Consider the following 71,863-nt stretch of genomic DNA (forward strand, 5'->3'; position numbering starts at 1 on the left):
TACACCAAGCCCTGAGTTTTCCAGTAACATGAAGGGACATGAGTGATCTTTGTACCTCAGCAAATCAGAGGTCTCTGTGTCGTGTCCTGACAAGTAGCATGAGTGCACTGTGGAGGTCACAGAAGACTATTCATGTCAACAAGGAGCAGTGTTCAATTATGGTGGTGCTGTTTCCACTCTTCATTCCTTGAAGTCCAGATGGAGGATTTGGGGTTGTGGATGTGAGAGGTTGTTTTACAAGTCAGAGAGAAAACCTTTCTAAAACCACAACAGTTACTGGTTTTCATAAGACCTGCCTTTCAGGTGACTTAAAAGTAATGGAATAGTAAAGGTGTCACCTCTTTTCTCTTCCAGCAGTTCTCTACAAATCATGCTTCCCGTGAAGTCCAGAATGACTTGTGTCTTCTATTAAGCCTGACTTTCTGTACTTTATTCAAGATTAAACTATTGCATACCTCTAGTTCATGCTTGTACATCTGTGCCAATTCCTGTGAGCTTCTGTGAGACTTGAAACTAGAACCCACCTTGTTTCAGTGTGACTGACATGCCAATTTTGCATTTCTAATTCTGCATTTTTAGTGATCAGTATCTTGCAAATCTCTGTCGTTTCATACACTTGAGCTAGTACTGATATTTTGTCGTAGGAAATCTCCATAGATAAAAGGCACTGTTTTTAGTTTTTCTTCTTCAAGGGATTTATAACTTTGAAAAGCAGTAAGGTTCACCTGGACTAAAAATTTATACTAATAGATTCTGCTGATTTGTTTATGATTTTGGATGTATATTCTCTGGATTTTTGAGGGTTTTTTGGTATGTGTGTTTCTGTTTTGTTTGATTGTTTTGCTTTAGCAAATATTCCTTTATTAGCAAAGTACCTTCCATTGCAGTTGAAGCAAATAATTTCTTAAAGTATGTATTTCTTATTGCTTGTATTGCTTGCTCTGAGGTATTTCTAATGATGCTTGTATCTTTCCAAAAATAAACAAGATTAACACTATTATAAAACTGACATCCGTTTGTGCAAATTACTGTTAATGAGCTTTTATGTACGTCTTACGCTCAAAATCTGTCACTACTTTTAATTTTTTTTTTCAAACTAGTAAATGCTTTTACTTTCACTGTCTTCACATTTCACATGTTTCTTGAAAAAACTGTTCTTGCATTTTGCAGGTGTGTCTTTGTATTTACATTACATGCTCTTCAATAGTAATGTAAATTTTTTTTTTGTTTTAAACATTTTTTTCTAGACCATTATTTCCACCAAGATTCTGTGATATAATCAAGTTCATGGTTATCGCCTGACTATTCAATCTGAAGTGGTTTAAAGCTTACAGGCCACTCTGCTTTACAAAAAATAATCAGCTTATGGTTTGGTGTTCTTGCATACTTTTCATACTTCTCTGCGTGTTAATGTATGTCTCTGCAATTCTGAGACACAAGTGTTTCACTTTTTACCCCCTTCCTTCAGCAGTGATTTCTTCTGGTCATGGCAGTTTGCTGTGGCAGTCAGGATCAGTGACATCCTCCAGACATTTCTTGTCAACCACTGTATGCTTTCAGTAATCTCATTTTGAATGGAAAATCCTATAAAATATTCTGTAGGCTTCACCACAGCAAACTACTGCTCAGGAGCTAATAGTCCAGAGTAGTGCATTTGAGTAGATAGTTGTTCTTTAGTTCGGTTTATTTTCTTTGAAGACTGTTTTGTTGCAAGGTGTCTCTGTATCTCATTGTGGAGATTTCAAAAGCATGAATCACTTTGAGCTCACTGCCTATAGCTTTTTGTACCTTTGAAAACATTTTCCTTCTTGAAGATCCTGTTTGTTTAGCAGTAGTCCTTAATTTTGAGTAGCTTGGTCCAAGGGTAAATAAGCTATGTAAGCTATGGTCATAATCAAATTCATACTTCATTCTAGCTGATTATAAAATTTTAAAACATCCTTTTTTGTTTCTTATTAAAACAGACTGACTCTTGCATAGACTTGGCATGGGAGGAGGAGATGAAAAACATACATATGTTTCTGACCCTTAGTATTCTGGGGACTATTCTAAAGAACGTTTCAGCTGAATGTGCAAGAGTGTTTGAAGGGAAGGAGCTTGATTTAATTTTACATGATGTAACATCATAACAGAATCAGAGAATGATGGGGGTTGGAAGGTCCTCTGGGGATCATGTAGTCCAACTCCCCCTGCTAAAGCAGGTTCAGCTGGATTAGGTTGGACAAGATCTTTGTCCAGTCTGGTTTTGAATATCTCCAGAGGAGCCTCCACAACCTCTCTGGGCAGCTGCTTCTAATGCTCTGTCACTATCAAAAGAAAAGTTTTTACTTGTATTCAGACAGTCCCTCCTGTGTTTCAGGTTTGTTCTAGTTAGGTTTCCTCTAACCAGACTGCCATGCTGATTGCAACCCTCTGAGCTCTGCCATTTGGCCAGTTCTCAAAGCAACAAAAATAATTCTTAGACATTTGAAAGAAAATGGAAAAAAAAAAATACATTCAAAGTCTTCTAAGGGGCATCCAGCTTTGGGGATTTCCCAGGAAGTGATTGTCTCCTCTAATCTCAGCTATCTCTGCTCATTTCTAGAAGGCAGCAACAAGGTCGAGGAAAATACATACTATGTAGCCAGAGACCTATAACAGCCATAGAGTGGACAAGATATAAATAATTTTTTCTTGTCTTACATTCAGTCATAAGTAGACTAAAATAGTGTAACTGACCACCATGTAAGTGCTTTTTAACAGTGCTAATAGCGTAATAACTCTGTGAACAGCATGCAGGCATTTTCACAGTGAAGCGTAAATATAGAAATAACATGTAGCTGCAAAGGGAGACCTAGGTTTAATTGCACAAAAGGACAAAAAACACGTGAATCAACAATTCAAGCAGTAAAAACAATCAGAAACCAAAGATACAGAATTATCAGGAAAGATTTCTGGTGGACCAAGAACAATTTATTGTCCAAAAAGAAAGAAGATAATAGGGTCAGGAGCAGATGAGATTGCTTCCCACATGTTTTGGTGGAGGAGAGTATGAATATTGAAAAGACACAGTGGCAGCAAGGAGACATACGGAAGAAAGAAGTCTGCTACCACCGCGGTTCCTGCTTCAGAGTCCAAACAGCTCCCTCACCTCTTTACCTCAGGCAGTAACTAAGACTGTCAAGGACTACATCCATCAGTATTTAACTACACGGCATCAGCTCAGTGGTATTGTGTACTCAAAGCTAATTTAGGATAAGGTGATTAGGGCCTAAGTGTTTGAATATGTAGTGATAATGGCTGATAGTGATTAAGAACTTAACCACCGACAATGTGTTGTTAATGAATGTCAATCTAGTTAAGCGTGGTTATAAAGTTTGCGACTGGTGTTATTTATCAGGTTTTCAAATCTTCCCATCGCAGCTACTTTAAGCTTCACTGTGTTAAGCAGTAACTGCTTATCAGGACAGGGACACTTGAAGCGGCTCTGCAGATTTTTCTGTTTAAAGCCTAGAATTGGTTTTGCACAGTTGAGAAATTATAGGAATCAGGATAAAGATGTGATTACCTGTTTTGAGTCAAAGAAATTGCACACAGCTTCATCAGAACCCAATGCTAGTGGATATATACGTTTATTTTGTGTGAATCTAGCTAGGAATCTGTAATGTCCTTATTGTAACTTGGCACTCCATGCATAATTTATGTTCTATAAGTTCTGCACAAGCCACTCGCTTGTGAGCCTTTCTTTTCTGTGATCTTAAGTCACAACATCTTATTATATTTTCTTGCTTTTCCTGTTTGCAGTACAAGCTCCAAATTCACAGATTAGATCAAAGTAAAGATGAAACAAAAATCCTCTTGAATTGATTGCTGTTTTAAAAAGTTGACTGTGTTACACTCTCTCTCTTGTCCCAGATCCACATACATCCATATCTTCAGTATGTGTGTGATCTCTAATTTCTGTTTCATTCAATTTTATATTGAGTCATGTAAATTTAGTCTGGCTGCCAGAATTGTTCTCTGATGTGATTTCACAAGCCAATGGAAAGTCCTGTGTCATGTAAATTTCTTGTAGAAATCTACGGTTTTTCTTCAAGTCTTTCCCTTCATTGTTCTTCATGCTCAACCCTCATATATTTGGTATCTGAAAACAGATTTTTTTTTTTCCCCGAGAATAAGAAAGGCACAAATACTAAAACTCACACAAAAAGAAAAGCAGAATTGCTCCCTACCTCTTAGCAAGTTCTGACTGCTCCATCTCCCTTTTCTTAAAATAGCTGCAGTAAGACCATTGCCCCTCCTTTTCCCTTCCCCTTCCCTTGCACTGGAAAAGAAAGGAAGTTATCACAAAGATAGGCTTTCCATACATCAGAAATCCACAGAAAGTGAGTATTTCTAATTTCTCTTGTAAACAAATCTCAGAGAAAAATTAGTTAAAATAGGTTACAAAGCCAATATGACATTGATCTTGATACAGGGGGGAAATGTCAGTGTGAAAAACAGCCTTTTTAATGTGTTTTGTGGCTGTGGCTAATTTTACTGTTGGTGAAATCACAGAATATGCTGATTTGGAAGGGACCCATGAAGATTATCAAGTCCAACACCTGGCCCTGCACAAGACACCCCAAGAATCACCCCAATTCTGCCTGTGTTTTAGTAACACATAAAAGTTTTGGAAAATTTAAAAAATAATTTAAATTTGTGTCTTGGCTTCAGCTGTGGAGATAGAGTTCCATAAAATTTAGTTTGCAAAAATTGCAATGCATAGTATAGCATCACCAGTGTGATGGCCAAAAATGTTTATCTTGAATGAAGGCATCAATAACTGCATTAATGACACAGAAGAATAAATGAGAAAGGGTTTGGCAAAATTTAAAATTCTAATATAGTTGCGGTGGGAAAAAAAGTGACTGATAAATGCAGACAGCTTCTTCATATTTGTGAGGGACTACTCGGTTCCAGTTTCTGAGGCTGCTGTTGCCCTTTTGTATGCAACTTTATATGCAACTTCAAAAACCTACTAACTATTTGTACTGGAATTGGTGGTGAATAATCTTTACTCACAACTGAAATTAGCTGTCTTGTTGTAAATGGACTTTCTAGTGTAACCTTTGGGCATGTGAGGGACTTGAGCTGGCAGTGCTGCACTAGGCACCAGCATATGCAGCTGTGCGTGTCTTTGCTTCTGAGTGATGTTGCTACACTTTTGGAAGACCTGTCTGTCTGTATAACATTTATAGAGCTCAGTTGTGCTAAATTAAGTATTTCAGTTTTTAATCAGGGAATTCTAAAAGTAGCTTGTTTCTATACCATGTTGTTTTCTGGCAGCGTTATGGCATGAACACAGATGTGTGACTATGGTCAGAAGCAGAGTGATTAGTGTGACAATGCTGCCTTACCCTTGGAAGTTACTTGTTTTCTTTTCAAAGACTGCTGTCAGTAATGGTGGGCTCACATGTACAGGACTGTGATACCACATTTGATTTTAAGTACATATTTCTATGCTAACATAATTAAATGCCTGCTTGTGTTCACATATGTTGGTAGGTATAGACACTTTACAGTCTGTGGGTTTAGACAGATATGTGTGTGTGTGTACTTCAGTATATCTGTGCATGCAGTGGTTGAATGATGATGTAGGATGAGGCATAGGTATGTGCAAGCAAATATGAAAGTGATGCTTGGACTCTTTTTGTCAAAGTTAAACCAAAGCTGCATATGTAGACACATATTTGCCTACAATAAATATATTGAGTAAATGTTGGCCTTCTTCCTTTTTTTTTTTTTTAATAGTATATTGAATTATTTTTATCTCAAAGGAGAAAAAACCCAAAACATACAGAATACCTAGTGCCTGCTTTCATTTCACTTTTACTGTAGTTCTTTAATGTGCATTAGTCAACTTTGTCTTCTGATTTTTTTTTGTAGATGGTGTAAAAGAATCTCAGTTGCCCAATCAAGATGAACAGAATGGCTTTCTTCAACAAGAAAATAGAACATCCATTTTTTAGCATTATATCTACAACATGAAGCATTTAGCAGTAGCTATCTTTGAGAACATTCATCTATGACCTGAAATGTCCTGATCCTGGGAAAAAAATGGGATTCCATTAATTAAGTCTATAATTTTTAAATGAATTTTCATGACTAATTATATTTGCTTATGCACAACACGGATACAGAATTCATAAACCAGAGATTATTTTAACACATGCACACATTTTGTTTTACATTCAGTATACAAGATACATAATTTTAGTCAAATTTTAAATAATCTTTTAAATTATCTATATTTATTAATCAATGAAGTCTTGGCAAGAATTTATCATCCATGGACATGAGTAAAGCAGATTGCCCCGGAATGGATGATACTTTTGTATTGGGTAAAATCAATAACTTGAAAGTAGAGCAAGAAGACAACAGCATTAACTGTACTCTAGAAAGAACAGATATAAAGACAGAACAAGATGATTTCAAACATGCAGACAGCAGTGATGAACAGGAAGACAAAGAAAGGAACTTCATTACAAACAACTCTGGCAAATATTTGTCTACAGAAAATGAAGATGATTATGGATCTCTTTTTTCTCAGTATAGTAATACGCTGTATGATGTAGCAATGGAAGCTGTGACACAAAGCCTCCTTTCTAGCAGAAACATAAGCTCCAGAAAAAAGTCACCTGCTTGGAACCATTTTTTTATATCTCCTAGAGATAGCACTAAAGCAATATGTATGTACTGTATGAAAGAATTTAGCAGGGGTAAAAATGAAAAGGACCTAAGTACAAGTTGTCTCATGAGACATGTGAGGAGAGCACATCCCACTGTATTAATTCAAGAAAATGGAACTATGCCAGGTATATCTTCCTTTTCATCATCTACATTATTGTTGCCACCTCAGTCTGCAGATGTTGGAGATCTGAGTTCTATGTTATCCCCCATAAAACTGGTAAAGAAAATGGCTTCTAAAATACCATCTCCAGATCGAATAATTGAGGAATCTGTTTCTATTGTTTCTTCTGAAGAAATATCAGACCTCTCAGTTTCTGAAAAGTGCAGCAAAGAAGAAGTCATGGTTGGTTCATCTCCACAGCAAGCCAACAACCAATATGATGACACTGTTGAGAATGTAGCAGAAAAAACAGTTGTAATTCCAAAGAGTGCATCAGGTTCTAGAAGGAGATCTGCTGTCTGGAAACACTTCTATTTGTCACCTCTAGATAATTCTAAAGCTGTTTGCATCCACTGCATGAATGAATTCAGTAGAGGAAAAAATGGAAAAGACCTAGGAACGAGTTGTTTAATAAGACACATGTGGAGAGCTCATCGTTCCATTGTCCTGCAAGAGAATGGGGGTGGTACCAGCATACCACCTCTCTACACTGCACCTCCTACTCTCTTGCCTTCTTTACTACCATCAGACAGTGATCTGAATTCTATGTCATCCTCTCCTGGAAAACTAATGAAAGAACCAACTTCTGTTTCCTCTTCTCCAGACAGAATCTCCGAGGAGATCCATACTAATCTCACTTCTGGAGATGCTCTAGTGGAAGACTCAATGCTATCATCTTCAGATGATATAGGTGAAGTCTCCTTTGTTTCATCTCCTGAAAAACAGTGTGAGGGATTAGGTCCATTAATATTTGAACCTACTGCTGTGTTTCAGCAAAATAAAAGGATTATGAAAAGGCTTAAGTCAGAAGTCTGGCACCACTTTTCACTCTCACCTGCAGACAGTCTAAAAGCAGTATGTAGATACTGCAGTTGTATGATAAGTCGTGGTAAGAAAGGAGATATGGGCACAAGCTGCTTAATGAGACACCTATATAGACGCCATCCTGATGTAATTGGAAACCAAAAGAGCTTTCTCGATGTGAGTTTGGCAAATTCACCTTATGCCACTTTGGCTTCTGCAGAATGTTCATCCTCAAAGTTGACTGACTTGCCTACAATGGTTACACATGATAATCAAATTATATTTCCTGTTAATAGTAAGAAGACCTCAAAACTGTGGAATCACTTTTCAATTTGTTCTGCAGATTCAACTAAAGTAATATGTACACACTGTGGACGTATAATAAGTAGAGGGAAAAAGCCAACAAACCTAGGCACAAGTTGCCTTCTAAGACATTTGCAGCGGTTTCATAACAATGTATTGAAAACTGATGTCCCAGAGACAGTATTATCCTCATCTACGGATAATCACATGCCGCTCCGCACAGAATTACTAGGATCTTCAAATTTTGATGAAACCAATGACAAGTTTTGTGACTCTCATCCAGTTGCCAAAAAAATCACAAGTCTTGTAGCCGAAATGATTGCACTTGACCTTCAGCCATATTCTTTTGTAGACAACATTGGCTTTAACAGGCTGCTTGAATATTTGCAACCTCAGTATTCTTTACCTTCTCCATCTTACTTTTCTAGGACAGCAATTCCAGATATGTATGATAATGTAAAACAAATAATTATTTCACATCTTAAAGAAGCTGAAAGTGGAGTGATCCATTTTACATCTGGAATATGGATGAGCAACCAAACACGAGAATATCTAACCCTGACCGCCCATTGGGTAACATTTGAGTCTTCATTTCGGCCACAGTGTGAGGATTATCATTGTTCAGCACTATTAAATGTATCACAGATCGATTGTGACTACAATGGAATCAGTATTCAAAAACAGCTAGAATACTGGTGGGAAACGTGGATTACTTCCATTGGACTTCAGATTGGGATTACTGTTACTGATAATCAGAGTATAGAGAAAACTTTAAATGAAGGTGATCATTCAAGTGTACAATGTTTTAGTCACACTGTTAATGTAATTGTAAATGAGGCTATTAAAAGCCAGAGAATGGTTCAGAATTTGCTTAGTATTGCAAGGAAGATCTGTGAACGCGTCCATCGGTCAGCAAAAGCAAAAGAGAAGTTAGCTGAGCTGCAAAAAGAGTATGAGTTGCCTCAGCATCAGCTAATACAAGATGTTCCATCCAAGTGGAATACATCATTTCATATGCTTGAACGCCTTATTGAACAGAAAAGAGCAATTGATGAAATGTCAATAGAGTGCAGCTTTCGGGAGCTAATAAGCTGTGATCAGTGGGAAGTCATGCAGTCAGTGTGTCACGCTCTCAAACCATTCGAAGCTGCAAGTAGGGAGATGAGTACACACATGTCTACTCTAAGCCAAGTGATTCCAATGATTCATATACTTAACAGGAAAATAGAAATGCTGTTTGAGGAAACTATGGGAATAGATACTATGCTGAAATCTTTGAAAGAAGCTATGGTGAGTAGATTGTCCTCCACGCTTCATGATCCAAGGTACATTTTTGCTACACTTCTGGATCCCCGGTATAAAACATCGTTATTTACAGAAGAGGAGGCTGAACAATATAAACAAGACTTAATCAGGGAGCTGGAAATAATGAGTTCTACCTCAGATGATGATAAACCTGTTTCCAATGGATGTGATATAGGTTCACCATCTACAAATTCTTATGGGGAAGATAATCTCTGGTCACTCATGGGTGACATGAAGAAAACAAAAGACCTGAAAGAGAGAGCAAAGTTACCAGAGGAAATGGTGCTTTCTTACTTGGAGGAAGAAGTGCTTGAGCATAACTGTGATCCTCTAACTTACTGGAACTTTAAGAAGTCATCTTGGCCAGTACTGTCAAAATTGGCTGTGAGGTTCTTGGGTTGTCCACCAAGCATTGTTCCTTCAGAGAGATTGTTCAATACATCCAATGAAAGCAACAACTTTAGTCAGTCAAGGTTAATGATTGAACACTTTGAAAAGCTTATCTTTTTGAAAGTGAATCTTCCTTTAATATACTTCCAGTATTGAAACTAATGAACAAACTGCTAGACTAAATCTATTGTTGCTCACTGGATATTAACTATCTATAACTTGGATTTTTAAATTGCTCCAGTAGGGGCCATGTATGACATCTAATCAGTGACTATAATTCCAAATTTTAGATTCATTTTTTTCAGCTTTCAATATGTCTACATGTGCCTTATTCATAGTACTTCAGGCCAGATATTGTATATATGTTTTTTAAAAGTTCACACTAGAGATAGCCTGTCTCATCAAATTATACAAAATTATGTAGGTTTTAATCCATAATTGTAAATGAACTTTAAAAAGCTCAGTCATTGTTTTAATAGAATGGCAAAAAAAAAAAAAGGAAAAAAAAAGATGTAAACAGTTCTATTCTGTAGTTTTTTATTCAATTATTATGTAAAAACCATAAACCAGGTACTGTATTTTAGTTGAACATTGCTTTAATTACAAGAAAACAGGTTTTGTAGTTGTCAAAAGAAAGCTGTACGTTAAAGATGGGGTTCAAGCTGTCTTTTTATCATATGGTGTTTTTAACTGCAAGCCCTAAAGTACTTAAAGGATGAAGAAGAGTTGTTGAGGAAGATGTGTTTACAGGAGACTGTTGACTTAATATCTGAAAATAAATCTTAAATTTAACATGAGATGGAATGTCACTTATACAGCAATCGGTTGTAAAACTTCCCATTCTGGGTTCTCCTGTTCAGGCTTTACATTTTAAATGAATTACAGAAATATTCTGGGTATTTATAAAAGGTCTTTAGAAGTTCTCTCAAAGTTTGTGAATTAATGCTTGTTATTTAATGCTGTGTACAAAAAAAGGCAAGAAACTTACCAAGAAGACTCTAATGTCATTTTGAAGCCTTTTCTAATCTTTAGTGCATCAAAACTATAAGGTCCCTAATGTAAAAATTGAGCCCTTACTCCTAATGTAATTTCAATTATGTAGAACAGCCTTTCTTAAATCTCCTAGTACAGAAATACTGATCTTCTGGTTTTCAGTAATAGCCTTATGGATATGGTGCACTGCTTAGAACTTTATGTAGTAGGATTGATTCCTAACTGTTGGTGTCCATCAGGCAAAAGGGAATATAAAGCCTTTAAAGCTTCAAAAAAGATGGAAAAAATAGCCAGCATTTTAATTTGAAAGGAACATTCTCCTTAGTTTTTCTCTAGAAAGACTTATCTTTTAATTTCAGTTTTCATTGAATACAATTTTGGGAAACAAGTCATCATTTGCCTATGACCTTTTAGAAAAGTTGTAGCTTTGTTAAAATACTCTACCTATGCCTAATCTAATTTTGCATTTACTATGTTTTAGTGTATTTATAAATGGTGAACTCAGTTTCTGAAATTAAACATTTTATTTGCAATTTTCCAGTGGTAGTCAACACTGCCTTTTATTTTGAGATGGATTTAAGACAACCATTGACAAAAAATTATTTCAAACAATTGTAGTCATAAATATACGACAGAACAAGCTATGTGAAAAGACAAGTTTTCCATTTAGCTCTTTTGACTTGAGCCTGAATTCTGCTTCTTTTCATTTTCCAAAAGCTGTTTTAACTTCAGGAAAACTGGTTGAATTATTTCCCAAGTGGCTCTGGTTTCCATGTGTCATTTCTCTAAACATTTTACAGTTTCAGGTATTTCAAGTGTTATTCCATCATGTTATGTTTATACCTATACAATTTAAGTAAACTACTACATAGTGCACTTGGGAAAGACTAATACTGCTTTTTTCCCTGCAGTATTTTAAAAGATAATGTTTACTTCTATCAATAGTCAGCATCTCTTTGTTCTTCTAGAGTTAAATGAGAACAGCACACATTTTTCCTGCAGTAATAAAAACAATTTGGTCTAGTTTATATGTAGCTGGATGTAGGTGAGTTTGAAGCAGCGTATTGGGAAACATGTTTAAATGGTTACTGGTTAATTATTATCTCGTTGTTTCTCCTACATTTTAACTGTGAATATAACCTTGACCCTTGTAGAGGAGATTTTTAATCTCTCCAAACCAGTGGAGAGAGGATGAAAAAAAGCCCATTTTTCTTTATAAACAAGTGATACAATTTTCACTCAGGGCCTGAATGTAAATACAGCCTGTGACTTAAAGCATTGTGGAGTCACATCAAACAAGGAGGAATGCTGGCAGTGAACAAGCTCACCTGAAAATCACAGTTTTCTGGACTCAAGAATCTTGGCTCCTCTGAAGGGGAGTCTTTGCTGTAGCTCCTATCAAACTCCCTGTGTGGAAAGTTGTAGTGATGGCATTTTGTAACCCATAATCTGCCTCTTAGTCATACAGGTAATTAATTGTATAGTCATGCTTTTTATCAAAACATCCGGAGAACACAAGAACTAGTCACTATTTTTAAAAGTAAAATTTCATCAAGTTAGTCTACTTTATTTGTACCTGTGATTTCCCATTTTCATTTTGGTTTCAGTTGGATTTTTAAAGGGCTTTGTTCTTAAGACTACACTGTTTCAGTGTCAGCTTGATTAAGAATGAATTAAAGGCTTATGTTAGAATTTTTTTAAGATAATATGCAAGCCCAAAGGACCTTAAAATTGAAACATTTAATTCTTAAATAAAAATAAGGGAAACTGAGAACATAAAGTTGCTGTTTTCGGTTGTAAGCCTTGATCCCTATATAGGAGTTACGGGAGCGTCTCCTTCAGATCAGGCACTGCTGCCTGTCAGAAAAGAATGATTCCAAAAGAAGGGCCGAAAGCTTTCATTGAAGCTTGAGGTAAGTTATTGAGTGACTGTGTTTTGTGTTGGGTTTGCCTTATTATTTTTAATAGATGAGATCCCCCCCCTATTTTTATAGCACTTTCCCTCAGATTAATAAAGCTGTAAATAGTGGGAGTTCTCATCAACCTCAGTTTGTACTGCACCAATCCCTGTGGCAGCAAACAGTTCCCTAAAGCATAGTAGTGACTGCAACAGTGATAATTAAACAGATACTTTCAGTACATTAGCAACTTCAGAAATAAATTTAGTAAGCAGACTGTTTTTCAGTGTTAGCATAGAAAGTAAAGTGTAGATGATACTTGGTCATCATAAAAATCTTAAAGCTTTTGCTTCTTGTAAAAGTAGGCAGGTGTGACAACTATACACAAAAAATAGTTTGTAGTAATAAAGGTAGGAAGGGGAAGAAGTTGAGATCTGCAACAGCCTTTTCAAAGAACTCCGGTCTTGTGAAAGGTATATAATGGAAAGTATCTGCTGAGATGTATATTATGCCTCAGAAACCTGAGATAATGCTTCCCCCACATTTGCTTCTTTTTGTATGTGGCTTCTTTCCCTGCCCACCAAGTCCAAGTGAAGGAAACGTGTCTGCAGAATTTAGTCAGTGAGCATTTACTACCAATACTCATACTTTCTCCTTGCTTCCCAAAAGTAGCTTCTGAATTTATAAAGAATTGAAATCTCAACTAGACCAGTGTCAAAACCAGCGTAAGGATGTAATTGATTGACAGCTCAGAGTAGATGTTTACAGTATTTGAAATTTCTCCCTTAAAGTAGCTTTTTTTTTTTCCTGCCATTATTCAGAGCTGACCATATTAAAATTTCATTTCTTTACCTCCAAACACGGGAAAACTAAATACACACACACACACACATATATAACATACACAATTAACAAATAACACTTTCTAGTTTTAGATTGTTTAGATTTTATAAATAAGCATTTTACTCTTTTAAAAAAGATTAATTTCATATTAATCTTTTGCTTTATTCTTAGCAACAAGAAAGAGATCCTTTACTTTCTTGGTTTCATTGCAAAGCTGACCCAAAAGTGATTTCATAAAATGAGTATGCCAACCAGAAACAGTAACCACAGTGATGTCCCTGACTCAGGTATCAACTTGGGTTCTAAGGACTGGATCTTTGCTTAAGCTGTCCCTGACTCCTTTATTTAATCTATGAACCAATGCCTTCTTCCAGCTTCCTAAATTGGCAGTTTTAAAGGAAAAGGTGGACTCCATTTCAGGCAGCATTTCTACCTTATACTTGGCACAAACTGACAGATGAAGCCTTGGTACAGAACCAAGGGCAGCTGTAGCTGAAATAAAGCAGAATTGGTGAAAGACTGACCATGACAGTAAGATGTAGAATTTGAGAGGAAAGATTGGCTGCCCTCTCTGTCGTAAAGATCTGAAATGAGCAACCAAAATGTAGTCATAGTTGCTCATGGTTATCTAAAGAGCTGATCTAAAATAAGTAGCTGCATACAAAATGGACCAGTTATACTTTGAAACCCTACATACATAAATAGGAAATGAAGAAAACCTTTGCAGAGTTATTTGTTATTTAGCTTAAGGAATTTTTGCAAATACCCTTTTAATCTTTGGTGTCACATGTTAAGCAGGTAGTGATACATTTAATGTCTCACTGTTTAACAGCCTCTTAACATTAGTTTTGGCATAGTTGAGACTAATTATGTAACCAGCTCACTGAGATAGTTGTGGCTAAACACTCTTGTTCACATCAATGATAAGCTCAGCTTGATGAAATTTTTCTTTTCTTGCAAACAGAAAGTGAAGTCACTCGTACAAGAAGGAGCCTTTGAATACTACAAAGGAATGCTTTTTGAGGGTGGTGCTAGAATGGGAGCATGTAAGTCTGAGTACATGTAGTAAAGGGAAGCAACGCTAGGCTGTGATTTCTGGAATTTCTATGTAAGTTATGAAAAAACGCTGTCAGATGCAAAGGAAACACTCTCACCTTCAAATTGATACAGCAAACCAATGCTAAGAACTCGTATCCATTTTCAAGTTCCATAACATTAGAAGAACTAGAAGTATTCAGGAAAATAAGAATGGTCCTGGAACAACTGTAACTGCAGGAGCAGCAGCACAATCTCAAGCTTTGTTCTGAATGTGTAACCTCTCTCACTAAGGGGATGTGTGAAATGGCCAGGGAGCAAGAAAAAGGAGCGTGCTCAGTGTTTCAGAATGCAACGCACAAAGAGATTGCATTGAGGTTGTATTGAGGTTGTGTTTTGATGGATAAACAAGGATAGAACCTGAGATGTGCTCTGTTTTTTCCGCAGTGGTAGCAGATGAATGTATTTGATGTTAGATCCAATACAACCAGTCTCCTCACCCCAATTTAGCCTGAGAGAGGAGACCCATAGCAAGTACCTAGGGCAGGTATAAGATCAATATAGTTTGAGTTTTTTGAGCTCTTGATGTTAGAGACTGTAGGAACTGGAAGTTGTTCCTTGATCTTTAGTTCTTTTGGTTCTTGATGCAAGAGTCACCTGTTTACCTCTATTTTGAAGCAGCTTTTACTTTCAGCTTCCAGAAATGTCCTCTACTGGCAAGTCCCACAACATTTTTGTATTTAGTTTTATAACAAAAATGTCCTACATCTCAGGCTGTAAGACTGATTATTCACCTTCTTCATGTGAAATGGCATGGTGATGTATTTTTGTCCAAATAATCTGTTGGACTTTTTACAGGAACAAGCATTGCTTCCAAGAAATTAAGTCAAACTTGAAAGAGCAATGTATGGTGCTACACAACATTTGACCCTTGAGGAGTTTAAACAAGACACCCTAAAATAAATCTCATTCTATATCAGCATTACAGATTAACTGTACTATCTGTCTTTTTGCTTTATTCAGGTTAATTCAACCTTCAGTTAATGCAATTTGCTTACCTTATTTCTGTTCTTGTTAAGAAAGGCTGAACTTTATTGTAATCAGTCAAGTCAAAAGGTATTTTTCTTTCAAGAACTCAAACAGGCATGAGAAACTTCTTACTTTAAAGTCCCTTCAAAAATTCTAAGTCTTCAGTCACTGTCCTCCTACATGCTCTATTAATTCTCTAACCTGACGCTTCCTCCTATGTCCCCCAAATGCAGAAGAACTTGTACTACCCCACTTCAAGTTTGCAGAAAAAGCAGGAGACTTCCTTAAACGCCTTCTTGTATTTAAGGGGACTTAAACTCACTTTTTTCTTCCATGCAAGTACACTGAATATTAATTTATATTAAAGGAGAAAATAAGCTCTATTGTTCTTGTGGAGCTAAAGAAAGGCAACACAGGACTTGGAGATGAGAAAATTCATTTAAGGAGAGATGGCTTTAGTTTCTATTCCAAGGATTGCTTGTTTTATTCAAGCAGCCCTTAGGGAAATACTGCAGTAATCTTCATCCCAGTTCACTAGCTGCCCCTGCTTATTCCAAGTGAGGGCCACCATAACATTCATGGCCTGTGTCTGAGGCAGTTACCCATAGAACCATAGCTAGAAAGGAATACATGAGTTGGAAAGGACACACAAGGATCATCAAAGTTCAACTCCTGGTCCTGCACAGGACATGTCTAAGAGTCATGCCATGTGCATGAGAGTGTTGTCCAAACACTTCATAAACTCTGTCAGGCTTGGTGCTGTGACCACTTTCCTTGGGAAGCCTGTTCCAGTGCCCAGCCACCCTTTGGGTGAAGAACCTTTTCCCATTATCTGGCCTGATACATGCTGTGACAGAGGTCTTACAGGCATAGGTACTGCCTGGGTCACAATCTAGCCCTTTTAGCTACAAAACCAAAGTTGCAGATTTTCAAGCTAAGCACTTTCAATAACCACATATGGACAAGATGTAACAGGACACAAATAAACTTCACACACTCTTCAAAACTGCAATCCAGTATCTCTTTCCTGTCTCCTTGTATGTGTTTTATCATTTTCTACCCCAAACAAATAGAGTAAAAGGCCAGTTTGAGCTGATTGTTTCTATTTCCATGGGTGATAAGGCTGTGAAAAGTAGTACACCTGAGCTCCACAGCTGAACACCATCACTGGTTTAAGTGCCACAGGTAGCACCTACACACCAGAGTAAGTCTGTGAAAGGACTCTATATGATGTGAGTAGGAAATTCAGCAAGACTAAACTCTTCAAATGCCTCGTGCACATATTTAGTGCCACTTCAGACAGTAGCTTGAGATGCCTATTCTGCAAGCACAGTAGCCCTAGGTTTTCTCTGCAGGTGATAGAAGCAAGTTCCTGCAGAGGGATTCTGACAACCAGGGATTTGGAAAGCTGGAGCAACCACACAGACATTTGTATACACCTGGGCAGGCAGGATAAATTTCAGTTTGGGTTCTTGAGTTGTGGATTTCAGTGTGGGGGAATTACATGAAGTCAATGATTAGCCTCAACATGAAGGCTTCCCTACATCCTCAAACAAAAGTTTTCCTTTGTGTGGTTCCAAATTTGCAGCTATTTGCACATGTATTTCCTTCTGTCTCTTCTGAATTGTTTGATGTTCAAACTGGCTCTGGAGGAAGCTAGGTTTTCTTCCAAAGACAAGTCAAATAGATAATACTTAAATGATTCAAATTTCAAGAGCAGCCAGAGACTGGACCAACAAGTTCTGCAGGTTGCCTTTGCCAGATCTGCTCAGACCAAGGAAGCCTGGGCAACAACAGCCACCCTTGAGGGAGCAGGCTCCACCCCACCTGATCAGTTCCCCTGATACATAATCTAGAAGATAAAAAGAAAACATGGTCCTAAAACCTGAAACATACACAGGTAAAGGTAGTTCCCGAATCAAGCAAGTTTAAGAATAAAAAGAAAACAAACAAAACAACAATAAAAAAACCCAAACCACTTTATTCCATAATTATATTTTACTCAAGTTTTCAGTCAGCAAGGAATAGTTTTCTGCCCATGACAATTTATTCTGACATTTTACACTAATGGAGCTTCTGTCATATTATAACTGGCCCTAATGAGAAATCTAACCTTTTTTCCTTGTTCCATTCAGCAATCTATGCAGACATCCTTAACAAAAACATCTAATAAAGAAACTAAGAAACTACAGAGCATGCAATCTTACTCTAGTTTACAGAATGCAGCACATGGCACATTAGAGTACTCCTTTCCAAAGGGATTATTTAATAAAAAAAACCCAAAAACAGCACCTATCTTAAAGTGGACATTTTCATAGGTAATTTTTACACTGCAAATTAAGATACCATTACAGCAGAAGAGGGGGAAAATTACTTTAAAGATTCTTTTTCCCAGGAAATCCAAGTTATTGCTTTTTCATGAATTGTTGGAATGAAGATAATCATCCTCAGTACTCAAATCTGTTATGAAACAGTGCTTGTCAAGAGGTCCAACTGCTTTTTAAGTGAATGTTTCATTAGTTTGGTAGCCTACAGGGCACAATTAGGTATTATGATGAAGCAAGGATGAATATGGCTTTCCTATGTTTATAACATCGTTAGGTTTCACGCTGGCAATGTGACAGCTGAGGGGGTTTCAATGCTGCAGCTACATAAAGTAATACATCTTTGCACACATAGATTACATATCGAATTATTGCCCTAGCACAAACCTGTTGGTTTTGCATCTTATACAGGACAATTAGGACATACCTGTGCTACATGATGAAACAGACTACCAAATCAAGTAGACAGGTTTTACTTAATACCACTAAACTTTTAGGCAACCTCTTTTAAACATATCTAACAACACAACTCAGTAAACTGAGCATATACTAACTAGGAATGCATCATATTATTTACGTAAGAAACAGGACGGAGCTAAATACCAATTGGTACAGAGATTTTCTGTGCCTCTCCACAGAAGCTGAGTTGCAGTGCTGGAATGACAATTTGCTGCTGTCTATATAGTTCAATCATCAGCAAAATCACATCAAAAGACTTACTTAAAATTCACAGTCAAGATGATAGAGGAAGTTTTTCCAACAGTACTAATTTTGGTTTCAAGTTTAAAGTAAAAGGAGGTAGTGCAGTAAGGTTCAACCCAATTTTACTGATGCCGGGTATATTTGCCAGTGGCCTGTGGGTTGTCTTGTAATGTGATATTTGAAGAGGATTTGTTTCCATCAGTATATGTGTGTAAGAAAACATCAACTGGTCTCCTGGTTTAACATCTTCTCTTTTGTCATACCTGTGAAGAATAAAGAAGGTTTATTTTCATTCCTTGCTTTACCTATTAAAGATGGCCATTATTGCAGAGGCCATGTAGCATCCAATATTAAACACAAAAAGAAACTAACATTCTCAATTATATCTCCTGATTAAATAGTACTAGAGGAGGAAATAGTACTTTTGAAGAATGTAGGAACTCAATCATTCCATGCAAGTCTTTCTGCTGCTATTGTGATGTAAATCACGACTCCTAGAAAATTTCTTACTAGTTCCCTATTTGAATTCAGTGGAGAAAGGACACTGCAAAGCCTAAGATTGTAGGAAACTGGACCAATTTTTAAGTTTTACTCTACAGGAATTGCATTTGGAGAAATGTGGGGGTTTTGTTTTGTTTGGGTTTTTCGCTGTTTTTTGTTTGTGAGGTTTTTTAGTAATTCTAAAAAATACCTTAAATGGTACTTAAGCAGAAACCCTTTTTGTCTGGTAGTCATACATTAGAGTAGGAGCCTCAGAATAGCAGGGAGAAGATCTCTTTGAACACTGGAGGAAAGAAGGAGCCTGGCAATTACAGTACTAATTTGGCACTTGTTATTTCTAAGTTCAGTTCCCTGATCTACTACATGTTTGGGCAGGTCACTTTGGGTCGGCTTTTATAAACTATTTAAGTACCAGAATACATATAAATTATATATAGAATTTAAAAAAAAAAAAAGAAAAAAAAGTAACTACTGAGTTCTAGGACTATTTATTATGTACACTTACAGTTATTTCTTAAAAGGATTTATGTTCGATCTAGCTATTGAGGGAATTTACAGGATGAGAAAACAAGTGACTTAGCCATTTGGCAGGGATGTGAAAGATCTAGTTTCAGCCAGTTTTCATCTGATCTAAGCCCAAAACTGAAGTTCATTGTCTCTTAAGAGCTGTATGAGCCCCTTTAATCTTCCTTCCTTCTTCTAGGAATTGAGACAGACCTCCCTCACTGTCTCACGAGGACATGGTTCCATGTTGCAATAGTTATTTGTACATTCACTGAGGAGAGTCAGGTGCAATTTATAACTTAAAGGTTAGGATATTCATACTGGACATGACAGCCTGATCGAGTCCTCAATCCAGCAACTTCAAAGGAGAAGAAAGAGCTAAATTCACTCCAAAACACTCCATAAACCACTGTTAGGCTCTGCAACCTGAGTGAAGAGCAGTGCCCCATTATTCACCTTTCCTGTTGCCCTGTTCTGTGAACTGTTTTCTACCAGCACTTGGAGCTCCCATTCTTAGGCACCTGAATCCTTCCACACATTTCACAGGCATCTTACTCAAGCTGTGACTTTCCTTGCAGACATGGACACAGGTAGGGAAGCGGTGCAGTCCCAGCCCTAAATACCCTTAAATGCACCTAGGATTAAATCCAGCCTGCATCTTTGCAGGCCTGGCCTCCCATCTGCCTGAATTCCCTGAAAAAAAAATCTCTACTGATATTTTTATAATACTGCCTCACAGGGAAGTCATTAACATTTAAGATATTTGAAGGAAGTATTTTACAGAAAACTAGAGGTTTTGTGTGAATTGTTAACTAAAATTTTGGTAACTCAGGAAAGACCCCAGGTTGACAGAATTCATAAGTGTCACTAAATACATCATATAATGCAGAATTAGACTACACACTGAACAGGTGTCTTCTACTTTTGAAACAATTCCATGCTAATTTCACCTGCTATTTCCAAAAATATCACAATACCCCTTAGGTGGGCAGATACATCCAAACTTTGTAACAACCTTACCAACTACTAATTTCGCATTTTCTTCATCAGCAAGTAAAAGGCCTTTCATCTGGCTGCATGCATTTCTAAATTTTATTATTTTTAAATACTTTAAGCTTACACAGCATATTTATTCAGAGTTCAAAGAGACTGCACTAATTGAAGACAAGATTGTAACACCTGTTCCATGTAAGAACCTGCATCAAGCTCCTTTCAATCACCCTTTGAAGAAAAATAATAGATCGCTTGCATTTTTCTTGAGGCAAATAGATCTAATCTGAGCACACTACTGAAAGCTGATAACTTTAAGACACTTTTATTTATGGACTACAGTTACCTGATGAATCATCATCCTTCACAGCCACCGCATCCCTAATCTGTTTTCACCTGACATATACTGTCTACGAAGAGGTTAAGTTAGTTTTCACCCATCTGAAAGGATGTCACTTTCTTGGACAATGAGAAAACGGACAGTTGGTGCCAATAAACTTTGCACTGCTGTGCTGTCAGACCAAGTGGTAGTCCTGTGTGTGATGCACAGTTGTGGATTTTGTCTGATTTTTTTTAATGTGAAACTTTATGCTGAATCAGCCCTTCCTTTAGCCTTTGTTTTGCTGAGTACAGATAAAAGCGAGAGAGAAACTGCTCTGTAGCTGTAACACCATGAAACTTTTATCAGTGACAGGGATATTATTAATTCACCTTCCAATCCCACTAGGCCTTACAAGCCTTACAAACCAAAGCAATCCAACACTTGCCAACTCAAAAAGCTCATTGGAATGAAGCACTACTAAGAGGGTATTCAGAGTAGTGTGTGTATTTAAGTGTATTTTAAACCCCAAATATTGAAACATTTTAGCTATCATGCACATTCTATCACTTGTACTCTTGCAGCTTAATGTCTCCTCCCAATTAACGGTTTAAGACTTTCTCTAGATTCAGCATACAAAAAACCAACTTGAAATAAACAGTAGATAGGTAATTGTGAAGGCTTTAAACAGTCTGTACCATCATCATGAGAGTGCTTGGAAAAAAAAAGGCATAGCAAGATCGATGATTTTTCTAATTCCCCTGGAAGCATTCTTTCTCCTTCTTCTGTTTTACTTCCAAAGTACTTTCATCTCTAAACATACCAATAATTAAATTATGTTCATCTGATCCTGAATACTGTGACTGAGGAAAAAGAACTCTATGCTCAGAATACTTCTTAAATCAAAATCTGCTTGTGTTGCTTTTGTTTTGTGCAGTATGAAGGGAGGCTTTGTGTCACCTTCTAATGAATCATTTTCATTAAGATCATTTTCATTTAAATTAAAAATTTAATTATGATCAGCTGAAGAGGTAGGCTTAAAATCAGAAAGGTGCCTACTTTTGGGTTTTCATCCTGAAAAGCAAATGATGCCACCTCACAATGTTTCCTACTATTCATTCCAATACTCCAACTCTTTTTAAGAAGTGTCTATCTATCACTGCTGGTCATAGTAACAAAGCACTCAGCAGCCTTCCCTCAGAGCTAATGAATGTGTTCACAGCAGCAGCTTCAATGCAATCTATATGAGGGATGTTCCACATAAAAACAGACTTCCAATATTAAAATGTACATGAGCCTCACATTGCCACACATCATTCAGACAAATAATTATATACACTGTTCTGCCAAGAAAGCTCTGTTTCACAAGGTCTAGTGAGGTATCAGACCTAGCTGCATTAAACATATTGGTATAAGGTTTGGTAAGCTAACAATTTTTATGCTGTTTCTGATGTCTTTAGAATCCCACAATTATTAAGGTAGGAAAATATGTCTAAGAACATCAAGCCAAATCGTCACCTTAGCACCACCACCACACTCACCATTAAACCATGGCCCCAAGAGCCACATCCAAACTTTCAACACTCCCAGGGATGGTGACTCCACCACTTCCTTGGGCATCATGTTCCAATGCTTGACAACCCTTGCCATGAAGGAATTTTTCCTAGTATCACACCTGAACCTCTCATGGCACAACTTGAGGCCATTTCCTCTTGATCTTCTACGCAATACAGGCAAATCAGAATCAACCAAAACAATGACAAGACACTGCAGTGCTTTATTTCTGAAATGGCAGCACAGCAGACATCAGAAATTCTCTGAAGATTCATATTGTTCTTAAGCTGGTTTAATAAATATGCTGTACCTGAAATTGCGTTTGCAATGCTTGCCCCTGTGCATATGAAAAAAAAGAAAAAGCAGGCTACTGTCCTCAGATCAAAATACCTCATTCAGAACATACCTCCAATCAGAATTGATTTCTAGAAACCGAGAAACTCCCGTTTGCGCTGCAGCCACATCAATATGAACAGAGACATCTACATAAATAAAAAAATAGAATACAGTTTCAAAGTTCTTCCAAGTACACTCTGATTAATAATAAATTAACAAAATAGTAACAAAGAAGATGTGCGTACCTAGTTTGAAGAAGTAGTATTCAATACATGAAAAGATATACTGAAATTACGATTAGGTAAACGTACCTCAAGCCAGCTTTACATACCTGCTGTTGAAGGTACCAACTCATGCAACTTCTGAATTGCCACTCCTCCAGGATAATTGAAATGTGAAACATATAACGATGTTCCTGAATAAACAGCATTAAGTAGAAGATGCATTATAATAAAGAACGATCCAAGTTTGTACAGCCAGGATCTCCGGTAGTTATTCAGACTGTTGAGGAAGAGAAAAACAAGGAAGAATAAACTGTTATTTTCTTTCATACTGGTCACTGACTACTGTGACGCAACTGCTAAAGAAACTCCACTTCTATGTAATAAAGATTAATACAAATTTTATTAACCCTGTATGGCATGTATTTATTACCAATTTCTAGAAGATTAACTTCTAGTGACATTTAAATTAGAATATTCTCATTAATAAAGCTAAGACAAACTTATCAATAAAGCTAAATATTTCCGTGATTAAAAACTTCAGCTATGCATATATTCTCTTTAAAGGAAGTTAAACTCTGAACTTCAGTTTGTTTACTTAATATACCCAAACAGAACTATTTAGCTCCATGTTTCACAAGCCTCATCTGTGTATTAAACTATCTCCTGAGGTAAACTGTCTTAACAGCTCAGGAGTACACTGGAATGTGTCTTCTTTTCTGGTAAATAAACTGCATTGTAACAATGTAACAGTAAAATTAGGGCACTATTCTCAATTCTCCTCCAGACTTCTCAAAGAGTCCCACCAAAGCATTTGACTTTTCTGTATTTCCACTTCTCTCTGCAGTCAAATGAGTACAAAGACCTCAAACTCCTTTCTACAGCATATGAATATTTCAATATGATCCAGAGTTCATGATGAAAAAAGTGCATAAAAATAGTACTAACAGTTTTCCTTTTGCATTTTCAGAGGAAAAAAACGCAACAAACAGGATTTTGAACTTACATTCGTGAGCACATTTTAGCAGCCACTATGTTGAAAACAGGGAAAGTATAGATGATGAAACGCAGCTCCTTGTGTGGGAGAAACGAATACAAGAAAATAAAGCCCAGTGCTGGCAGAAGCAAAATCCGAGTTCTCTTTTCTGTTACCCCTAAAGGTACAAATATTATGCTGCATCCCAAAGCACGAGGCAGGGCTGAATAGAAATACCACAAGAAGGGAGAAGTCTTCAAGGTGAAAGGAGTTAAGGATGCCTTTACTGCTAACAAGTGAAGTAACTATTCTTTACATTAGTACCCAAAAGTTTTGCACATATGCAGTATACTTTTTGTATACACATTCTTCCAGCCTTTCATTTTCTGTCTCATCTTTGGAGAACTAAAAGCAGTTGCTTAATTACATTCACATTACCCAACAGAGACACATCAAATGGCACTAATGATGGGCAACATGAAACACCAAGAGGAAGAAACCTGGCTTTATATTGGTAGAATATAAAGAGGCTAGAAAAAAGTTAGGAGACTTACAATTAGCAGGAACACCTAAGGGTCAGACATTGTAAGTTTTAAATAATGAAAAGCAGAATCTAACACCCTGAGTCTCAGAAGTAAGTCACATCAACTCTGTGTTTTGGCTGGTAGTGTTCTTTTTCTCTGGATGTTTCAAAGGATACTCCCCAGTTGGAACTTTTATTTAAAACTGTGTTATACCAGAGCACTTTCCCCTCAGGCCACACAAGCTGTCTCCAAAATAGCGAATCCACAGCAACTGTTAGCCCTAAAAGAATTAAAGAGATACAAATCTGCATGAACTAAAAACCAGGGAAAAGCAAACTAACACATCTGAAAAGCACATATACAGCATACTGAGACCAACACAGACTGAAACATGCATTGTAAGCCTCACCCAAAACCACAGAGAAGGCTGAATATGTCTGTCATGCAGGGAAGGGAGGCACTTCTGAACAGAAGCCTTTAAAGAAGCATGTTAGACATTAATCCAATTGGGATTCACCCCACTCCAACCCCAGGTTTGAAAAAAAGGGGTTTAACTGAGGTTTGTTTTAGAAGAGTTTTAAGAGCATTAAATGTAATGAATGATAAGAAGCTCATGTTAACTTCAAAGAGTACTAAATAATTTTTTATTGTAAAGCTACAATTGTTTTTTAAGTTAAAAAAACAATCACAAAGTTTGCTACTATTCATTAGGAGAAGGGAGAATGAGAATAAGGGATGAAAGGCAAAAAGAAAGCAGCAAAACTGCCAGCTCTGTCTCCTCCACTCAGCTCTGTGAAAACTCCTCTAGTATTTAAGGATTTTGCTCAAATAGGAAACGGGAGTGCCAGTGGTTCATTCCCATTGGACCTCCAAACTCGTACATGATGAGATGCCTCCAAATGCACCTGGCACAATTGTTCAGTGTTTCTGTTGTGCACTCTGTGCACGGGACAGCACGCTGACAGAGGTCATCACCACATATCTGACAACAGCATCTTTAATTAGGTAGGTTGGTGGAGCAGCTTAGAGTATTCATGTGCATATACACGAGGGTCCTCCACGGATGGGTAGAGACAAGGGAATTTTTCAACCTTTCCAGCATGGAGATCAATTAAGCTGTTAAATTTAATTTAATAATGGAATAGAGCTGAACTGCAGCTCTCCCCACAACCCTCCTGCTTGGTATCGCTGTCACACAGTTGTGTTTTATCCTGGGACTCAGCTTATCACCATGGCAATAGGTACTACAACTGATAATATGCACAAGTAGCTACAGGCAGGTATGAATTGTACTGAAGTCAACTTGTACATCTCAGCCTCTTTAAGATCAGGACATTATACTGGAAGCATCTAAAGACAAGAGGCCACAGTAGCTTTCTCTGCTCTGCACACATCTATTTCCTCACATAGAAATTTTCAAATAAATAAAAAATCTTGTCATATTATTAGCAAAATGAATCAAACTAAAACAATAACAACTCAAAACACCCCACTTACCCTCTCGCCACTGCCACCCCCCAAAAAAAACCCCTTAAGGGCCATTCAACAGATAAATCAGTCAAAACTTCAGACTTCTCTTGCACTTAATGTCATTTGCTTTCTTCCAAGCAAACACTTACCCAACCAAAACATTCCAGCAGGAACAGCTTGGGAAAGCACCTTGAAAATGGAGATTCTTTTAGTTAATAACGTCACCAGGAGCATGAGGCCTAAGAATATGCAGAGCTCTGATCTGAAGACTATAATTGCCAAAGCTGAGAACCAAATGAATGGCCTTTGCTTTTGCTGTATCCAAAATGTCAATGCCAGGAGCACTGCAAACAAACAAAAAAAACCCAAAAAACATCATCCAACATACTGAACTATTCTCTAAAGGGTAACACTTAATGCTATCTTCTTATTCCTCTAACATCCCACCAATCTTCTCTTGGTCTTCTAGCCCAGAAATTCTTCCTTTGTTAGAGAAATGTAATTTGGAATAATGCACAGCTTTATACTGTTGATGTTTAAGTAATTAGAAAAAGTATAACCACAGAAGGAACACATGGGAACTCTCTCTAGGCAGTATATTTAATAGCTATTGAGGGGGGAAAAAAGAAAAACAAACCTTAAGGGAGTACTAAAAGCTTCTCAAACTACGATTCATAATTATTATTGCTCAATATCAGCTGGGCAGTTAAGTTTATTCTCTTGGCTAAGTATATACTAAATTCATGATAACACAAACCCATTTCAAACATATAAATGAGACTACAGACTACTGCTGAGGGAAAAAGATCTATAAATTCATTTACATTATTAGGTGGGACACACCGTATCTCTACAGATGAAGTTGTCTCTAGTTTAAATCTCAACATAGTAAAGTGCTCAGGATCCTAAGGAAAACGTGAAATACTAAGGTACAAAATCATGAAACAACTTGTATTTTTTAATACACATAAATTATCGAGACATTACTAGACAGTTTATCTGACAATTCATCTGCTTTTGTTTCTCATTTCTCATCTATGCAGGTTCTTACATCAACCTCACAATGTTATTAGCTGAACAACTTGCACTGAAGCATTTAGTGACTCAGTAAGTATCTATCACATGTGATTAATTTTCCTCTTCATCAGCTCTGGGGGAAAACTCTATATGTAGAGAAGGGTTTGACGTTGATTTTTTTTACTGTATGGATAGAAACTGCTGCATTTGTGGACAGCTTCAGAAGAGGAAGGTGAAGATGGTGCAGTTGGAATTGCTTCTACAATCCCATTTGAAAGTCCTTTCCTGTGCAGACCAAATTCACAGGGTTTGTTTGAACTGCAGGTATACTTCATCCCTTTTCATAGCTCTATGCTTTATGCATTAGACATGTGTACTCAAACCTCTAGCTAATCAAAGCCATCTGACAAAACCCACATGTACTCAAATTCAATAAAACTTGATTAAACAGTCCTGTAAGCATAGATGGTAAAAAGATAATGAAATCTCAAGCTTTCTAGTCTTGTTATCACACAATTTAATCAAGTAGATATGTCAATTTGGTCTGACCATACTTTTCTTGTGCTTTAACTACTGATGTATTTGAAAAGAAGTTTTAAATTTTAAATTCATTCCCATGAAATACCTACCAAATGGAAGTGCAAACACGTTAGGGAGGGTTCTTGTACAGTAAAACATCAAATGAAACTGAGTAACAGTGATGAGACAGAAGATTGATGCTGTAGTTGCTCCAAACTGTTTTCTAACTTCTTTCTGCAGCTTCCATAAGGTGTAAATCACACTGAGCCCCAAACTTCCTCGGACTATCAGGAGAATAAAAACGGCAATCAAAGATCCCTGATGAATAGCCATGTTATATAAGATTATATATATAAGATTATATATATATTATATACATATTATATATATATATAAGATTATACATTCTGAAGATTAACACTTAAGATTCCACAATATAACTACCTTCAAAGAAACAAAAAGCCAAACAAAATTCTACTTAGTTTATCTGTTCTAATCCCTTTTAACTTGTCTGGTAGTTCTGCACAAAGGTCAATGCTTCCATGCCAAAGTTAACAATCCTTTCTGAAGTGCACATGGGAGTGAGCACTGAAGAGACTTGAGACACTTGTTTTTTCTACACTGCCTGACATTTGTTAGCGCAGACTTCCTGCGTGCTGTTAGTTACTCCCCAAAGAGGGAGCTGAATGGCCATGCTGGCCCCAAGTACAGTATGGGTTTTCCTTCATTGACAAAAAGAATATCACAATTTAACCATTGATCCAAATGTAGCAACAATGCTTTAACTGGTGCTCTAATGGGTAACATCTCTGAGGATGTGAAGTTCTCATACCTATCAGCTGGGAATAAAACTTGGACATTCTTAGCACAGAAAGTATGTAGATAGCCGGGCTGGAAAGAGCAGCAATAAAAATTGGTCCAAGGAACGTTCTTGGGACAACTCCAGGAAATTCATGATGGTCATACTGCAAAAAGGAGAATCTACTTAAAATAAGCAAATTAGAAATAAGGGAAAATAAATCATAATCACACCACATTTATCCTACAGATACTGCAGGGAATTGCCGTCTTTAACACTGTCCAAAAATGAAGACATTATTTTCAACTTACCTTATCCAAGTCCAGCTGGTGGTACACCACATCATGGATAGCTTGTAGGTTAAAGCTCTCCTCCACTTTTGTAAAAGGACAGACAGTTAAATGAACAAAGGCCACAGCAATCAGCAGCAGCAGCAATGGGAATGACCGCCCACTTGAGCTCCTCTTCTGAGCCATCTTGGATTTGAAATTCAGATATATTCTATCATTATTAAACAAAAAGTAAAAATAAATTACATAAATAACATGGCATGAAGTGTACTACCAGAAAAAAAGATTGATGATGCAAGGAAGTCAAAAATATATTCAGAAGCATTTCAGAATTTATACCACCATCTGTAAATATAATTGTTTTAATTTTCACCTAAAAAACCTCAAGACAACATGCACCCTACCTAAGAAACTATCTCCCTTTGCATTCCATACTGCCCCACTGCTGAGTGTCACCTCAGTTATGTCTGTGATTTGTGGGACAGATAGCTTTGTAATCTACCCTCACTTTAACTGCAGACTGGATTCACACATCATCTTTAGAACACACTCCCTTGTTTGTTCAGGGCTCCAAAAACAGTGGGACCGGATCCACGAGGACAAGAAATTCTTGAGAGCAGAGTACTTTGATCTCGAGTTTGCCAGGAGCTCAGGCTGGACTTGGCCAGACAAGGACGAATCCCCTCTGGCACCCACATGTGTCACTATGGCAAGAGACAATCTGTACCCCATATTTCACACTTCTACCCAAAAATTAACACACCCTCTCCCTAGTGCTTCATTTCACAACTGCCGAGCCATTCTTATGGAAGTACTTATATTGTATTTTATCACTACAATAAAATCATGTGTCCAGGTGATGCCAGAGCAAATCTATTTAATGTTCTTTTAATTTCACCTTCCCAATTTTTTTAGGTTTAGAATTTAATAAAAGACAAGAGATTTTGGTTATTCCTGCTCTGTTCTCACAGAGGAAAGTTTAAAAACCAGCACTTTTAAGGTACAACTGGGGTTTTTGGTTAGAGATGTTTTCTCCTGTGTTTTGGTCTAAATATGTCTATCAAGCAGATGTAAGATAGTTGGCAGATTTCCTGGGATCACTTAGCAACTGCCTCCTAGAGCTACCTTTTCCTGAACTGATGTTTGTGCTGCTCATTAGTAAAAAAATGAGTGAGCTCATGTTCCTCGTATTCACAATGAGCACCAATAAACCCTGAAATATGGGTACTTCCTGTAAATTGCATGTATCTGAATATTATTTTAAATACCTCCCTGACTGCATCTCTGATGATTGCTCTGATTGCTTCTGCTGCAGACTGTAACTAAAGCTCCAAGCCTGAGCTCAAAGACAGAGCCTTGTCAGGAGCCCAAACGGACCCTTCACCCCAGGAAGTGGGAATAGTCTTTTTAACCAGTGCCTATTATTACTCCTTTACAAGAATGGATAACCGTGGTTTATGCTACAACAGAATCCTTATCCCACAGGAGTAGGAAAACAGGTATGGGACTAACACCAGGATACCTCAAAAAGTGTCCGGCAGGAATTAAGTCCCTGCACAGGGCAATTTATGTTGCACAAATTCTTGCTGAATTCTTCCAATAAATGCAGAAGAATCTCATGATTCTGGTCAAAGTTAACTGAAGAGAAAAATGGACACTGAAGGGTCAATGCACTGCTGAGCACGGCACTTGAGCAGCTCCTGCATCAGGTGAAACAGCATAGTGACCTGCAAGGTAGGTATTCCCGACTCCAAATTCACAGCTTCTTAACACTGCAGGTATTTTAGGACCCAATAAATCCTTATAAAAGAACCCAAGTGCCAAGAAGCTCCATTTTTTCCTTTTTAACTACATCATCTGCACAACAATGAGCTGTTACCATCACCTATAAATACTGCACTCATTATCCTCTGACCGATCTACAACACAGCCTGCCCCTGCTATCTTTAGCTGATAATCAGTCCCCAACTTCCTAAATCAGAATGGAAGTGAAGCTACATAGCCCACACACAGTCTATCACAACCTTTTTCTTTTGCTTTTTCTTTTAACTTGTTGACTCCAATCCTTTTGTATGCCTGAAAAAAGTAAGCACGACAGCATACTTGTACATCTTGAAGATAATTATATGCATTATAGATATTGAAATTCCCTGAAGGGAAACATGCTAGAAGATAAAAAAACAAAGCATGAACACAACACCCAGGTTTCTGAGATAAAGCCTAATAAATTCAGTGGTCTTGTCAAGACTCAAGATAACTTGCTCTGTTGAAATTGATGCTGACAAGCACCAAAATTCAAGCAGAATTTATAAAGACAGGTAGACACTGAATTTGATGATTAAAATAAATTTGCTATACAAAAGCAACTACTTGCAATTACAGTTTTTTTTAATTTTTTTCAATGCCAAAACCACAGAAACAGCTTTTCACTTAATAAAAATAATTTAATAATGCAGATACTTGCAATTACAGTTTTTTTTTATTTTTTAAATGCCAAAACCACAGAAACAGCTTTTCACTTAATAAAAATAATTTAATAATGCAGCTTAGAGGGATAATCATATGCAATACACATAGATTTGTCCATTGATTACATTCCGGCAACTTCAGAAGAATCCTCCACAGGCCTTTACAACATAGCCACACTGACACCCCCCCGGAACCTACATCAAGACTGGATCATAGAAGAACACAGAAGGGTCTTTAACACAAAGGATTCATCTTTTCCGGGATTAAACTGGGTGGGAAAAAATGTTTTTTTGCTGTTTTATACCTTTTCAATGGAAGTATCATTAGTTCATATAGATTTTTTACTCTCGCCGTGAAAAACCTACCATATTTAGCTCACTTACGTTTTTCAGATATGCTTCAGAAGAGCTGTGATAGAATTTGGCTGATAAACTGCATGTTAAATCTGTCTACAGAGCCATGTCACTTCCCCACACGGAGGAATCTAAGCAGAACCACCAAGCGCACCCCAGCATAAGGTCTTCCTTCCCTCAGGCTTGATCTAGCTTTGGCAAAACCCATTTTGTACTATCTTAAATTCCCATGGCTTTTTTACTACGTTTTAATAGCTCTTACAAGTTTGATCTAGAGTTAATACCTCCATGAGGTCAGATTTAAACCTTTTAGTTGCTGGGATTGCTTTTTTTCCTTGTGTTAGGAAAAAACTGCAGCTACTATTCTTATATACACTTCCTCATGAGTTTTCAAGACTGGCTAAAAAAAAAAAAGAAACCCCCCACCCAAAAAAAAAAAAAAAACTCAAAAAAATGAAAAAAAAAAACCTCCAAACAAACAAAAAAAAAACCTAAGAAGGGGGGAAAAAAAGAAGAGAAAGTTGAGGCAGGCAATACAGTGTGGAACGCTACCAGACCAAAGATACGACGGAGCGACAGAGAAAGAAATGGCACTCTTGGGGCCGGGGAAGAAACATGCAGAATGCTCTCGACTGAAACCTACGCAAACCCAGCCCGACCACCCTCCCCGCGCCCCCCTCGTTCCCGGGCGCCCAGCAGGGACACCCGGACCCCCACCGGCCCATCCCGGCCGCGGCAGCGCCGCAGGAGCGCGCCGGGCGGGTGCGAAGCGCTGCCCGTGTCAGGTCGCTCCTGTGAGGGGCTGCATGAGGGCTTCGGGCCGACACCGAACACCGCCCGCCGCTCCCGCAGCCGCCGGCGCCGCCCCGAGGCCGCCAGGCTCCCGCGGCAGCGGCAGGCACCGCGCCCCGCGCACACCCTCGGGAGGCGCCCGCCCTGCCCCTGCCCTGCCCTGCCGCGCTGCCTCCCGCCCCGCCACAGCTCCCGCGCCCGGGAGGCGGAGAGCTGGGGCGGCCGCCTAGCAGCGCCCGGCGGGGCTCCCGGGAACGCCCTCTGGCCCGGCTGCAGCGAAGGCACGGGCAGCTGGCGGCTATCCCGCTCGGCCGCTGCCCCATCCATCCCTGCCGCCCCGCCGGCCCGGGCAGCGCCCGCACTCACCGCGCGCGCGCCCACGTGGCCGCCCCGCAGAGGGCGCCGGCAGCGCGGGAGCGGCAGCGCCAGCCCCGCGAGCACGTGACCGCCTCCCCCGCCGGCCATATTGGGTGAGGGCAGGGCACGCCCCCGGCAGCAGAAGGTCTCGGAGGCAGCTGCCAAATGCAAATGGCGGACGGCTCTGAAGCCCCTACGGAGCCGGTGCTTGCCCTTTCTCATGATGGCGGCGGCGCTCGCTCCAACAGCTCTGCCCCACCCCCCGCCCAGCTCTGGGCACGCGGGGGGCTCCCATTGGTCCGGAGCGTGGCGGGCGCTGATTGGACCACGTCCCTCCCCTCCGCCGCCTCGACCAACGAGCGCCCGCGGCCGGTGCGCGCGTGGGGCTGACGCGGAAATCTGAATGGAGCTCGCGGGCCGGCGGGGCCGGGGCGGGGCCAGCGCGGCCGCCGCTGCTGAGGGGGCTCGGCTGGGGCGGCCCCGCTGCGCGTCCCGGGGTCCCGCGCCCTCGCCATGGGGCCCGGCCCCTCTCCGCCACCGGGCCCCGCGCCACGACCGTCTCGCGTGGCCTTGGCCGTGCTGCTCTGTGCCGCCCTGTTGCTGTCGCTGCCTGTTCGCGGCGCCGGTGAGCGGCGGCGCTTGGCGTGCTCCACCTGCCGGGGCATCGTGGACAGGTTCAACCAGGTGGGCCGCGGGGTGCGGGCGGGTGGCCCCTGGTGCGTCAGGGGTTCGCGGGGGCTCCCGGCGGGGTCGAGCCGCGGCGTGGGCGGCTCCGCGCCTGCGGCGGCGAGAGGCATTGCCGGCCCCGTGGCCGGGCAGCGCGGCTCCGGCCGGCTCCGTGCCCAGAGGCCGCGCTACGGGAGCGCCTCCGCCGGAGCCGCGTTCGGGGCGGCGCCCGGCCCTGTGATGGAGCAGCGGCGGGTCCCGCTCCGGCAGCGGTCGCAGTGCTGAGTCGGGTGTGTGGCAGAGCTCCTCCATCTCTGCCGCCAAAGGTGTTTTGGTGCTTTTTGTGTGGAAAGGCTGGCTGCGTTGCAGCGTGTTCAGCTCCGTGGGAAGTGCTGGTGGAAAGCTTCGTCCGCAAACACTCGCTATCTGTTGCCACTTGCAGCAGCTTTACGTGTGGCTCAGTAAATTCTGCGCCGGCAGCGAGGGGCTGCTGCGCCTGGTGAGCAGTGCTTTGTGCTCTCCTTACGCGTATCGGCTGCTGCAGGCTCGCCAGGTCGCTTGAACTGCGGGGTTTTCTGCCAGGTGTCGTCTGGTGGCATCGGCTGTGGCTGGGCACAGCTGTGCTGATCGCCCTGCTGTACGGTTGGGTGCTTCACTTACAACTTGGTGCAGACCAGGCTGTTATCAAAACTGAATGAAGTAGAGGTCCTGTTCAAATGATAATAAATAAATAACTTTCCTGAGAACTTGAGGGAGAAGGGTGTAAAGTTTCATACACGCATGGGGCTTTTTTTTTTTAAATCAAGACTGTAACATGTCCTTGTGTATGCATTAGGAAAATTTAATCATGTTATGCTGTAACACACACTTTCTCACTTTTTGTGTTGTCATTAGCTGTTGTCATTCCACTCGGAAATTTGATCAGCAGCTTGAGAGCTCTAGTGTAGTTTATGCATGGCACTTTTCATAATTTCTATGTAAGTATTTGTTATTTCCTTCATTTTTGTTAAAAACAAACCCTATGTAATTCCTGGTGATTTTTATTTGTAGGGTTTAGCAGATACAGCTAAAAAAAACTTTGGTGGTGGAAACACTGCTTGGGAAGAGAAGACGCTGTCAAAGTATGAGTCCAGGTGAGCTGTCTCTGTACTTCTCATTCAACTGCGTTTTGTGTTCACTGTGTGTAACTTCACAATAACAGTGTTTGTTTGGAACTTCAATATTGAACTTGGCAGCTAAGGTTTCTCTTGTCCAAACCTTAAATTCTTAATGATGTTACATAACATTGTAATCTCAAGATTATAGTAAAGACTCAAACGCCTTATTATTGCCCCTGTTCGCCTTCAGTTTCTGAAAACAACAAAAGTTAATTCTGTTATTAGTCATAGCAGTTGTTTTTTTTTTATCTATTTACCTATTCAAGTCTTAAAATAATGAATCTAAATAATGGTCAATACTTTATTGCTAGTCATAAAAGGTACAGAGTACTGAAGTGCTTGATTTAGAATTAAAGCTGCGTCTTCTCCCTAGAGTTGTCACTGTTTCAGTGCCAAAGAGAAGGCAGATTACTGTACATATATCGTGGTTAACCATGGAGAAAAGTAACCCAATACCTTTCTCCTGCATTTCAAAGTCACTTTTTTATCTTAGTTGGAGCACGGAGATGCTGCTGTGAGGTTCACAGGCTTGTGTCAAATAAAAATACATTAAATTTGTTGTTGATTAAAGTACTGCACTCCAATTTTCTGGGAAGCTAAAAATCTATTAAATCTGCAATCTAGAAATATAGTAAATGCAAGCAAGTCACAACATTCTTGTGGTCATTATTCTGGGTCTGGGTTTCTTTTTTGACTGAAGTAATGTTTATTAGTTCTTTACTCTGATGTTTTGAAACTAATTCAAGGCACCCCATAAACTGATGAAATATTCTTATTGAAGTCTGGCTGCTCTGTGAGGTCTTGAGTTGTATGGAAAGTTTAAATTAAATTACCATTTTCCTTCTCTGCTTGTAGTGAAATTCGTCTTGTAGAGATCATAGAGAATCTGTGTGACAGTAGTAACTTTGAATGTAACAACATGGTAGAAGAACATGAAGAACTTATAGAGAAATGGTGGTTCAAACTGTAAGTATATTTTCTTGGTGGAGATCTTTGTGTGAATAAATTATCTAAGAGGATGAATTAATAATGTTAAATCTTGCGCCTGAACAATAGCAGTAGGGGTAATTATTCATTGTCTTTCAAGAGTTGCCATTGGGTACAGCTGGTTTCAGGCTAACTTTTAGTGCCATGAGCTGCTGTACTCTGTTCTTTTTGATTTTCAACTCCAGCAGTGTTGCACCAATGCATCTACACTTGTTTCTTATACATTGTCTGCTTAGTTACCAGTAGGATATCGAGGCAAACTAACTTTGGAAAATTTTGAAGTTTAGTCCCTTACGTTTTCCTTTGTCACAAAACTGCAAAGGGCTCTTTAGTTCTTGTGGGTTTTTTTGTTTGCTTGTTTTTTCCCTTGAAACTACATTTTGTTCTCCTAGCAATCAAAATAATAGTTGGTGCTAATCAGAGTAGAAGTTGAATCTCTTGCAGATGGTAGAGTAGCAGCTGACTTTTCTACCTGCAATTTAAACTAAACTGGGATTTGTGTTATAGCTAAGCTTTTTGTATACCAAAATATAATTAGTGCATGGATGGCAGTGTAGCATTTACATTTCTTAATGTTTGGGTTTTTTAGTTCCAAATCACATTTCTTCTAAGTATTTTTCACTAATTTAGTCTGTCAGCACTCCTAATTAGATAGAATTCAATAGGGTGAACTGCCATTATAATGTTTCGTAACTTGATAAGGCTTTTTGATACTCTACTTTCTTCTAAATGAGTGCTTTATCCTTTTACCTAACTATACAGGATTGTACATATGTTAACACATCGTGAAGGGAATAGAGTAGAATAGCAGAGCAGAAAATAGAATATTTCAATTGGAAGGAACCTAAAATGATCACTTAGTCCCACTGCCTGACTGTTTCAGGGCTGATGAAAAGTTAAAGCATGTTGTTAAGGTCATTGTCCAAACACTTCTAAAACACTTATAGGCTTGGGGCCTGTACACCTCTCTGGGAAACCTGTGCCAGTGTTTGATCGCCCTCTTGGTAAAGAAATGTTTCCTGATGTCTAGTCTAAACCTCTCCTGGTGCAGCCTTGAGCCCCTCCCTTGTGTCCCATCATTAAATACAACAGAGATTGGCACCTCCTTCTCCCCTTTCCCTCCTCAGGAAGCTGCAGAGGGCAATGAGGCCACCCCCTCCACCTCCTTCTAGACAAGCACAGAGTCCTTAGGTGCTCCTCATAGGACATGCCTTCCAGAAAGGTAAACTATGCAATTCAGAGTCTAATTTGGCTAAAATTTGCAGAACTAGTCTTAACTAGAAAATTTCGCGTAGTAAACTTCCTAAAATAATCAAAACAATTAATAAAATACATTGAATTTTGGAAAGTTTCTGTATTTAATAAACCTTTTGAGTGCATGCAAATGATTGTTTGCCTTCCTTTCTTTAACCTGGAGTATCCAAATGTCATCCAGTTTCTGTGGTAATTTCCAAAGACAGTTTCTTTGCCCATTAATACCTTAAGCATTTTTTACAAGTTTTTGCATAAAGGGTGATCGATTGCTGGAACAGGTTCCCCACAGCAGCAGGCCTGTCAGAGTTCAGGAATCATCTGGAGGACACTCTTGCTCACATACTTTAGTGTAGGAAGTCCTGTGAGCAGCAGGGAGCTGGACTCAATTAATTGAGGTTGTATGCTGGTGCTTCAGTAGCACATAACTAACTTCTTAATTTTAAAAATGTGTTCTAAAATAATACTCGATCAATGCTAAAAAAAAAGGAGAAATTTTAACCCAATCATCAGTAGCCAATAATTTGAACAAATGTTAACATCTCTTCCAGGCTATCTTCTGTATAGTTCAGATAAAGATACAGCAAGTATCTATAAGAGAAAAACATGATTAAGACAGTCTAAACTAAAGCTTCCCTAAAAGTAAGGTGTTTAAAAAAAAGGTGTGTGTGCATGTATGAGGAAGAATTGATTTTATTTGTTGCTCTTATTTCACTTTTTTCCTAAATATAAAATTTGAGTAGAGCTTGTTAATAGTGTTGTATTTTAGAAGGTACATTTTCAAATTGGAGGACTTCTTCTAGACATTGATTCCTGAAATCTTCAGAAGAATTGGGTTTCTAATCTGTCATGTGCAATAGGTTTCTCTATTGTGTTGTGCTGGGTCAGTTGTGTGAGCTGGCTTTTAAAGAATCTTTGTTCTTTTTGTTTGTAAATGTTTTTCATATACAGAAAGAAGAAGTATCCAGATTTGTTTAAGTGGTTTTGCATTGAAACAATAGAAGTTTGCTGCCCTGCTGGAACTTATGGACCCGATTGCCTTGGTAATTTTTCTTTTGAAAAATTCAGTGGCAGATACAGTTTTTTTACCTGTTTGTTTCAGTCTTTACTTCACAGACAAATACATGATGTATGATATTTTGCATGAGACAGAGGCTGCTGTGTAGTATGTACCTGCTTGCTGCCTCATAGTTGAGTGGCTGCCCTGTGAATATCCTGCCTGAATAAAAGTCTTCTGGGCATGTAGTAATGTACTGAGCTGTCAAGGGTACCAAGATGTGCAGAAACAATCAATCTGATGCTAATATCCACGCCTGATCCATCCTTAAAGGCTCTCTGTAACATGAAGTCTGTTGTTTAGGTGACCTTGCAGAATCTGTGTAGACAAGAATCCTTGACCAGTTTCAAGAGTAAAACAACCCAAATGCTGCTGGGGTTTTAAATGAAGAAACTTGCAGCTGAGGATCAGTAAAAAAGGCAATGACAAAAATTGGGTAAAAGTAGGTGGGAGGTGAAAGTAAGGTCTTTGCAAAAGTGATAAGAGAGATCTTGGCCTCTGAAGCTGGTAAAATTTATAAATCTCTAAAACTTCACACCTTATTAAGAGATCGATTTTGTCCACTTAATATATTGGTAAAAATTTAGTCCCCATTCCCTATATTGATCTAAATGATAGCTGGTTGATTTTTACAAATGTAATGTGAACCTTCTCAGAGATACAGAAAAAATAAAGATACCAATTTAGTCCAGGAAGCTAGGAAAATAAATAAAATTTTGAACCATGGTCTTTACCCAAAATCAAATTGATAACTGAACTTTCCTGTAGGTTGCTTTGAGTTTCCCTTATACTTGAATATATTATTAAGCATTGCCTTATTGCAAAACTTTTAGTTACTCTCAAGGGTGAAAAAGATTCTTGGAAATTATATCCTACTTTTTTTGTGACTTTTGTGACAATTTAAAATTAATTTTTATTTTCTGTGAAGAGGGAGGGACTTTGGGTGCTCATGTCTGAGAGCAGAAAGTTATTTCCTTAAACATCTGATTTAAAAATATTTTTGATCCTTTTTTAGCTTGTCATGGTGGATCAGAAAGACCTTGCCATGGAAATGGCCACTGTGATGGTGATGGTACCCGAGGTGGAGATGGCTCATGTAGCTGTAAGAAGGAGTACACAGGACAGTTTTGTTTGGACTGTTCTAGTGGTTACTTCAGTTCCTTGAGAAACGAGACTCATTCTGTTTGTACAGGTAACAAGGTCTTAACACATGCTTATATCTTCATGTTACTTCTTCAATTTTTGCAAGCAAAACTAGAAGCATTTGAAACTAACAAATGTAGAAACAAAACACAGTTTGCTCAGCTTTAAGCATAAAAGACATGTCAGTCACTTTACTGGAATTCTAAGATTTTGCTAAGTCATCTTTCCACACTGCCCTTGATTTTTAAATTGTTTTTTTTCTGTTTTAAGAAGAAGAATTCTTAAAAATCTTTGCTTCTCTGCTTCCAAAGTACTGTTAAAATCTTGAGCTGAAATTACTACATACTGGACTGCTTTAAAAGCTAGGTTTTCCTCATGTCTCAGAGAAGCTTAAATGGAATAAATGGAAGCAGTTGATATGTACTGCAAAGTACTTAGATTCCAGTTAGATATGCCTAAGTTTAATTTTGAAACAAAGTCAGGTCATAGGAATAAAATTTTGCATTGGTCCGATTTTCAATTCTTCTTAGACCCTTGATGAAATTCTGCAAGAGCTGCATCCTGTCCATGGGGTCTAATAAGATTATTTTAAAATAGTCTATATTGTTGTCTATATTTGTTTTTTGTTTTTTTTTTTTTTTTTTTTTTTTTTTGTTTTTTTTTTTTTTTATTTATTTTATTTAAAATTTTTTTAAAAATGTTTATTTTTTTTTTTTTTTTTTTTTTTTTTTTTTTTTTTTTTTTTTTTTTGTTGTTGGTTTTTTTTTTTTTAATATAGTCTATATTTGTTATTTTAGTAACAAATTATATATTTGGGGTTTTTTTTTAATGTGATTTTGGAGAAATTCTTCTCTGTGATTTGTTTTAGATGACAATATATAGACAATACAAATGTTACATAGGGTGTGTTCTATATGCGTGTTATATATATGTATACAATATTCATGTACAGCTGGATTTCTAGTATAGTTCCTTCTGAATTCTTCAGAGTTAAATCACTTCACACATTGCTGTCATAGCTACTTGCAAATGTAAACTGTGTGAGGATTCATTAGGTAGATTCATTAGTTTCAGAGTCTGATGTTGAAACTCATGTCCCTTGGGGGACTGAGCTAAGTTTGCCTTCCTGATCTCCTCTTTCCAAATATTTTAGAAATTGGACCTGCCACTTCTAGTCACTAGAATTTCATGGCAGTGTTTTCCGTGGTGCAAATAACTGCAATTGCTAGGTTTCGTTTCTGGTGGTATTTTGGGATATTGCAGTTGTTTTGGTCAGATAGCTGCGTGTTTCTAAATTAAATCTTGGTCTTATGGAGGTGCTGTCTTGTGAATGGGAGTTTCAAGCTACTAAAAAATGATGGCTTCCACTGAATCCTAAATAAAGTTTTCTCTGAGAGTTTGTGTGCCCGAACTTGTCTTGGGATCTCTCAACAAAACTCAGGTTGAAATTTTCTCCTCTCAGCCTGCCATGCTGCCTGTAAGACATGTACTGGTTCAAGTAACATGGACTGCCAGGATTGTAAAGAAGGCTGGATTAAAAATGAAGATGGAGCTTGTGTGGGTGAGTAATGCTTGGCAGACTTCAAATGGGTTTTGTAGTTACACTGGCTAGTAAGATTAGATGGCATCCCTTCCAAGTTTTATTGTATTTTATGGAAATGATCTGTCAGTTTAGATTTCTACAGTTTTATTAGTCTCTCTCTTCCTAACTTATTTCATGTTGCAGGAAAGCAGTATTTTCTCACCACTGATTGCCTGGTGATGAAAGTTACCTTTATCATACTGTTCTGTATGTCTGTTTAGTTTAATGGAATTCATAGAGCAGCATTCATAGAGCACCTTCTTTTTAGGCATGAGTTTTCTTGGTGTTTATTTGTATGCTAAACAATGTCCTGCTCTTGACTTAAGCTATTTGTCAATTAGTAGAAGATTCATATAAACTTAACTACATATTTTGTACTAATTGCACATTTACCTTCACATAACTTTGTCATAAATGCTCAACCCTAGTAGAGTTCAAACACTTCACTAAAAGCCACGCATGCTGACTTTTCCTGTTGTTGGACAGGAGTACTGGGAGACATCAAGATCAGTGCTTCCATTAATTTTTTACCTGTTCTGTCTTAGCATTTAAGTTGGTTTATGAGGAGATAAGTGTGAAATATTTCAGGAAAAATGCAAACATAAAAATCCTCCCAATGCAGGAATGCACTAGGGGAGAGTAACATGTTCTGTTTAAGTGGTTGAATTTGACCCTTTAAAGACCTCTAACATAATGCCCGGAAACAGTGTCTTAGACATTATGTGAACACTGCTTCCTTTTCAAAGTGCAAGTGAGAATTGGTTTTGAATTACAGCTCTTGCAATACCTGCTTAGGCAGCTACTGAGCACTCCCAGGGCATTTTTAAGATGCTTTGGTACTCTCTTCTGTACGGCTGAGTTTTTTCCAGATAATTATTGCCACTAATGAATTATAAATCAATTCAGTAATCAGTAGGAATGATAGGTGCAGCAACAGGAGGAGAGTGACAGCAATGACAGGAGAGGGACTGAAATAGCCTTCTTTGTTTGAATTTTTTAATGAAATACTGTTGCACCCTTTTCTCAAAATCATAAGACTTGAATGTTTTAACTCTGCAGTAGAATAGGTTTTCCGCTTGACTCATCCTAATCATGACTTGGTTTGTTCCCATTTGCTTTCTGCAGAATACTAAGAGGTGCATGTATGTGCAGTAGTATAGTTTTCTAGTCATACAAAAAGCTCTGTAACTTGGTAATGTAGGAGTACAGGAGAAAATAGTGTTCCAGAACAATAGTGTGTCTGCTTGTTTGTTATGATATCTGCATAAATGCATGGCTTGAAAATGGCAGGGATTGCAGGTATCCTGGAAGTTTATTTAATTTGACCACTTGAATTTCTGATAGGTGTCTTATTGTCATCACAAAGTATATGAGGATCGGTTTTGATTTTTTAATACCAGTTTAAGCTGAACAAAACAGTGTTTGTTACCATGCTAGTTCTCTGTCTACCATGTTGCATACCTGACCCCAAACTCATTGCAACAACTATTCTCAATGCAGTCAGTTTATAGCATTCAAGTATTAATCTGTCTATTTAATCATAACTACTATTTTAGGTAACTTGTCACTTTTTATCTTTCAGATTTAGATGAATGTGCTGCTTCTCCTTGCAAAGATCACCAGTATTGTTTGAACACAGATGGATCTTTCTCATGCAAAGGTTTCTTTTCTTCTTTCAATCTTCTGTTGTATTGTACTGTCTAGAATCCTTAATTAATGCCAGAGGTAATGCTTAGAAAATGCCTGATAGGTATTTGGTACAGTGTGGTCTGATCCTCACTGGGCACGGGATGAGGCTTTAGACCCATTGTGTGAGCAAAACAAGAGATTTCTGGTTATTTCCACTTGGCCTTTGTGAGACCCTCCAGCTGTGGGGCCTCCAACATAAGGCAGGCGTGGACCTGCCTGAGTGGATCCAGAGGACAGCTGTGAAAATCTTGATCAAGAGGGTCACCTCCCCTATGAGGACAGGCTGAGAGAGCTGGCATTGTCCATTCTTAACAAGAGAAGGCTCCAGAGCCTTTCAGTACCTAAAGAGACTTAAAACAAAGGTGCAGAAGGACTTCTTACAAGGGCATGTAGTGGACAAGACAAAGGGGAATGGATTCACACTGAAACAGATTAGATTATATATTAGGAAGAAAATCTTTACTATGAGGGTGTTGAGGCACTGGACCTTAGAAGTTATGAATGCCCTGTCCCTGGATGTGTTCAAAGACCAGTTGGATGGAACTCTGAGCTACCTGGTCTAGTGAAAGCCATCCAACCTATGTCAGGGGGAGTTGGAGCTAGATGGTCTTTAAGGTCAACTTCCAGCCCAAGCCATTCTATGATTCCTTGTGTGGGTAAGCTGTCTGACTTTAAGGGTAGTATTTGAAACCCCAGATACACGATTTTTTTTATGCATAAAATATTTTATCTTTAGCATGTGATGCCAGCTGTGTAGGTTGCACAGGAGAAGGTTCTGGAAAATGTAAGACCTGCACATCTGGATACGTGAAGGAAGATGAGAAGTGTACAGGTTGGTGGATTTAGCAGCACCTGGTAGAATGCTGGTTAGCTCACTCTTGGTTAGCCATGCTGAGGAGCTCATAAGTGCATTCACATTTGTGTGCTTCAGCTTTCATGCCTGTCAAAGTGAACCCAGTCGTTCTGATATTAGCTGCAAAGACATTCTCAATAAATTACTTTATATTACTGAGCTGATATGCTTGCCAAGACTTAAAGTGAATCACTGGTACGAAGGAACATGGTATTTTATAGTAGCTTCAGGAAACAGCTACATGAGTCTTTTGTCGGTTACTTACCACTTCATCAGATCTGTGTTTCTATTCATTTTGTAGCAGAAAGGCAGGCATTGTGATAATCCATCAATGTCCAAGTTCAAATGATATTCCTTCTTAGTGAATTATAACATGAAATTAGACTTCCTCTGTGGGAAAGAACAAGACATGTGCATAATCTGAAGTAGCTATTAACTGTGATGTTGTAGTATTTACAAGCTCTGTTCCCTTTAGCTATACTTTGATGGCATAAATAGAAAATGACTGTGGAGGAAATGTTCTGTAGGTTAAGATGAATTGCCTAATTGTGACAAACATAACAACTTAATGCATTTCTCTGTACAGGGACTTGCAAAACATTAAAAAACAACAGTACTCAGTGTTATACGAATAACTTTGAAATAGTCCAAATCATGAAGAATTAGATTATTCTAACAGATGTTACATCTGTTGCAGCAGCATTCTGCTCCTCATTGTTTTTCATATTTGAATAGAATTTTGTTTATATGACTGAGCACAAATAAGGTTCATAACAAAATAACAGCAGTGGACTCTTTCTTTCCCTGTGCTGTGCCTAGATATAGATGAATGTAACCTTCCTGAAAAGGTCTGCACGAAAGAGAATCAAGACTGTGTTAATACGTCAGGTAGTTACAAGTGTGTATGTTCAGAAGGGTTTGAAGAGAAGGATGGAACATGTGTTCAAACTGTAAAACCAGGTAAGTAGCTTTTCAGGGACAATTTAAAAAAACTATGCTGTATCAACAACTTGGAGTTTTATGTAAGTCTAAGGGTCTAGTTACTTGTAAATCCCTCTATAGTATTTCTCATCTTCACACAGCTGTGGTCTGTATCAATAGTTTATAGTGTAGGCCAGACTGATGAGTGTTTTTTTGCTTAAACATAGTTTATGTTTTTAAACATTCTGTTCTTGTGTTGCTGCATTTTTGCTTAACTCAAGATTGTGTTTTTAAGTCACTTAAGGATTTGCTTTTGTTACATAAAATGAGCTAGCAAATTTCTGCTGTCATAAAAATGAGTTTGTCCTCCCCAATTCTTTCCTTTATCATTAATTGTAGTGACTTAAGGGTTTATCTGATTGCATGCAATCTTCAGCTCATTGGAATCTCTGAAAATTACAAATTCAAAAAAGAATTACAAATTCTTTTTGCTGGATAAAAAAGCTGAATTTGTTTATTTTGTTATCGTGTAAGTGCCAGAGCTGGTGTTAAGATGAAAATGGGGAAGACATCCATATCTGTCAGTCATAGGGAACTGTTTAGCTTCACTTAAATTACAACTTCCGTCAAAAAATTAAGCTATCATTTTTTCTAGGATGTGGTGACCCATATGGACAGAACTACATTCATTAAATGTTCCATTACTCTGTCTAGGTCTCTTTTACAATTCCAAAGAGAAAAATTGGTTTATTTTGGAATAACAGCTGTAGGAGAATAGATGAGAGACACCTAATTTCATACCTCTTCTTTCTACTTCTTAGTTTGTGTGGGTGATTTTTTTGTCCTCCCATTTCCATCTCCAAGACTGATTTTTTCATCTTGTACTAAAAAGTTGTAATGATGGATGTTGTTTGCTGTTCAAGGCCACTCAGTTCATTCCTTTTACTCTCAGTGCTCTCTGTTATTAGTCCTATAGAACCAGTTTCATACTTCTCTGATACAGATATGCAGGGTATCAGTTACTACCTTTGTTAATGTGGTCTAACATTTTGAGACTAAAAGTAAAATAAAAGGTTGACAAATTGGCTTAGTTTTTTTTGTTTAGATAATGCTTTTCCCAATATAATGAAATTGCTCTGCTTTTTTAAAAGTGGTTTTAACATCTGAACTGAGCAGTTTGTACTACAAAAACAATTCTGAATAAGACTTGCCCTACTTTTTCAAATACCTAAACTGCTACTGACAGGTTGTGTGGAAAGGAGGAAATTCACTGTGAATAGCTGAAAACAAAAGCCTAGAATAGAAGTGCCTGTGCTTTTTTTTTTTTTTTTTTTTTCCTTCCGTAATTAGTATAATACCAATTTATTTGAAAAATTTTGTTTGCCTATAGTAAAAAAAATAAATACAAGTTTAGGTTAGGAGAATGGTGCAAGTAGGTGTTATATGTGGCTTATATTAACAATAAGTTAATTGTTTCTCTGGTCTTGATAAATATGTTGATTTGGGTTTCTCTTTAAAAAAATTCCTAATTTCAAAAATCACAGTTTTATGTATATATAATTAATTATATATGTATAGTTGATAGTAGATTTGTATTCTAACTGTGCTATTTAACTTCACAGGAGAGGAAGTAGAGAGTGTAACAACTGAGCCTCCACATACTGAACATGTTGACTTATGATCTGCATTCAGAACCAAAAGACATTCCTATCTAAAGATTTAAATTATTGGACTAAGCCTCTGCTAGCTGACATACTGTGGAAGTGGTATGAAATATGCAGGTTGCCATTAAGACTTTTTTTTTCAATGGTGAGAACCTGCTCTTTAAGCTGCATTTCTTTATTCTTGAATCCCACTTTTTATATAATTCTTCAAAAACAACGTTCTAGATGGGTTAGTATAAAATTTGAATGAGTATAACACTGTACCCAGCAACTGTAAACAACTTGCAGACTTCTCATTCTAGTGCCTACTGAAAACTGTTATCTTCTGGAAGAATTTAGTTGCACTTCATAATTCAAGGAAAATTTAGACTGAAGTTTGTTGTTTCTAATCATGAGAAATATTTCTGTAATTGAAATACAACTTTTGGAAATTGTCAAAGGGAATCTCTGTGGGGGAGAGGGAAGCACTGTTCCCTTAAACAAAATAGAATGCCTAATATTGCATTCAATAAAAGTGTATTTTGTTGGAATGTGCCTTAAAATTTTTAAGATGTTAATACCTTGATGTGTTGTCATGCCTATTTTTCTTTTAAGTCAGTGAAAACAACCCAATACCACAAAAGCAACCCAAACAACCTTCAAAAAACCAAAATCCCAGAACCTTGTAAACTGTATTTCAGTTCAGCACTGAATTCAAGCACTCAGTTGTATTGGAATATACATGAAATAAAAACCCCAACTCAACAACATCCTCTCTCTCACACACACTTTCCTCTAAAGGAAGAATTATGTCAGCTTAACTTTTCAAAGGCAGGTAAACAGGTCTTTCTGACAGATACTTGCATCAACTATGTAAATAGTTTAGAAGGTGATGAAAAGTAGGTTTGGCTAACACATGCCTGCAATGGCTCATGGTTATTATGAGTGCTCTCTATAATTGATGAATACAGGACTTTGACTACAACCTACTGCTCTGTGTAATTGCTTCCTGTCTACTGCAGGGCAAGCATACTACAATCAATTTTTCATCTTGTCTCTTGTGCCATTTCAGAGGGAAAGCTTATAAGAATCACATAGATAACAACTTCCTCTATGTTGTCTCTAAGCTTGAAGGCAAGTATAAGAGCTAAAATGGATATATCCTATAGGACTGTCACAGCTGTAAAAATAAAATAAGGACCATCCAGATGCAGTCCCTGGTGGAACTGAGTGAAGTTTAGAATACATTGTGATAGTGGATACAAGGGGTTGTAGAATACAGCTAAGAGCACAGTTTAGGCTTGACTATGAAGAAGTTACAAACTTTGAAGTAAGGGGACATAAAAAGGCTATTTATAGGAATGACCTATTCTGTTGAGCAGTAAAGATCAGACATATATATATTTCTGAAGACTTTTGTTCAAGCTAAATCTCAGTTCAGTTTGTGAACAGTTCATGGAGGATAGACGTGTGTCTGATATATGTGATAGACACCTAGGTGAATATTGTACAAAATCTGATTATGTTGGATTCTTATGTTAAAAGCTGTCTAAGCTGATTTTGTGCATGGTAGTTTAAATACCTAGTGGTATTAAGGTATCTGTAACAGTTTTCTTTAACTGTTCTGTCTAGATGTTTCTTAACTTGCCAGTCAGAGTATGAAATCTTCAGTGCTTTCTCAGCTGTAATTGTCAAAGATGGGCCTATTTGCCAAAAAATCTTGCAAGTTCAAGGGTAGGCATTGTATTTAATGAATACTAAATCAAAGGGAGGAAAAAGTAGGCAGTTTGGGAAGCACATGGAATACAACTCAAGGATCGTTAGGGATTTTTAGTACAGGTGTAGCCAGTTACAGTAGTATTAGCCCCTAAGGATCCTGCAGGAGTATAGCTTGTCTGTTACTCACATTTAACTCCCAGGTGTTGCAGGTTGTGGTATGAATGGTCGTTAATCATAACAGGAAATATTGGTTTAGAAACTGCCATCAGCTCACACTCAAGGGAATTGTCTGTCCAATACAAACTCTTCTATTAGAGTTCCAAGCCTGAAATAATGCTTCCCTATGAAGAACTTGCTACTCCTAAGTACCTTTCAACTTACTTGGGACTCTGGGGGATACCTAATGAGATTCTTAACTACATTGTGGAAGCATTTGCTTCCCACCTGCCAAAGCTTTGGACAGAAAGCCTTAACTAAATTGTCTTTGTTAAGCCCAACTCTGAGATGAACTGATAAAAACCAAAAATGTCAAAATTTTGTTTTTCTGTGGTGATAAAGAGGAGAAATTCTTCCTTGGCTGACCTGCAGAAGTAATGAGTAGTCTGATACAACGAGACTGTTTTTCAGTTCTGTAGAAAAATGCTTTCAGCTTTGCATTACCGGAGTAGAACCATTAATCAGAGTGTTGTTCCCTACAAAACATACAGATATAGTACCTGGGTATTAGGAGTCATTAATATTCTAGTTTCCTTAATTCTCCCATTCTCTCACCAAATATAGGCACATGTTGCTCTGCATTAAATTATTGTGGGGTCCAGAATGGTGAATTCAAATATTTAAGAGTTTTCACTGAAAGAATATAGGCCAAGGTATGTATGTGATAAATATTTAGTACTATGCTGCTGTCTTCTGCCCTTTTGATGCTGAGCTTTGGAAGAGTTAGTTCCCTTGTTTTGTTGTGTATTTTCCTTTTACTTCTTCTAACTGTAATTACTACTCCATTTTAGAAGTTGAAACAATTTTTTTTTTTTTTTACTAAACTTAGTCTTTTCCCCTCTCTGCCTTGAATACAGTGGGGATTGGATGCTGAGTTGTCTTGGGTTTTGCCCTTTATAATCAGAATGGAGGGGGTGGAGGAGTAGGATTTGAACTGATTAGCAGAAACTGGCCACAAAGGTAAAGTGCATTTTGTTGACCAAGCCAGTCCAGGCTACCAATGCTTTCTGCTGTGCTAGAAAGCTACAATGCTAACATTTTGGTGCTAAAAGAAAGCTGTTTCCATTAAATGTTTTATTGCATTGTAAGGACATCTGGTTATGTGGTACAAGACTTTGGACTTAGGGTTGTCTGGAAGTGGAGGGCTCATGTCCAACTGTACAAGTATGTTGGTAAATACTTCAGAAGTGATCTGAGATAATCCAACAAACAAGATTTGTGCCTCAGTGAAGTGTTGGTTAGGTACGTCGGTCATAAGTACCAAGGTGAACTTCTAGACCCAAACCTAAGATTTATTTTGTAAACTTCATACTGTGGTATCAAACTGGAAGCAGCATCCCTTTTCCTACATTGTTTTGCTACTACTTTGGAGTTTCTTGACCTAAAATTAAGTGGATTTTTGACATAGGAAATAGTACTCAACAGTGTATCTAGGCACTTGAAAGGAGAAGATTTCTTGCATGTCATAGCTGGACTCCACAGAAGGTCCAGAAACACTTTCCAGGAGCAAGCAAACTTAGAGACCTTCATGTTTCAATTAAGGCTCTAAATGAGACCAGGAAAGCAGTCTCAAGTATGCAGCATCCATGTGACAATCCTGTAGTGCCTAACTTGGAAGTCAAGGTATGTGCTGAAATGTTTTCAGCTAAACATTAGTACATAAGACTGAATATTTTCTTTCATTCAAATTCCTAACATGTCTGTAATAGACACTGAGTTTCTCTTCCAAGTGTAACACTATCCATTCCTAAATAGGGCAAATGAATTCTCTTTTGCAGAACACCTTGATGATTTAGGTAATTCAGGAAGTCAGCGATCACCTGAAAGGGTTCAAATCATAATCTTCTTTCTCAGGAAAGATACCAAAGTCTGTAAGTTATATGCAAGATCAGGATGTGACTGTAAAATATATGGGATATACTGTACAAACACAGGACTTGTTATAGAGGATGAGGACTGGTCATACATCATCCTAACATCTATGGGAGAGGTACTATTCAATCAGGCAGTTGTCAGTTGAAGAGTCAAACAATGACATTTGCAACTTGCAAAAACACCAAGAATTGTGAAAATCACCAAATCATACTCCTAGCATAAAGTTCTTGGTGTATATGGCACTGTGGATATATGGAGACAATTCTCCCGATGAACAGGGTGCACCCTGCCCTTCAGGTTACTTTCAGACCATTCTTAATACTGCACAAAGTTAGGCACACAAATAATTCAAATTTGCCTTAACAATTGACTAACTGAAAAAAAAAATGTGTTGAGAGAAAAATAAACAACAAAACCCCCAGCAACAAAATAAAAGCTTTAAAAAATCCAAGAAGTCCTGGATCATATGTAGCAATAATATAAAGGGCAGTTGTCCGTAATGGTCCTAGCTGACTTCCTGATAGCCCTCCCTGTCCTGTCTGATTGTTGCCTAAGACTGTATTTTATCTGTTTTGAAAGGAATTTTCTGAGGTTATTCAAAGCAAGTTTTTTTTTTTTTTTTTGCCTTCCTTGCATCAAAATGGAATTTTTCTCATCCCTTTCAGCAACTTCACACCTTGTCTAATTTCATGGTTTCATTTGCTGCAGATATGCCTATAGCCTATATGCCTATATCAAGTCCCTTGCCAGTTCTTCTCCAAGCAGACTTTGGCTTTCTTGATTCCATTCCTTCATGCTAAGACAGTGGCTCTGTATTCCTTCTGGGTCACTTGCCACTGTTTCCACCTTGTGTGTGTGTGTTCTTGACTTTAGTCAGGAGCTCGTTGTTCATTCTTGTCAGCTTCTCAGCTTCCTGCCACCTTTGCTTGATTTCCCACACATCAGGATTGGAGAAAGTGATCACTGAAAATCAACCAACTGCCTTGGACTCTTCTCTCTAGGGCTGTCTGCCTTAGCTTTCCTCTCATGCTGGTGCCTGAACTGCCCAGGTCTACCCTTCTGATATAAAGGGTTATGGTCTTCCTACTGCTTTCAGGGCAAAATACTACTTGGTTACATTTCTTGTTCTATTTCTGAGGTAAAAATATTGTCTCTACTTAATGGTGTTTTTTTGTTGAATCCAGCCCTTCTTATTCAGTCTTAATCGATGGGGTCACTGTAGGCTCTTTGGGACTAAGAGTCATCTTTTTTATGTTAGAGATATGCCCTAATCCTCACTTGTTCCCCAGCTGGCATCACAGTATTTGATGTGTAGGATTCACATCTAGCACTGCATCCGCCAGTGCAGAAACTGCATGAGCAGTAGCTGGAAAGTTGTGCAGCTAGACGAATGTGTTTCTATTGCTGAGTTCTGTATTCACAGTGCACAGTAAATCCATAAGAGCAGAAAAAAAGAAGACAGCTGGATCTTTAAATACTTATTGGGGCTGCTATGTCAGTGTTTTTAAGCATATTGAGAAATTATGGATACTTTGGTAGTGGTGCATCATGTTTTGCAAATTGTGATGTCCACATAGTGTATCATTTTGGTAGATTAAGTATTCAGTACCTTCATAAATCTTTCTGTATCTCTGGGGGACTTTTGATAGATGTTATACTTGGACCAGGCAAATTTATCTTCCTTGAGGAAAAAAGAAAAAGCTCCTTAAATAAAATGAGGTCTAATTCACACTGATTTTTTCAGTGGGTTCTAGGAATTTGGTCCAGTTCCTGTTATTCTTTCCCATTCTGAGTACCTGTAAGAAACTCTCTGTAATTAAAAACCAAAAGACATTGATTTTCTATTTTTGTTTTTTTAATGACATGGAGGAAGAAGGAATACATACTTTAAAACCGAGAAATAAAGTTTCTAAGTCTACTTATTTGGGGTTTTTTGTTTTGTTTTGTTGGGTTTTTTGTTCTTTGGGGTTTTTTTTGTTTTTTTTTTTGTTTGTTTTTTGTTTTGCTTTTTGTTTTTTCTTGATAGATAAAAATGGCTGCCCAAAAAAAGGGATATGTGAATAAATTAGTCAGTATTCTGACAAGTGAGACCTTGTGGGTCATCTTATTATTCTTCCCTTGCCAGTGTGGAATTATTCTCTCTGTGCCATTTGGAAATGCAGTATCTAATTTAAAAATTGCTGAGGTAATGTATTTTCATTATTCCACATTATTTTATCAATCAGAATATATTATAATTTGATAGTAATTCTTTTTAATGACTAGCACAATAAACAAGAACTCTCCCACATGCAGCTGTGATTATGCCTCATTTGTTTGAGGTAATGCACAGACACAAAAGGTAGTCCTATATAAGATTTTTGCTTTGCAAAAGGTGGAAGAAGAACCTGTTCAGGGAACTGAGACTCATCTTTGACCTTTAGCATAAAAAATATGCAGCCTTTTAGTTGGCTTTCCATTTTTGTTGTTGTTGTTGTTTTTTGGTTTTTTTGTTTGTTTGGTTGGGGTTTTTTTGGTTTTTTTTTTGTTTGTTTTTTCTGGAATAAGCAGTGTCACATTTTCAATCACTAAAGCAAAGAAGACCAGAAAGGAATGGTGTGGTATCCACCTTCAGTGGCAATCTTTTGAAGCTCTTTAATAATGTGGCCAAGAACCTGGACTGAAACAGCAGCTTCTTAGTATTTAAGTTAGGAAATAAAGAATTGTCTCTACTACATTTATTTTCATTTACTCATCTATACATCAAAATGCTTATGTTTATAACGAAACACTTTCATAGGTAGGCATATATAGACCTGTGTGCCATAGATAAACAACTGCCATTTGAAGTACTTCATAACTTTTAATTTCTTTTTTTCATTATGCATAATAAGATATGCAGCGATTAAAATAAATTCTTCCTACCTGATGTCAACTTTTCAACAAGAAATTTTATTGCAGTGTGAGCTGTAGAAGCTGGGTAAACTCTTTCCATGAGCTTGCAAGGGAGAAAAGATGAGTCATTAAGACACAAGCTGTTTTGTCTTTTAGGACATAATTCTGTTATCAATTCATTGTGCACTGTTCATGTTCAAAACAAACAGAGTGTCCCTAGAATAAGTTTTGGTTTAGGCTAAAGCTCTTCACACAGATGGTGCTTTACAGGCTATTTGACAAGACAGTCATTCTAATGGGACAGCTCTGGAATTCCAGTTTGGGAAAGAGCTCTGTGGCCTGCAGTGCAATGTTGCTTCAGGCATTCCCTTTGTGGTGATAAATGCTACAGCACAGCTGTTTGTCCCGTGCAGAGATGCACAGCTGTGCTACTCAGGAAAAGGAGTTTCTCTCTGCCACGCCATTTCAGTATATTGTGCTGCAGATTTTCACAACTTCAGTGTTTAAGCCAGCAGAGGGTACTCTTAAGCTTCCAAGAATAGGTTACATGGGATGCCTCAGGAGGTTACTGCCTCAGAGTTACTGTACTGAGGGGAGGGGCTGAAAATGTGAGCTCTTAATTACATGGGCATCTTTGTATTTAAGTAAACGTGTTGAATAGGCCACATACTTTGTTGAATAAACCTACACTTCTGTTTTTCCAAAAGCACAGCAAACCAAGATCTTGTCAGTATAATACAGTCTTAAAACCAGGGAAGTTCAGGCTTGAAGGTACTCCAGGTTGTTTCTCATCCAAACAAATGGTGAGACAGGGTTACTGTGAGAGCTGAGTAGTCGCCTTACCCACTTTTGAGAGTCCATAAAGATGTAGACATGTCCTCTTTTGGCAGCTGCTTCACAGGCAAAATGTTCATCTGTGTGTTCAGGTTGAATTTTCTGTGTTCCAACTTACACCTGCTATTTCTCACCCTCTTGCCATGCACTGCTGTGAGTCCTTCATCTAGTGCTCTGCTCCTTCTAATGCATCCAAGAAGGCTGCTGGCCATCCCTGCTGCCAGGGCACTGCTGGCTCACATTCATCTCCCTGCCCACTCAACCCCCAGGGCTTTTTTACACAGAGTTGCTCTCCAGGTCTCAGTCCCCAGATGGTGTCACTCCAAGAGGATCTTCCTTCCAAAGGGCAGTAATTCGGGCTTGTCATTTTTGAGTTTCATAAGGCACTGTCAGTCCATTCCTCCATCTCAGCTAGATCCTATTTTTCTATTAATTCTTATATTTACGCTCCATTTTCATTCAAATCAACAGTTCTGCTGCCTTTAATTGAATGAATTTACTAGAATCATGTAGGAAGCTTAAAAGTTTGTAGGCTTGTGGATTACAGATTTGTACACAATGTTACTACAAGTTAAACTACAAAATTAGATCATGGATTTCTAGTCTATTCAGAAAATAACAGAGGAACAGAGTTTTATCTTTTCTTTGAAAAATAATATGTCAAGAAGAAAAATAGTCTTTCATATATAACATATATCTCTCGTGTGATATGATAGTCAAGGTACAAGGCACAAATGCACTTTTAACATGACAGAGTGATGAAAACCTTACTTATAAGTATTACTTTTATATTTTTAAAGGCTTATAATCTTTCTCTAAAAATCAAATATATTTATGTCATTACTCATGTGTAGAAACAGATTATTAAAGCATGACTGTTGCTCCCTCGCTGTTCTTCAGTCTTCTCCTCTGCCAGTCAACTACAACTACAACTCTGCCAGCAGTTACTCCTGCTGTCTACAGCTGCATGTTTTCTGCAGATCACAAGCATAGCAATGAGGCAGCAAGAAACACCTGGGATCTTTTCAGAATTCTTGCTGGTGCATCGGGAGCTCCAGGATTGTCAGAGCACTGAAACTTATGGAACCACTTTTATGACCAATCTGCAACCTGGCACCACATGAGCCAGACGAGTTGATGAAAGCTGGTGACTCATTAGGGGCAGTATAGCAGTGTTTTGTACAAGACCCTTCACCTTACACTAGTCAATTAAATTCTACCTATTTCTTCCCAAAACCTTGTGGAAATGTACAGAGTCAGCAAAAAATGTATGGTTTTGTGAAGGTCACAGTCTAGTGTACTTCTCCTTTCATTTCATTTTTTATGACTTCGTGGTTGGAAAAAGAGATTGGCAAAGAGGAATTTAGGTGCTGGAATATGTATAGACCAGACAGTTACCATTCTTGTTACCTGAAGAAAGGTGAGCTTAGTCTTCTGTTACTATCCATTTTAAGAATATGAATAATCTCAGTCTGTAACTGATGTATTTAAATTTTAATAGGAAAGGGTACAGCATCAGCCTGGAGGATTCAAGGCACTGCAGAGACAGAGGCCTGCATATGGCTGAAATGTTTCCATCTAAGGCAAGGGTCAACAACATAAAGTGACAGAAGTGGGGGAGAGGTCATCCCTTCAGATGCAATATTTTCTAGCTGCCACTGAGCTCCTTCAAGTGCACTTAGCCTCTAGCTGGAGAAAAAAAAGTAGTCTGGCACACTGCACTTGAAAAGATGCTGACCCCTGTTCTCCATCTCACACTTCCACGGGAAACATCTATGGTTGTTGAATTTAGCTATATCAGAACATGTGTTTCAAACCCTGTAAACTTATGTGTCCATTAACAGCAATTTAAAAACCTGCCAGCTTTCATAGAATTCTATAAACAAGAATATGTAGTACTTTTGAAGAGTTCGCTGCTATTACTCTGAAAATAGTCTGATATTTACCAGGGAAAGCATCACCAGTGGAGGTACATGCTCCATATTGGCCTGCATTCTGTATTGTAATAATATTTGGACTTCCCTCAATATGAAGTAAGAACACGGTGTTTATATGAGTTAGAAGCACAGTACTGGAAAGAAGCAGCTATATGAGTTAATGTTCTTTGAATAGCAGTTGAATAAACTTTCATGGGAAATTTGTTTATTTCTGAACTTAAAAATAGTTCCAGGAAATACTCATGCTGTGACAAAAGGTTTCACTGTTCTTTGGAATAGACAGGGATTTTATCACAGGATCATGGCCTTCTGAGTTTACCAGTAAAAAAATGGGCAGGCAACACTTCTTGAGTCCTTGTATTTACAAATATAAAGAAGAAGGAGAAAAGTCATAATTCTGTAAACTAATCATGACAACTGTGTTTAAAGAAATACAGCAAAGCCTGTATTTAAGAAAATACAGGAAAGCCTTAAACCCCTTACAATTCCTGGTAGCAGGTTGAAGGAAGAGATGATGGGAATTTGTTAAAATAAGAAGTTGTGGGAAACAGTCGCTGGTGAGTTTTGTTACTGCTAATATCACTTCTTTTAATCCTGCTGTCCTCTATGAATAAGCAGCAAGCAGACGATTTTTACCAAAGCATCCAAACTAGGTGAGCTTCAACAATACATTTTTTTAAAAACTCAGTAGGACTATATGAAAAAATAGATGTGATGACACGTAGAACAAAATACAGAACCTTCTGAAAACCAGGATAGTCTGGAATATATGGTAAAGGTGGTACCAGTGAAGTGGAATGAGCAGGGCCTTGCCACCAAAGTCATTCCAGTAGCACAGTGACATTTTACTTTAGTTCTTCCACAGGAAGAGCTGTGGAACATGTCTCCAAAGCTTTTTGACTTACACCTGTCAGCAAGGACAGATGACTGATGAGTGTAATGGCAGCACATCAAGGCATCAGTCAGTTGTATCCTGCAAGATTTCAACAAAGATTGCTCTGAGTTTCTCCAAGTCCCTTTGAAGTACCTTTTTTAAAGTGTAGGGTGTTCAGATAACATATCCATAAACAAATCCATGGTGGAGTGCAGACAGGGATGAGATTCCTGAGTTCTAGATGTAGCCTTCCTGTAAATTATTAGTGTGATTTTTGGATTGTTTTCTTCATTGAGCTTTATCCTTTGGGCAGGCCTGTACTTAATAAACTGGCCTGGGGAGTGTTATCCCAGTGTGAGATAGGAGAGCACATCCTTTAATGCAGAGGGTGGAATCTCTCTGGTGCCTCTCATTGAATTTGATGGCCAGACAGGAATTAAAAGCATTGACCTTAGTTAGGAAATTTAGGTGGCTAAGTGGCCACTCATAGTCTTTGTTATTCAAGGTATCTGTAGGTTATCTTGACTTGCTCTGGAGGACCTGACAAGCCTGTGGCAGCCTGGGCTTTGGATGAACTCAATGGTATCTGGTGCAAACCAAACATCTCTAGTGAACACAGGGACCATAGTGATTTTGTGCTTTCTAATGCTTCTGTGAAATTTGTATCACCACAGAAGTGGGAGAACCACTCAAAAACTCCAGTGTGAAGTGTCCAAAATGGTGAAATAACTCCAGGCTTTGGACTGTGGAGCATAACACATATCAGTTCAAACAAGTCCGAGAATTAATGTAAACTTTGTAAGGACAGGCAGTTGCAATTTTGGCCAGAATTCAAGGAAAATAACAGGCAGGAAGAAAAAGTTGGTTTTGATTATATGAGGTTTGGTTGTATGGTCATAATTGGAATTTGGACAGCCTCTTATTCAGGGAATAAGTGCTGCTGTATGCCCACAGCAAGAGCATAATAGATCAACAGAGAAAATGATAAAATGCAACATGACAAATGCATATTGTCTCAATCTCTTCTTTTTTCCAAATGAATTTTTTCCCCTTTATTTTACCTAAAAAGTACCAATTCTAAGAAAAAAGAAAACTTTTTAGAGGATGGCAATAACAGCAGGACAAAATGTTCTTTCTTCTTCACGGAGCCAACTTTTCTTATGAGGACCTGTTAAGAAATGCTAAACTTCATCAAACTTCTTCAAACTCTCATTCTTCCATAGCTAGTGATGTATCTCGTGCTGACAAGTCATGAACGCTTTTCTAGAATACTTGTTTCTACTGCTAGCAGGAGTCACCACATACTTTCCCACATAAAAGCTCTTAGATACAGTGACTAGTGTTTAAAATAGAAATTGATTTTCAGAATTGATATTGTAGTGGAAATCAATGAAACCAGACAAATGAAATTATTATTCTTTTCCAGCTGCAAACACAGCTTAAGTTATTATATTCAGATGGCCTTCTCCAGCTTCAAAGTTAGTGGCAAACATTTAGCTAATTAGTAAAGTTGTGCATGCAGTTCAAGAATGCCTTCCAACACTGAACACATTTTGGAGATGGCAGGTCACACCGATGAAGCGATGCTGAGGATCATTTTTTTCTGGCTAACTCCTTGGCTTTCTCTGCCCCTCCCTTCCCCACCTGCTGCATTCCTCCCCACTCCCTTGGTTTTATTTGCTGCCAGTCTCCTTCCTCAGACCACAGCTGTCCAAAGGCCTTTGCTTGCTGCTTACTTTTTTCCTACACTTGGTGTTGTTTTACCTCACTCCTATTGGTGTCTAAAGAGAGAGATGGAATGCTTCCCCTTGCCAGTAAAACCTGGGGTGATCCACAGTGATTCAGCACCCCTGAAGGGATGCAACTAGTCAGCCAACCCTGTCACTTGGGGGTATCTCTGTAAGTCAGTTGTTACCATTGCTGTGAGTCAGTGGGAGACTTACCCACAGTTTTTAACTGGACCATGGCTGAGACCTTAGAGCACTGAAAATGAATGGGTGAAAACAGAGACCTTTCTGCCAATGTTTTAAAGAGGTCTCTTGCAAGGAGAATACCCTAGTCATTGGGTGGGTACCACCTCTTTGTATTTGAGTCAATGAGCTTTCAGAAAGGAGCAAAAGTTCAAAAGAAAAGAACGATAAATGCATTCTGTCTGAATACTTGAATTAGAGAATTAGACAATGGCATGACAGATAAAACTTTATTTATTCTGGCTCTCTCACAAAGAGAAATCTCAGCTCCAAAGATACACAAGAGTAGAGGCTAAACAGAGGGATAAATTGAATAGCAGATGGGTTTTCTTGCTCACATGTAAGAAAAAGCAAAATACCTTTATAAGCTAGTTCCTCACATGGGAATTTCTTGCAAATAAGGACTGAGTGTGAGCAGAGAAGCAATTTGGGTGACACTGGTAGCTGCATCTCTGGGCCTGCTGGTGCCAAATGCTTCCTAAAAATCTCCTCCCAGAGCACTGCACTGGGCTGGAGTGGCTGAAAATCTCTTGGTACGGTGCCAGTCCACAGTAGGTGCTTCACATAGATATCACAAGTTGTTTATTATGACTGCAGATTTCTCTTCAAGAGGTAAGCAGTACTGAGTGGGGCTGGCAACGCGTTTACATACCTTTACCAAAGCCTTGTTGTCTGCTGAGTAAAACTGCAAGTAGAAATATTTATTAAACAGTTGCCCAAGTAAAACACAGATAATATTTCTGAGCAAAAAAGCTAGTACCCCTTGTGAAGAAAATGCTGCTATCTTGATGATGATTCTTGTTTCGATGTGTCAGGAGACAATGCAAAGTCAGACTATTGTATACCCAGTGAAGCTGAGAAACAATATCACTCAGCAAACAAAGTCAGTCCCTCCTGGTTTAGGAATTAATAGTCTTTTGTCCTGCAGGGAGGATTAATTTGGCTTGAATTAGCAGAAATGTCATTGTAATGGGCATGCAATGATGGAAATCAAGTCTGGCTCTGAAGTACTGCACCACGTTGAATGCAGGTTATCACAGACTAAGGATACAAATGAGGCTTGGATGCAAAAGTACTGACTTCAGAATTAGCATACATTTTTCAAGGCAGATCTGCATTGCAGTTACACCAAGGAAAAAATCAGAAAAATGTGTCCTTTTTTAATTGGAAAAAGTATTTCTGACACTCTGAATGCTCCTCAGGCAACTGACAGACATATTTTATAACACCTATTTTATCATATTGATAAAAATTTATGCTTGCAGAAGTTTTATGGTTCATAGCAATGATAATTAATCCCAAATCACATCAGTTGTATAGTAGTTTCAGTGTTGTGCTATGTTATTAATAAATAACATGCTATTTCTCCAGGTTGAAGCTTCTCATGCAAGAAGTATATTTTCAATACAAGATTCTATTGTTATACTGGTTGAGTATGTCTCCCAATTCAGTAAACTGTATTATTAATTTTCCATTATTATTAATGAAATAATTTTCTATTCAATTATCAATGGTAATAATTGTCTCAGTGAGTCTCTTTTCTGGACCAGATTTGTAATTTCTCCAAAACCAACCAAAAATGTAATTACAATAGGATATTTTATTATAAGATATTAAATGCCTTAAGTATCTTTTGGGATCAGACCTATATGTTGCAATTAAATTATCTGGTATTTTTAATAACATCTGCTTAATATCTTCCAAGTCTTCTAAAAAAAAAAAAAAAAGCATTAATTTTCTTTGTTCAGCTTTGTGTATACAAAATTTGTGGTGTCCAGCAGTGATGGCTTTTAGGGCTACTTAGGAATTACCTGTTCCTCTATCAAGTCTCTCCAAAAAGGCTTGAAGTGTTGTGGTCCTATCTAGTTTACAATATCCTGGGTGCACTGTGTGATAAGCTGCCCACTGCCACAGCCCACATCCCTCCTGCCAGGGCTTTTTAAAAGGGTCAAGAGGTGCCCAGGGACTCCTCAGTGTAGATGTGTTGACTTTGGAGCAGCACTTGTGTTCAGCATTCAGCATGGGGACCTCAAGCCAGCTTTGTCTGTGCACAGCAGCTGAGTTTGAGAAATCTTCCCCTGGGTGTTTGTGGACCTCATTCAAAACCAAAACCTTTGGGCTCAGAAGCTCTAGGCGGTTCTATTTTCTGTGTTGCACTTAGCTCAGGATGTAGGTGTCGATTTACCCAGCAGGGCAGGCAGTGATTCCCTTTGCACAGAAACCACCAAAACTGGATTAATACTGCATAGCAGCAGGAGAAGTTTGTTCCTTAAGTAGAAGCATAACACTTACTTAGCAGGTCTTGCCCTGCTGAGTTGGAAGTAACCTATGTGCTGTTATAAACCATGGTAGGAGCCACTTTGACCTCTGGCTGGGCTAAAGGTGTTGGGAGAAGCACATCACTGTTCTCCACATGCTCCCCAGTGCAGAAAGTCTGCCCACTCCTTACTCATGGCAAGTCGAACGTTTCCTCACAAGGCCCTTGATGAGTCAGCCAAAGCCCATAAATGGCCCCTACCCACACAAGCATCTTCAGTCAGAAATAGACCTCTGTATTACAGAGCTGTTTTACAGGGTAGATTTAGGAACAGTTTAACCAGTAAAAGGCGCCTGTGAAGTGTTGGAGACTCATTGCTTATACCGAATCAGAGCAGGAAATTACTTTCTTCTTAGGATACGCTCCTCCCCTGCACTTACAACTAGGCAAAGCTATGGTAGGTGTGTCTGCTCAGTGAGACAAGAAATTGCTGAAATTACAGGAGAAAAGGAGATTTTTAGTTTTCTTAGAATTCAGAGTAAATAAACTACACTGGAAAAATGCAGTGTTCTTGTCATCCAGCACTTGCCGAGTGTTCATTAAAGAAAAAAAGAACAGAAAGAAAAGCATCCAAAAACCACAGAGATTTTTGCAGAATACATCAATTCATTAAATGTAATCCACAAAAGTAACTGAAGCCACATGTTTCCACCTCTTCCCTAAGAAAAGGGAGACCTGCATTGTATGAAACATGGATCAGTGAGTGCAGCAGAGCCTGTAGATGACTCTCAGCAAATGAGTTGGACAAAACATTTTTAGCAGGAAATGGCATATCCCTCTCTTTTTCACTTTGAATCCAAGCATTTGTGTCCATTACCTTTTGTATAACTTTAGCCTGCTAGATGATAAGACTCACCTACTGCAACCTGGCATCAGATTATCTGCACTGTAGAATTTTGTTAGGTTTTAGGATTCCTTCCAGGCTTTATATTAATTGGGTTGTGTTTGGTTTGGAATCTAATGATGAAAATGGTCATGGGTTATCACTGAAAGCTCAAAAAAAATTTAATTCTCACTTCAGCTAAGGAGGTAATGACCATGACAAGAACTTTACTTTCTTGTGTTCTCCTTCTTACATACAAGCTTAATACTGCCGTTAAATGGTGCTTTACCTTGTGAGTGCCCCATCAGTGCTTGTTGATCTCATCTGTACTGACTGGGTAATTAGTGCCTCTGGTCAGCAGATGATGCATTCATTCTCTGTCTTCTCCTCTCTTGCTGACTGATACTGAGGTGTTTTGAAACTTTATTCTCCTCACATCCTTTAAAACACTATAAAGAACATTTCCAGCTATTTAATAGGTAGCTGTCATTATTACTGCTGTCCTTAGCAAGATGATTCAAACACTGGTTTTCATAAATGCCAGGTTCTGATGTTGCACATCACAGTCTTTGCCTTACATACATTAGGTGTCTCTGACAGGGTGCTCTTAAAGCTGCAGCTGATTCTTGTCCTAATATTTGAAACCACTATGTCTCCAAATATCGAGACCTCATAACGTAGACTGTTTATACTTTGTTGTTTAAATTAACCTAAGGGAATGGAGTAAGTAAAAGAAAAACATCAAACTCCTTTTTATTGCAACTGGGCAGATCATTAACTGGCAAAACTGCAGCAAAGTTGCATCACTTTACAGGATGAGACCTTTAGATGCTGGAGAAATTACCTGTGAGAAAACTTTATGTATGTATGTAATTGTTTACATTATGTATGTAATTATTTGCTGTACAATAGTTGCTAATTGATCATTCAAAAATTATGATTCACAATTTAGAAATCATCAAAAATTTTACACATTTGCACTTCTTGATTCATTTGACATCCTTTGATTGACATTCATGACGCCACTCTGAAGCATGCATAGTTACATAAGCATTAATGTTACAAAATCTGCTTTTCATATCTGCTTTAAAACCACAGCTATCCCTCTTGCTTCATAACTATGGCACTGGAGCCTGTTGCACTGGATGGTGGAATGAGTTTGTGATTTGATTTCCCAGAGATGGTTTCCCTTCAGTCCTCCTGTAACATTCAGGTGACTCCACAGTGAGCATGGCCAGCACAGCTATGCAGGGTGTGTTTGTTTGGTGTCTCTGTGCAGTTCTGGTCAGGTTTCCCTGGGGGGACAAAGCAGCTCAGCAACAATAGTGAAATGACATATGCTTGAACTAGGAGCACATGGCACCAGTAAAACTTCCATCCTTAGTGGTTTGGCAGTGGATCATTTGGGAATTAGGGATGAAAGCAACAGATGTTATGCATTCAAGCACCTGGATAAAGAAATGAAACTGCATCTACTAAGCAAAATGGTGAAACTTGCATCTGTCTGTGATGTCCCATTCTACTGAGATAAGGTACTGTTTGTTTTTAAATGGAAATATGGCTTGGCATAACATGACAAAACATAAAGGCCCTTGTAGCCATGTTACATCTGGGTCAGATGTATTTGATGTTCTTACTTTGATCTCCTGTCTAATCAGTGTGTTTTCAGCTTAGATCTGGAATCCATGTCTCTTGTAAACATGAACAATTCCCAGACCTTTTGATCTGCAAAATGACTCATTCTTCCACAACTCTACTCCAGGACAGCAGAGAGGAGTGATTCCTCTTCATAGGGGTTCTTTGGCAGGCTCTCCTGAGACATATAAAACTCTCTCCTAATAAAACTTAAGAGGCTAAACAAGGTCTCTACTGGAATTCTAGGAGCTTGTTCTTTGACATTCTTCCCCTGTCTTTCCTCAGGACTTAAAAACTTGGATAAAATTTGCTATGATATCTGGATTAATTTAGTGCATTACCTGGAATTTGTTGTATAGGAATCTGGGACTGTAAAATAAGAAAGGAAATAATGGATAGTAGGGAGGCTGATGCATTCTGAAGGAAGCAAACAAACGGTAAGAAAGTGCAAGACCATGAAAGTGCAAGATAAGGCTGGACAGTGGGAGAACAGAGACAGCAGAACCAAGGCAGCAGGTGGAACTCTGAGATGGGCTAAGCAAGGGCACGAGGGGAAGGGACTTGGGTGCCCCCAGACAGGGTGCTGCAACTGGCTGAGGACTTTGGAGAAGAAATTAGAAATCTGTACTCCTGGGATCCAGACCTGTGGGTGGAGAGGAGTGATGGGAGGTTGGTGAGAGTGGAGCCAGGCTTCCTCAACGGGCCAAGGCAGGGGTAACTCAACTCCTTGCTGCCCAGCCTTCTGGGAGGGAGAGCAGGACCAGCCCAGGGGGAAACGAGGAACAAACTTCAGAGGCAGGGGTGTGGAAAAGACAAGACTAGGCCAGCTGAGATGGACTGGGAGCCCTAGCAAAAACTGGTGAGAAGTGATGACCACTAAAATCATTCTTCACCATGTGACTACTCTCCTGACCTCCACCTCACTTACCACATTTTGTGGTACAAACTGGTCCTGTTTCTTTCAGAGCTCATGAAAATCTCTCACTCTCTGCTATAAATTTAAGGGATTAGGTTTTATATTAACCCCCCCTCCCCCCCCCACCACATTAGTCTTGGTAAAAGTGTAAAGGTTAATTTCAATTGCAAGAGATATTTTTTCCTTTGGAAGCTTAAAAGCATTTTGGAAAAACATTTTTTCTCACCTGTCTCTATCTCATTCAAACTGCAAATACTAAGATATGGATCTTACTAAAAATAGGATGACACTCTGTAAGGAAGACAATGCCAATGCACTTACAGGAGTCTGAATTACAATAATCCTTTTTACTTTGCCCACAATTTCTATTTCTGTGTGCTGCTTCTATGGTGCTTCTTTTGTGTGATATTTTCAGAATATGGGTAGGAGCTGTGAGCTATTTTTGGTATGTGATACTACACATGCAAGCAATGGATCACGTTTATGAACAGAGGAGGATTCTGCAGAAGATGTCTCATTAGGTGCTATTAAAAGTATGTAATTCACAAATAATGTGAAATGCAGCAGGCTTCCAAGACAGCAAGGCACAAAACCTGTTTGTGTTGTAAGCAAACAGAAACAGAAAGCAGTGCTGCATTTTTAATTGATGGGTGCAGTCCACCTTCTAAATTGCTTATTTTGACACAAAGTCACTACACAGGCACAAATCTAATTTTTTACTTCGGTTTCCCAGTTAAATTTCTTTCTGTTCCTTCTCTTCAACTAGATGAAAAGCCAGTGTTTATGTGTTATTTCTTTTATGTGTTTTTACCTGAAAAGCACTTACTGAGCAGTGCCAGAAAGGTATGACGTGTCATCCTTGAATGTTTCTGCGTATCTGGGACCTGTGGTATCCAGGTGGTGATAAAAATCTAGGCTGATGAGTTTCCCTGGCATGCCTTTCACATCATGCACAAATCTGCACTTAAAATATGCTGTGTGGGCCACGTCAAGGCACCCCTGCTGCCATTTCCCTTACTGAAGGTGCCACTTGCTCATCAGGTCATTTTTAGCTTTTGGCTGGAAAACTCCTGGGCTTACTGAAAGGCTCGGGGAGATCCCTGGGTGTTTTCCATTGGAGAAAACTACATCCTGTTATTGGGGAGCTTTTCAACTTCCCTTTGCAAAGTGAAAGAAGTCTGGGAATGCAATGTTTATCTGCTCTGATCTCTTTCTGGCTCATGTCTGTCTATGAACAGCAAGTGCCTAAATAAAAAGGAAAAGCTATCTAGTAGGGTGCTGATTTAAAAACCAACACAGATGGAACAGCACTGAGAAGTCTGTATGTAGATGTACGTATATGCATGTGTATAAACGTATTAAACACTCTCTGTGATGGATCCTAAAATAATCATCCTTCAGGCCAAAACCATTTGCATTCCTAACTGAAGATTTCTCGCATGTGCTTATCTTTACCTGTTTCTACACAGCACACACACGAGTGTGCCTGTCCGTACAGCTGTGTCACACGCTCCTGCGGGGACCCGACCTTTGGTGTTTTTAAGCCGCAGGTGATGTCCCCAGGGAGCCGCCAGAGGGAAGTGCGGCTCCGTGCCAGGGCAGCGGGATTTAGGGGCTCACGAGCACGGGCTTTTGGTTGCTAATTCGCGTTTGTTTAATGTTTCGTTGCCAGGTCTGGCCTGTGTGTGCGATAAGCCCGCGGAGGCAGGAGCAGGCTGCGCTCGCAGCTTTGCCTTTCACCCAGTTGGACAGCGGGGGCACGGACGGGTTCCTGGTGAGGAGCTGCTGCCCTCGCTCCGGCTCCTGGCTGCACAGTGGGAGGGCAGGGGGTCCCCAAAGCCCCTCCTGTCCCCTCGACATTCGGGTCTGGAGACCTGCAAGTGCTCCAGGGGTGCTCACAGGGAAACCTGCTAAGAACATGAAATCTGGTCGGACGAAAGTTTAACCTGTGCACATCCCCATCATTTCCATAATGCCAAGACAAGTATATGCCCACTTGGCTTCACAAAGAGCCCATCCAATGATACCTTAAATGATAAAGAAACTGCTATTTTGGTTTTTATGGAAAGGAGAAAGCTTAAAATATGTATGCATTATCTAGATATATTTGGGATATAACATTCCCTCATGCAGTTATGATATTTATTCAGAAACAGTGGATAAAGTAAGCTTAGATTCTGGATAGAGCTGAGACACCTGGTTTGTGTCCACTGTTGTTTTCATGTCCTGTAAGTTCATTAGAGAGATGTGACAGCTTTCATGTGGATGAAATCCTTTGCTTCCCTTGGGGCCAAGAGAAGGACTCTGAGCACAGAGATAAGAGTAGTAAAAACAATAACACCTTTTCATTTTTTTTCGGGGTAAATGCTGCCATCTTCCCCTTTTTGTGGGATATTTTATTATGGCTGATATTTTATTATAGTGCCAAGTCCCTGGCACATGGTCCAAAATGCTGTAAGACTTGTCACCTTCTCAGTTCCTCACAGCTTACTTTACTGTATTTTTTTTGGTATATTGTTCCCTATAACTCCCCAAAGCTCTAATACTGCCTTGAAAACTTTTGGGAATAGCCCAGTTTACAAACCAGTGGAGTCAGCTAGGAATGTTTCACTGATTTAAGTTAATCTGAGTAAACCTTCCATCCTGCTTTAAAACTTGTAATCTTTGTCTTATGTTTTTCAAGCATTTGTGAGATGGAGAAGCATGCTGATGGCTTTAAAGTATTTAACTGCCTCAGCACTCTCAAAATCTCAGCTGAGCAGCAAAGCCAAGGGCCAGGCTCCAAGAGCACCCTCCCTGCCCTCAGATCATACTGGAGGTTTTTGTTTGTAAAACTCAACTGGAAGGCTTCTTCATCTGAGCTCTGGCTGAGCTTGACCTATGTGATGGGTGAGGTGTCTGACTGTGGAGCTTTCAAAGGGTCTGGCATAACTATGGGAGCTCCCAGCGTACAGTGGTACAGGGCTGGAGGTTCCCAGTCCGGAGCTGGCTGACAGGTAGGAACCTCTCAGCTGGGGTAAGGGACCAATGAACAATAGAATAAGGGACTCCAGTTCTCTCTGGTTTGTGCAGTTCTAATCTGAGTTATATTCAGAGAACCAAAGGTACTGGAGAAATCTGCAAGGTTATTTAGGAGCTTCTCAGAAACCAGATGATATAAGAAAATCAGCTGGAAATCCCTTTTCTTAACAAAAGAAGAAAAGAAAAGAAAAAAAAAAAGGCAGGGCATTGCAGGTCAAAAGTGCAGTGTTATAACAGGCAGCAGTGTGTCCAGGAAGGGGAAAGTGAGGATAGCCTAGGAACAGCTCTTATAAAAGCAATAGGAGAGGGAATCCCCTGAGTCCAATTTATATAAGGAAATTCCAGAAGGCAGGAAGCAAACACTGTGGTTCAGCCACAGTGAGAAACAGGGCTTTTGTGGCTTTCTGTGGTCACCCAGGGTGACTTGACATTTTAAGTACTGGTGGGGATTGAGGTGAATCATCCCAGGTGGAAGGGGAATGAAAACTCCACAGTCATGCCGACCATATCCTGACCTCTTGAATCCAGCTGGAAATATGCTACTTCTTGCACTTCCAGGGAGTCCCAGATATCATCACTTTCTCTTTCCTGACAGTGCTTCAGAGTCATCACCAGGTGTCATGGTGGCTTTAAGCTTACACCAACCACACTACAAAATAACTTCTGAGTAACCAGGGTATGGCAGAAAAGTTCCACCGCCTGGCTTTGAGCAGGTGCTTTGTAGCCTGTGCTGTGCACATCCTACCCCATCCTACTCATATCCACGCTAAGCAACGTGGACCATTTCCCTTTTTTCACTTATTTATCTTTGTGCCTTTTTATTGGGGTGATTTCTCTGCTGCTTGGTTACATATTTATGTTGGACTGTGCATAATTGTCATGGTTGGTTTCTTGCTTGTTTGGCATAATTTATCTCCTTCACTGAAAAAAAAAATTAAAACCAATATAAGGAAGGACTGAGGTGACTGCAGAGCAGGTTGTTTTTCATGTCCTCATTTTCACTTGCTGTTTGAATTTGGTCTGCCATGAAGGGCCAGTTGCCAGTGATTGTATCTGCACACACACACGTACACACACAGACACAATGAACTCTTTCATAGTCAGGCTTTACAAGTAAATGGAGGGTGCTTGTGTTCACACAGTTAGTTTGGACTCGTTCATACATGCTTTTGAATGCTGCCTGTAAGCTGCTTCATGACCTCAGATGTCACACAACATCCCTCTTACATCCGATAGTTAAGTACCAAGCTGCTGAAGCATCTCTGTGTGAAGTGGATTTCAGAGTCTTTGCAAGAGAGGTTTTTGCTGAAAAATTCCATAGAAGTCTGCTCCAGTAAATATTACCTCTAGTTCAGATTAAATTATGAAAGACTTCATTTAATAGTATTGCAGATGTCAGGTAGTACTGAAAAATTTAGGAGTTCTAGAACTTGTTTACAGCAGTTTTTTTAGCAGATTGAAAGTTTAAAAGTATTAAAAAATCATTGCATGTAAATACTCCTGTATACATATTTTATAGTGCAAGAGTTCAAGAAAGATCAATTTCAACACAAAGTTCATTATTTAAATATAAATGTCAATTTACAAGTGATAAAGTAGCCATGTCATACCACTGTGGAAAGACAGGGCTTCTCTTGCTTACCATGTCTCTCCAAATTGCTTGCAGTGAGTTGCAGGCAACACCCAACTTAATAAATTTCAAGGCATAGTGAAAACCACAAATTTTATAACTGATAATCACAAAGGTCCAGCATGGGGAGTGAGAAATTACCTAGATATAGGGTTAGCTGAGGACATAATTGCCAGGCACACTATCATACTAGAAAAATGCGTGTATGGAATAGAATGATTTCAATTTGCATATTTGGCGCTGTTTATTTTCTCGTTCCCTAAAGCATCGAGGATAGACATTTCATACCAGCCAAATGTCATAAAACTGGCTCCTGCCTTGCACTGGCATGCTGTAAAACATGTATTTTAAACCCTACCAGCAGCCTCCCTTCTGCTCTGTAAGTACAATGCCAGCTGCCGCCGGTCAGCCTGATCTCGCCCACTCGCGGAGCGGTTGTTGAGTGGGAGGAAGCTGGGGTAGCAGCTGGGGCAAGCATGTGCCCAGCCCAGAGCCAGGATAACATTGCTGCGAATTTATTTCAGTGTAATGGCTGATCTGACTAAAGCTGTTTGGAGATACAGTCATGCAACTCCTATCCCTGCTGGAGATACATACAGGGTGTGTGTGTTTAATGCTTGTGCATCTCAGGGCTGTGATCTCATACTCCACCTGGCCACTTGGGAACAGGAGATCACTGACAGTTAAAGTCATAGTGTAATGAGTGTGAGGTGATAAGAAAATGTGGAGGAAACCTATATTCATTACATGAACAAATATGATAGAAACAAAGTTCATCTGACACCAGTTACTCAAAAAGTTAGCTGTTTAAATCTAAGCTGCCAAAATTCAAGTTTATTTAATTCTAGAGTAGACTCATGTGCATCTGGATTCAGTTATCTAAATGTAGATGCTGTGCAATTTTAAATGCTTGTGAGACATACCACCTGCTGTTCCAAAAAACGTCAAATATTTTACAAATTCAGTGTCATATGCAAGCCCGTGCTACCGCCAAATGGCTTGAAGTACCTAAGTTCTCTAAAGTAGCACAAGTACACAAGTAACACAAGAGCCTACAAGTATTCCTTGAATATTTTACATAATTTCAACACCATGACCTCATTGTCTTAACTCAAAGCTAAATCCTACTCCTCCTAAAAATTCAGCGACACACATTCCAAATACAACAGACTTCAAAGCTTCAGCTCTGCAAGTGTCTGTCACTATGTTTGCACTAATAGCCACCTGTAGCCATGATATTTTATGAAAAATCCTTTCTTAGGATTTTTCTCTCCTGAGAGCTGAGGACCTCAGGAAAGAAATGTAAACAATTACTATCTGCTGCTGTGGAATGCAGCAGGTGCATCTTCCATTGGTCCACGTGGATTGTTTTCCATTGATGACCAATCACAGCCACCTGTGCTGAGACTGTGAGCAGTCACAAGATTTTGTTATGCATTCTACTCTATTCCTGTTCTTTGTAGCCTTCTGATGATCATATTTTCACTCTGTTCTTTTAGTATAATTTTTATGTAGTATTTTAATATAACATATATCATAAGATAAATCAGCCTTCTGAGAAAATGGAGTCAAGCCTCGTGTCTCCACACATAGGGTGTTCGTCACAACAGCTACCAGTATCAAACTGGGTTAGTAGTGATGAGGACTTTGGACAGGAGTAACTTGTACTAGGCTTGAACTAAGATGGAGGACAGCTGATCTCATTATTCTTTGAAAATATGAAGGAGTTAGATTTTTGCTTCCTTGAACATCTAAGGAAAAAAAAAGAGCCTCACAACTCTTCAAATTTGGAAAGTAAAAAATATTGCTTTATTTATAATGTTGAATGGAACAACACAGTATTCTCACACCTAATAAGACGTCATCAGCTACTGAATCCAATCTGGAAGCTGGAGATGTTACTGGAGTCCTCTCTGGAACCTGTTTTCATGCAAAATTTCATCCAGCAAGGAAGAAAGACCTGCAAGACCTCCTTGAGTCTTAACTTTCTTTCTGAAATATGGCAATTTGTGATAGCAAAATGAAGGTTGAGATTTTTCCCTGGAGAAAAAGAACATCTATTGCTACTATCTCATGGATAATGGGCTCTCCAAAGAAGGAGTAAATCCTTGCCCACATGAGAAATCCTCTCCTGCACAGCTGTGTCAGTAAAGAGCACTAGTGCAGATGCAGTCTGTTCTGAAGGGGATTTTTTCTTCTAAGGGGAGCTTTACACTTTTGCTCAGGTCAGTGAAGCCCTTCTGTGTCTCCTCTCCACTGGTATGGCATTTCACTACATATGGTAGTAAGGTCTGGATGATTGGGGGTTTCCCTGCAGACTTGCTTTTCCAGGTCATTCATGAAGATATTAAATAAAACTCTTTTCTGTTCTGTTTTCAGCATCTGTACCTGGGGATACTCCAGTAATTTCTCTATCCTGTAAGTGAAACTTAAGCCCTATTTTTTGTTTTCTGTCTTTTAACCAGCTCTCCAACTCTTAAGTAGTTCTTCCTCCAGAATAGTGGCATCTTGATAAACTGATGCAGAAGAGCTTTCAGTTAGTTTTTTCTGCCCTGTTTGTTGCGTTACTATGTATTTATTCCATCTGACCTCAATTAAGATCGATTTCTGTGGCAGATGCTAACACTCACCAAGCAGTCATCATATCCTTTTTCATAGTACTGCCAGGTGATCAACTACCCCTAAAAAATTTTTAAATCTGTAAAATCTGCTGTGCTGTAAAAATTTAATTTGGCACAGAACTGCCCAGACACAGGTCTCAGACACAGACACAGGCTTGGATTCCATCGGGAAGTACAAAGGAGAGGAGCATGTAGGGTTGTCCTGTTCCCCAAATGTGCACATGAACATGGCTGCTGGAGGTCACCTCGTTGCTTTGCAATGATTATGGCAATTCCCAGCTTGAGCTAAATATGGTTTAAGAAATTTAATTTGTTAATAAACATGGTGCTACTTCTCACTGCCATATCACCATTGAATGCCATAGTGTCTGCCCTGGATGTTGAGTGGAACCACACATAAAATATGCTCCATGGTGTCCATTATGACACTTTTGTTTCTACTGCAAAGGATTGGTAACTCCAATCCTTTGACATGAGAAGTCTTATGCCTTTATCCTTCATCCTTTGATTGTCTTGGGTTTTATCAGGATACTGTCAGGTAACTAATGATGGTTTTTGTGCAGCAGCTGATTTCTTAGGATGGGCCCCATTTGTATACAAAAGCAGTCACCCAGCCTTGGTAGAGTAGACCAGTCACCTGGGTGTAGCCAGACTCCAACAAATCTCATAATTGGTTCATTCAATCATATACACAGATGAAAGAATATTTCACACTGGTTTTTACCTTATTTGAGAACACTTCATAGTCTAATGTTGCCATTTTAATTTAGATCATTTAGTCTATAGTAACTGAAGTTATTGCTTATATGGAGTTAAACCTTTAACTAAAAAACCATGTTTCTAGCTATGAAGTATAGGGTATGTATTTTTATTTTGCGTGGTGTGTTTAGTAGGTGGCAGTCTGTCTCTTCCTTTCTAAATGTTCCTGAGTTATTGTCATGGTAAAACTACTCTTCTAATTCTGTAAAAGAAACAAAATGTAATTTTTACCTTGACAGAACTTAGGGATGGATGAAGCAATTTTCTGAAGTGTCTTTTAAAAAAGTTTCACCTTGGGACAGAAAACAGAAAAGAAAGATTTAGCCTGCTGTAAGATTCAGGGGTGTTAACCCCTGTATACTTATGTACCTATGCAGACAAAATAATAAAACCCTAGTATTTCCT

The 71,863-nt window shown here is 38.8% G+C and overlaps 3 protein-coding genes across 6 annotated transcripts in view; 2 read left to right on the forward strand and 1 right to left on the reverse strand.

Moving 5' to 3' along the window:
• Positions 1–11,199, forward strand: part of ZBED4 (zinc finger BED-type containing 4) — a 25,976-nt gene extending 14,777 nt beyond the window's left edge. Inside the window, exon 3 of the mRNA XM_041490138.1 lies at positions 5,908–11,199. Coding sequence (XP_041346072.1) covers positions 6,311–9,829 — 3,519 coding nt within the window. The 5' untranslated portion in view covers positions 5,908–6,310 and the 3' untranslated portion in view covers positions 9,830–11,199. The remainder of the gene's footprint in view (positions 1–5,907) is intronic.
• A 6,255-nt stretch (positions 11,200–17,454) lies between these two features.
• Positions 17,455–32,595, reverse strand: ALG12 (ALG12 alpha-1,6-mannosyltransferase). 4 transcript variants are annotated; one of them, XM_041490140.1, is made up of 10 exons: positions 32,498–32,595; positions 28,539–28,728; positions 28,261–28,393; positions 27,539–27,712; positions 26,042–26,236; positions 24,599–24,702; positions 23,929–24,152; positions 23,033–23,202; positions 22,772–22,847; positions 17,455–18,760 (listed from the first exon to the last, which is right to left on the reverse strand). In XM_041490140.1, the coding sequence occupies exons 2-10, from the start codon at positions 28,701–28,703 to the stop codon at positions 18,529–18,531; spliced, it is 1,473 nt and encodes a 490-aa protein (XP_041346074.1). In that variant the 5' UTR covers positions 28,704–28,728; positions 32,498–32,595; the 3' UTR covers positions 17,455–18,528. The 4 variants fall into 4 exon arrangements, with proteins under 4 accessions (XP_041346074.1, XP_041346073.1, XP_041346075.1 ...); XM_041490139.1 differs by lacking the exon at positions 32,498–32,595 and adding an exon at positions 32,057–32,439; XM_041490141.1 differs by lacking the exon at positions 32,498–32,595 and adding an exon at positions 30,040–30,447.
• Positions 32,596–32,914: 319 nt separating this feature from the next.
• Positions 32,915–46,023, forward strand: CRELD2 (cysteine rich with EGF like domains 2). Its single transcript, XM_041490143.1, has 10 exons — positions 32,915–33,172; positions 34,205–34,287; positions 35,167–35,277; positions 37,501–37,592; positions 38,622–38,798; positions 40,212–40,310; positions 41,914–41,991; positions 42,757–42,852; positions 43,693–43,833; positions 45,417–46,023. Exons 1-10 carry the CDS (start codon positions 33,002–33,004, stop codon positions 45,473–45,475), a joined length of 1,107 nt encoding a protein of 368 aa, XP_041346077.1. The 5' UTR covers positions 32,915–33,001; the 3' UTR covers positions 45,476–46,023.
• Positions 46,024–71,863: the final 25,840 nt, after the last annotated feature.

The sequence above is a fragment of the Pyrgilauda ruficollis genome, unplaced genomic scaffold, assembly GCF_017590135.1.
Source record: "Pyrgilauda ruficollis isolate IOZ18807 unplaced genomic scaffold, ASM1759013v1 scaffold99, whole genome shotgun sequence".
Classification (NCBI taxonomy): Eukaryota; Metazoa; Chordata; class Aves; order Passeriformes; family Passeridae; genus Pyrgilauda; species Pyrgilauda ruficollis.

What these genes read in the sequence shown, in the direction of transcription:
- ALG12 (XM_041490139.1), bottom strand. An exon ending in ATAAAAGTTCCAACTGGGGA is followed by an intron (nt 24,153 to 24,598) that starts GTATCCTTTGAA and finishes TTCACCTTGAAG; the next exon opens with ACTTCTCCCTTCTTGTGGTA. An exon ending in GAAATCAATTCTGATTGGAG is followed by an intron (nt 18,761 to 22,771) that starts GTATGTTCTGAA and finishes TATTCTTCACAG; the next exon opens with GTATGACAAAAGAGAAGATG.
- CRELD2 (XM_041490143.1), top strand. Translation starts at nt 33,002, where the DNA reads ATGGGGCCCGGCCCCTCTCCGCCACCGGGCCCCGCGCCACGACCGTCT. An exon ending in GACTCATTCTGTTTGTACAG is followed by an intron (nt 38,799 to 40,211) that starts GTAACAAGGTCT and finishes TTCTCCTCTCAG; the next exon opens with CCTGCCATGCTGCCTGTAAG. An exon ending in TGTTCAAACTGTAAAACCAG is followed by an intron (nt 43,834 to 45,416) that starts GTAAGTAGCTTT and finishes TTAACTTCACAG; the next exon opens with GAGAGGAAGTAGAGAGTGTA.